Consider the following 71505-nt stretch of genomic DNA (forward strand, 5'->3'; position numbering starts at 1 on the left):
AACTTGCGTCAAAATCCTCACTCCTACAGAACCAGCTCCTTAATCACAGTGTTGCCCCATCTTAAAGCATACTCTGCCTCATTGTCCTTTGTTTTTTACACTATTTACAGAAATGAACATTATGCTGTAGTCACGAAATCTGTAAGCTGGTTCACTGAGATCATTAACCCATCAGGAAAAAGATTTACCGAGTCTGGCGCTGTTTTTCTGTAGACTTACACAGTCTACCGGCTAGAAAGAATGCCAGTTTAAAGCACTTCTGTATTGTTTTCTATAATGGAGGTTAGGGGTTCCATTACCCTACTCCTATATCTATATAAATGCAGTGGCTCAGGAGTAGAGCAGGTCAACCACTAATCAAAAGGTTGGCTGGGTTGGGCAAGAGCCCCATGTTACATAGAAACACTTAAAGATCGAAAAAAGTTCTTGTGTGGATGGACGTGACCGGGTGCGTGAGGGTTGTAAGAATCAGTCCGTTCCCAATATGTGCATTAGCTCATGACGATTCATAGCATAAGCTAAAGAAAAATCTACACATTTATTGTTTGCGATTGAGTTTAGTTAATATTTTTAAGCATTATTCAAGCGATACCTGTAGGAGGTGAGGAATCAGAGACGGAGTGGCTATCCTTCCTGTGTAGAAAAGAAAACTTTACCAGAACTGCAAGTTTGTTGTAAACTGTGGTCTTCACCAGTGTGTATGTGTGTGTGTTTTTGTGCATTAATATTAGGAGCTCAGTTACCTCATGGGTAAATTAGCATGAAAGATAAGGAGAGTTTAGTCAAGCTATTTTTAATATATGTAATTACTTAAAGCATACTGCGTCTGATATTGAATTATTTATAGAAATTTGTACAGTGTATATAAATAAATATTTATTAAAGTCACGCTTGTTTAAAAGTATTGTTTCAGCATCGTGTCTCTTAGTTTGAACTCAAAGCGTCTTCCAGTGAAACTGACATCATTACTTTTCAGATCACCACTCTGAGTCTCTTGGGTGCTTTTGGACATGTGTGATATACGTGTGATAACGTGTGATAAGGTATCAAATACATGTGTCCAGGATGACATGAGGAGTGTTTTTAACTGTAACTCGTGGAAGGCTAGTTTTGTGTGGCCAGCGAGTAAAATTTGGTGTTGGAAATGAGCATAAATGGTCTCGCTTATATATCGATGTGTTTATTGGTGGTTTGCAATAGACAGGCAGAAGCTAGAAAAAAGGAAAGTGACCTGTGATGTCATGCTGGGTTTTTTCATCTGCTTGTGAGGGTGCTTATCAGCTAGGTTAAAGTAAGCTAAGTGGGGGTTTTCTCTTGTTGTTGTTGTTGTTATTATTGTACAGGAATAATAACATGGAGGTTGATATGAGTATAATAATTTCACTTTAACTCAGGCACAACTCATATTCCTTCATTAGTGTCTGTCAGGACGGCTGTCTGAGTATGCAGGCAGCAGACTTTAGCCAATACAGAGGTGAAGGAGATCCCTTTATGTGCAGTCCTAAGAAAAAACGAGTTATATCTGTTATTCCACGGCAGGGGCTAAGCTAATCGAGGGTGACTTGTGATTAATGCCGAAACACCCGAGGATTCCAGGGCACACAAGCGATGATGTGTCATGCTGGTGGAAATTTCAATAAATGGTCATCTTTATCATCAAAGTCACTCGAACGTCACTCAGAGCTAGTGCCCAGATAGATAAGATGTAGAAAAAACATACGGCTAGTGGAACTGTTTACCACTACTGATTCATTTAGACAATAATACTGTAATAACTTTGTCATAATGATGAATTGAGTAAATCGTTGGACACGTGGGCCTTTGTCTCAAAAGTACTGCGAGAGAGAATGGAAAGAGTCACAGTACAAACTTGTTATATTATTTGGTTGTTTTTCAAATCAGCTCTCGCCCAGGTACCCCTACTTTAAGCAGCACCCTCCAAACCACAGTTTTACCATTACTAACGTGTTTCAGTGCACCCACACAGTTCACTTCACTGTGATACCACCAGGTGAGTCATCACTGGGGCGGTTAGTTTAATCAGTTTGTTCCTGTAAACTTTGATGTTGTTGTTGTTGTTATGTCAGCCCTACTCCCCGCACACCCCCATTCCCCTCACACACTCACACACACGCAGACACACACACAGATGTTTTGCTTTTAACAAGCTCCTGTCCCCTCTGCTTTGCTCTGGTTCTAACCTGACCTATTTAAGGTGAGTTTGTATGTCATATCAGACCCCATGTCTTCTGCAAACCCCTCCAAGGAGGTAATTTGTGTGATTGTTGAGGTTGATGTTTGCTGGCCTGATTCCTACTCCTTAATTCACAGCTCAGCTGTTAACCACTTTTTACAGGAAGTTGAGCCTCAGCGAGTATGAAGAGGATATCGCCTCCTCATACTCGACTGCAGTGTGACTTTTGTACAGCGTCACATGACAACTTTACAGTAGTAATGTAGGCCCCTGAAAAATGAGGGCATTGTGTAGCTTCCCACAACATGGGGCTTTCTCACACTTACTGTGCTGTTGATACATGAGTGGCCTGAGGATCGTGCACTGCTGAGATCCTGTGAGATACAGTAGAAGATGAGAACACACATAAGCTCATTAGGCATGTAATAAAAGCTCTGGGCGGTGTTTTTTTTCCGACTATTTGATAAATAGCGCAGTGATAATGAATGTGTCTGTTTTGGCACTTGTGGTTTTTACTGTCAGTGTAAGATTTGTATAAAGTTGTAACTGTGATGTGTTTAAAATAAAAGTCAGCCTAAAACAACCTATCACTTTGCACCCTTGCTTTGTCAAGTAGCAGCAAAGTAACTTATTTAAAAGTATTTCAGTCATAATCTGCCATTTTTAGAGCTCAGCACGTCAACCATTATAATCTCCTGAAACGAGTTGTGTGTTGATTGCTGCGGTCGTTATTGCAGTGTTTAGCCCCCTTCGGGTTTAGCAGTTTGCATGTTTCCATTTTGTATTGAGCAAGATATGAGGAAGTTAAACTTGTCATCTGTTTTTCTCACTAACTACCGCAGTAAGACTGTGAATCTAACAAGATGCAATCTAAATAGGGTTGGGTTTTTTTTATATTAAGTGATGTCTTTATCTATTGGTCACTTCTGGGAATTTAAAAGGTGTTAAAACAAATAAAGGGGTCACTATTGTTTGCAGAGGCTGGTTCTTGTTGGCAGCTAGCATGCATACATACAAGAGCAATACCCCATAATGTGCTTTTTGTTTATTTTTTATTTTTAGCAGTCCAGCTCTATCAGTGACCATTAAGTGACCTCCAGTATGGTATCAAGGCCTCATCTTTGCGTAACTGGCAGTGTTTTTACCAATATGAAGTTTAGGAGACCACGTTTCTGCTTAAAATGTCCACGTTTCATCATTTACTTTGATGATTTTTGTAACATAAGCTTTTGTGTTGCATGACTTTGAAACGCTGTAATTTCTAATATTCGCGTATTTTGACATATTGCCTTGAACCTTGACCAAACCCGCAGGCTCGAAGAGACAAATCCACTTTTCGTTAATGGCTCTGAGGTTTGCAGCCGTGTTGGCCAACGGTTAAACTGTTGGTGGGAACAGTCTGGCCTATCGATTGTCATTTGTTTGTGGAGGCCTTAAAGCACCCATTCCACACCACTGGCACATCACCTTAACCACTCTGCGTCGCAGCCCAGCTGTAAAAATAGATAGGAAAGATTGCCCTAGATATGCACACGCACTCACATAGAGACACATATAAGAAATAAGATACACACACACCTTCAGGTGTAGATGTGTGGCGTTTGTGGGGGGGACCTCACTTAGGAAAGAGCAATGGAGACAAAGAGATATGAAACCACAAAAAGTGCATTTAACTGACATTGAGTGAGCATCAATTCAGCAAACTGCCTTTTGTTCGGGGTTGCCACTGTTTATAAATTCACCCTTTTTGACCTTCAATTGATGCTTGATCTGCAGTGGGTGCTCACCTCCACCAGGTGGCATTAGATTCATGAGGAAGTTCAAAACACTTGTTAGAAAGGCCCTAAATAAGAGGAGGAGACAGGAGAAGACTGGTGTATGTCAAATCATTAAAACGTTCCTTTACTTACATACATTAGGTTTTCTAAACTATCAAAGAAAAATGGATGAGCTCATATTTGAGCTGGATTGCTTAAGATCCAAATACATACATATGCAAATATCAGCAAAGGCAATAAAGCTTTAAAAAAAAAGAAGAGAAAATCTTTTTATAGGGCATTGAGCAAATAATCAAGGTGAGGATTCACCAAAAAATCGCTAATTCAGCCGCTGTTTAAACTCAGCACTCGGAGACCTGTTTAATTTGTGTGCACATTTAACAGTATTTTGCAGATAGAAAGAAAGGCTGTGCGTCGGCCGTGCCTGCCTTATCTGAAAGTTTCACAGCGTTCACATTCCTGTAAACTGATACTCCCACTGCTGACACAATGGCCGTGCTGTCATATCCCCATGAGGAGGTTCTGGCTCATTCAAGTTATTTGGCTTAGATTCTTTTAAAATCACTAACTGTGCTTTACTCACATTTGACATTCAAACAGTGATCTGTTATGCATGTGAGGGTTTGATGCCCCTCCTATGTTACCTTTTTTCCCTCAGGTACGGTGCTTGGGGAGTACAGTCTGTTACTGGAGTCTTCACATGGGAGAACGAGAAAGGTGGAGTCATGTTGCACAGGGATAAAGGAGGGAGACAGGTAGCGCAGATTTGAGCTATGTAAAGCAGCTGAAGAATGGTTGTGAAAACACTCGTGTTAATGTCTGGTTGTGGTCTGTGGAGCATCAGTATTAATGACTAAGATAAACAGCTGTTTGTAATGTTTTTTTACACAGGCTCGTGGACTGTGCAGCAGACAATGGAGGTAAATTTGTGACTTAAAGAAAACTGTTTATATGTTATTACTTAAGAATGACAGAGTTACTGTTCACAGCAGTACAAACAGGATTAATGATTAGTCAAAAGAGTTTAATATTCTCCCAGACTTTCTGTTATTCTTATTTTTTTAAAGGCTCAAACGGTTGTTTCTTAGCAACAGGTAAAATTTAGCATACAAATCTTCTGTTGATGAGTCTGTTTTGTCTTTGTTTTGGTAAAACTTTGCAGATTTAATGTAGCTGGTTGGATCTGAACATCCTCGCGCCTCTCTCACCAGGACTGCTCGTTAGCTTTCAGATTCAGCAGGAAGATCAGGTACTCGTCTCAGTATTTCATCATACATGTGTCAGCCTGCTGTTGCCCTCAGGTTGCCTTAGTAACCTTTTGTTTATGTCAGAGGGTAGTTAATCAAGTATGAGTACGCTTTACAGAGAACTGGGTAGTCTTTTTAAATCAGCAGCAGGGATTTATAAGTAACATAACACAGTGTAAGTACACAACTGATAAACCAAGAAGGTACTACCGAAGGGTGTGAACGTCCAGCCCATCTCCCATATCTAATCCAGCCCATTGGTATCTTTGTAAACAGTAGAAATTGCAGAGATTTCATTAATAATTCAAATGATTTTACATAAAATAAACCGCTATTCCTACTGTGGCCATTCCAGCACCATTGCGCAAGAATGGAAATGTAAGCAAAGGCTGAAGTATTCATAGATCTTGACAAGTTGCTTGAATAATGTGGTAAAATACTCAGTGTGAATGTTTTGCCTTAGGAGATTCACTGGGTTCTATAACATGTAATTTATGTGTAATAAGGGCAGGTAGACTTACTCTTAAAAACTGAGGTGTAGAGTTGAAATTTGCCTTATTTTTCTTGAGACATCCCACAATGTTTATCATCTGTTTTGTAACAAGATGGTTCATTAAGCATGTTTTCACACAGTGTAATGGAATGGTGTCAGGTGTTGTGTGTATATTGTGCTTTTTTTCTCACAGATTTCGATTCTATTTGTGGGATTGGCAGTGTTGTGACAAATAACATTTCCAGTGAGTCTTCCGTCCTGTGGATGAACTCCAACTGTTATTGGTTGCTCTTGTTGTGCTTTCCGGCCTGAGATAGTGGCAAATGAACCAGTTCCTGCTGTTAGTTCTGTTAGAGTGACCCTCCAGAGAATAACAAAGATTATAATCATGAAATCCAGCCCAAGATAAGTCTGTCTTCTAGGAGGATGAGAGACTCAAACACCTGAATAACATGTGATGGCTGAAGCTGGCTACATAAACGACCTAACAAGCTGCTAAGGAACACATGAGCTGGTTAGCAGCCACCAAATGTCCAAAAAAAAAAGACAAAATTATCTGCTCATAGTTTGTTTCCAGGATTTCAGAGTTCACAAAAGATGAAAAAGACAAGTTGTTTCTTATCTTCTCCAAATTAAGTCAATATTGCTAAAGAATCATGGTCATGAGATGGCAAATTCTACTAAATTTAGTTATTAATGTTTTTTGTTATGTGTTCCCCCCCCCCCCCCCCCCCCCCCCCCCCCCGGAAATAACAGTGTTTATTGAAAAAGGGTTCCTGTTTATTAAACTGGACCCTGACTACAACGACATGTATATTAAATAAACATCTGATGTCTTTGTTTTTGTAAAGTTAATATTTAATTCATGTGCCTGCATTGTTGTTTACATTGCAATGTAGTCTGGGTAGTGACATAAGCTAGCTGCAACTGTGTTGGTCCTAGTTCACGAACCCTGTAGTGAGATAAAAATGGCTTCTGTTCAATCGTTCCAATTGAAATCAGAACATAAGGAGAGATGCTTCTTTGTTTTGAAAGGCTTCGTTTACTGTAATAAGGTATTAGAGGCCAATGTGTGGATCAAACTATAGTTTTATGACATATTCTAGTAACAATAAATTCACAAATGAGCCTCCACCACCATCATTTAGTCTTCCACTTTTTTATCCAAGTCAGTCAAACTTGATCCATAAATATTGGCTCAACTACATCCAGCTCGGCTGAATCCGATCTGTGTGTTTCCACATGAGTAGCAGCACAGATCTTACTTGGACAACACAGAACATTTAGGCTGCTGATGCTACCGGCTGGTGTTCAGCTTTTTATATTTTCACATTCATGACCATTCGCTAGCTTTCAGAGTGCTTCCGGTTTACTGCAAGCATAACAGTGCCTGATATTTCCCATCCTTTCCAATTTTAAACAATTTCCCATCAATTCGAGGAAACCTTCGGGTGAACATTGTTAGTGAGGCGCTTAGTTTTAGTCATCGCCAATAATCAGCATCATCTTCACATCTTTTTGTTTCATTTTTGCTTAGAATAACCAAAAGTGTCAGTCTGGTATTTTTCCAATATTCAGTAAACTCCTTTTCAGTGATAAATGATCGAGTGTCATCAACCCAGAATGCATTGCAGAGGCAAAGTCGTGGCAGGTTGGAAACTGAATTATATTAGAGATTGAGGATTTTTTTTAAGCAATAAAAGTGCTTTAATAGATTTTTAACGACATGCTTTAATATGAGACACTACTGAGGCCCACAAGTGGAAATAGTCTGTGTTTCTTTTAAATAAGCAAGTATGTAATTTGTACTGTTCATAATTTCAAAGTGATATTTTACAATTAAAAGCATATTTTACACCCAAATCTATATGAGAACCTCACTTTTAGGGTTCAATTTTGAGTTTAAAGTGCTGGACTGCAATTCAAATGTTTTTTACAGGTTAAAAATGAGAGTTTTAGAATATTTCACAATAATCAACAATGATGTAAATGAAAATGCAGTACTGTAAATGAATACACAACACAAGCGTTTTTAGCACAAATACAGAAAAAAGTACCATAAAATAAACTGCAGTAATAATGCTATAGATGAGTTCACAGTTAAAATACTATAATCAGTGTCAGTGGAAAATACAATAAAAGTGCAGTAAAAACATTAGAGTAAAAATACTGTAAATGAGATTACAGTAGAAGTACTGTGAAAGTTATTAGAGCAATACTCTAAATGGAACGTACAGTAAAGTACTCCTTGACTGTATTTGTACACATGTTACCTGTAACTCTGTGAGTGAGGAGCAGTTAAACGAGTTTAACATCCTCCCAAACGTTATGGTTTTCCAATTTTTTAAATGGCCCAGATGGTTGTTACTTAGCAACAGGTAAAATTTAGCATACAAATCTTCTGTTGATGAGTCTGTTTTTTCTTTGTTTTAGTAAAACTTTGCAGATTTAATGCAGCTGGTTGGATCCGAACATCCTCGCGCCTCTTTCACCAGGACTGCTCGTTAGCTTCCAGATTCAGCAGGAAGATCAGGTACTCGTCTCAGTATTTTATCATACATGTGTCAGCCTGTTGTTGCCCTCAGGTTGCCTTAGTAACCTGTTGTTTATGCCACAGTGTAGTTAATCAAGTATGAGTACGCTTTACAGAGAACTGGGTAGTCTTTTTAAATCAGCACATCAGCAGTAACATAACAAAGTGTAAGTACACGACTGATAAACCAAGAAGGTACTACCGAAGGGTGTGAACGTCCAGCACATCTCCCGTATCCATTGGATACACAATAATATTCAAATGATTAAATAAAATAAACCATAATTCCTGCTGTGGCCCATTCCAGTTAGAGATCATCTCCTCTCTAACTGGGTGTTTTTTCAAGTGTAAATATGTTTCTGTTTTTGTTTTTTTCCGCTAAAACATGGTGAAAGAAGGTGAAATCTAGTTTTCCAATAGGTTATTTTGATGAGCTCAGCTCTACTCAGATCAAATTGCTGCCTGTGTGGTCACTGAACTGCGATGAGTTTGCATGTCTGCTGATAAAACATATTTCAGTTGCCATGTCATTGTGATTTCTACTCCAGCAAACAGGAGTCTACAAGCTTCCAAGTCTTCATCAACATCATGGTCAATGAAAGTGCTGAATCTGGTATGTCTCTTTTGATCTTTGTACTTTATTTCAGACATCGTATTCATATCTGTGTTCAGAAGATCCGTCCAGAAAGGAATGAATGCAGTTGGATGTCAGTTTTGATTTGCGACCTTCACATCCACGTTGATTTTTTTTCTTATAGTAGATAAAGTTTCTTTAGCAGATGTTGTTTGAGTATTTTTTAACTTTCTTAAGACTCTAAGTGGGTGATATGAGGAGAGGACTGACAGAGGTACTATCCACCTCCATGAAAACGCACAGTGCAGGAAATTCTTTGCATCTGTAATCACTGTTAAAAATGACTCATAAAAATCACTTTATGTAAATGTTGTCTGAGATCACAGAGTTTTTCTGACAGGCTTCACATGGGAGGTGAGAGCAAACAGCCGCCACTACCACAAACCAAAACAGAAGAAATCCTTTCTGTGCTTCCGTTGGGGGAGATCCGCTGTGAGTCAGCCATCCCACACGAAAACCTTACACCTGCTGATACATTCAGAGTCAGGCTGATGCGCTGATGTTTGCACGTGTCTTCTTCCTGCCCCTCTCCATGGCTCCCCGCATCGGTTGCCAGGACAATGTGGTGCGCAGCTACAAGTACACCCCCTTGACGTTCCTGCCCCTGACGCTATTTGAACAGTTCCAGCGAGCAGCCAATGTCTATTATCTCCTCATCATGGTGTTGCAGGTCAGATGAAGGCTCTGCTGTGGCGTCTCGCTTTGTTTTTACATGCTATGAATCCAAAAATCCTGCTTCTGTGCTTCTGTCAGCACAGCTTTAACAAATGCATAATTAAATATGCTAACATTTTTACATTTTACACCTGATGTAGCCTGCTGCTAATTTTCTATAATTCACTTTTTTTTTTTACTAGTGAGAGTGATCACAAACCAGCTCGTATTTTGTTAATGTAGCTTGTCAAAATGAACTTAACTCAGCAGTCATTTGCAAGCATTTTGCATAGTTTATAATAATGGTGGAGGAACTTTATCTGGATGATATGGCTGACACGTGCTTGTGTTTGCATGTGGTTTCAAGTGTGTCCCTGCCATCTCATCAGTACCATGGTACATCACCATCATCCCGCTGATCTCCATTCTCTCATTGAGAGGGCTGAAAGACCTCAGCAACGACATGGTGAGGCTGCCCGTCCCTCTCTGAGCTGCATGTTTCCGCTCACACAGATGCAGGAGTTTGAATATAAGTATGTGACCGGGCTCACGCATGCTTTTATGCCCATGCCACTTACTTGTTTCTCTCCTTCACTGTCCTCATTGACTCCTTGTCCTCTCCTCATTGACGGAACCAGTCATCCCAGTAGCATTAATTTTCTCTCCCATCATTAAAGCCTTTCCTTTTAAATGCAGGTGTGATGTTTTGCATGGAGAATTCCCTGGTTAAGTGCATCGCTGAGTTACGGTCGTTAACAGCTCTGGGTGAAATGCTTGCTTGACCCCTCTCTATTGACTAATCATTTAGTGGAGGGTGTAAATCTCCCAGCTGGTGTCACTGTAGAGCCCCGTAATGGCATTTCTCCTTTCTCGTCTTTTCTTCTCAACCTTTCATGGCCACCCTCACTCCCTCTCGCTTGCTCCTTATCCATCACTCTTACCCTCCACCCTTGTCATGCTTCCCAGCAATTGCTCATTCTCTTTTACTCTCCTTCCATCTGTCTCCGTCCTTCTCTCCCTACATCCGATACAGGCAAGAAGACGCAGTGACTCTGAGATTAACTCCAGACCCTGTGACATTCTCATTTCCCAAAGGTGAGGACAAAGGCGGGGTTATTCTCTCAGGAGCCAACACATCTCCACTTTGAAACAGACCTCTAATGAACCTCTAATGAAGTGTGAATGAGTGAATCCCTGGATAGTCCCGTTTACACATTAGAGCAGGGCAAATGCACTGAGCAGTTTCCCCACTTATTGAAAGATAAGAACTATGACCAGCCTCTTAATGACGCATGTTTTTTAACTTCTGCTGTTTCTGAGAATATTATGTTGTAAATATTACACATATTACGGAAGAATTGTACTATTTCATGTAATCATCGCTGTCCTACAAAGAACTAACAAACTAAATGCACAAAAAAACACAACCAGTGTAAAGATGAGTCATTGTTTTTGTAATTAAACAGTATGAATCTGTAAATTCCTGCCCTGAACAAAACTTTAATTTGAATGTTGGTTACTAATTATGTTTTTATGTGATGCTTTTTAAAACATTTTGCTTGAGTTTGTCTAGAAAATCATTCAAAAGGGTTTTTTTCTTCTCAATCGTTCAGTTCTCGTCTGTTCTCTGTCTCAGTTTTCAAATGAAGAAGTGGAAAGACGTGTGTGTGGGGGATGTGCTGCGGATCCACAAAGACCAAGTCTTCCCAGTGAGCTTCTTGATTCATAAAACGTAGAAATGTGCAGCAATTTTTATTTGTCCTTGTTTCGAGAATATAATAACAATAATATTGTTAGAAAATACAGTACAGGGTAAAAAAAACAGTATATTCTTAGGATAGCTGGATCCAACTGGATTTAATGCGTGCTTTGTGTCAGTTTGTGTTTCCACACCTTCGCCCTCATCACCCTCTCTGCTTTGTTTTAATGTTTTCTGTTTTCCCACCCAGGCCGATCTTCTTCTTTTATGTAGCTCAGAGCCTCACAGTCTGTGTTACGTGGAGACGGCTGATATTGATGGGTAAAGAGACACAATCAGTCCGGTCCCTGAATAATTCTCTTAAAATGTATTGGCACCACACACACTGATGTAAATGCAGAAACGTTTATGATGGTTAAAGTAGACAGTAACAGTAATGATACATTTTTTAAGTGTTTGAACAGGACAATAAAAATGCTTCAAATATGGAAAAAATGTTTGTGAAGGAGAAAATCTGAAAACATGACATAAATGTAACATCTTTATTAATAGAGGAGGCAGAGGTGTGACTGTATGTGTCAGTACATACAAATCGTCTTTTATTGAACTCATAAACTAATTATTAAGACCGTACGACTGCCCTCATCCATATAACCAAAACCTTAATTATCAGTGTTTTCAGTATTTTCAGTGTATTGATGCTCTTTTGTTTGTCTTTGTAATGAACACTTCCGTTTTTTTCTTCATTTAGAGAAACCAACCTCAAGTACCGACAGGCGCTCAGCGCTACACACGAAGAGCTGACCTCTAATCCCTCAGAGGAGGCCCTCAGTGCCTTTGATGGTGAATAAAACTATTTTTATTAAAAATACAGATGTGCATTTATAAAAACCGAATAGTAAGAGTGAGATCTAATGTGATGTTTTTTTTCCCCCAGGTGTTGTACGCTGTGAGGAACCCAACAACCGCTTGTACACCTTCAGAGGTCAGCTGCAGTGGCGGGGAGAGGGTCTCCTCTTGGACAGCGAGCACATCCTGCTGAGGGGAACGGTCCTACGCAACACAGCCTTTGCGTACGGCTTGGCTATCTACACCGGTACTCTTTAGATGGAAAAGAGGAGTGGAACGATGTCATCTGTGTTCAGAAAACTGTTACTTTAGTGCACAGCGATATCACTTTTACACAATGTTCCCAGCTCTACTATCTTAACCTTGCACTTTTGCCTCCACTCCCTTCAATGACAAATGTTATTATGAGGAATACAATCTACTGCTAATAATGGTCCTGATTACCTCACTCTTATAGCTGTGGGCGTCTGGCAGATTATAGGCTCTTCCTGTCTTTTGAGTTGTCATTGATTTGACATTATTGGACGAGGCAGAAGTGTCACGGATTCCATAGCTTTGACCCTTCCTGTTCTGGTTAAGCAGATCAGTACATCAAATTTATCCAGAGATGAGTTTCATACTATTAATCTGAAGCTGTCCACTGGTGTAACCCCAGTTAAGCCTGACAATAACTCTAAGTAAACTCACACTCGACATAACCTGTTTCCATCAAAGCTTGCATGTTGTTGCTGTTGTAGGGCTGAGTTGGAATCAGTTTTCTGCCCTAGAATTGTTTTGTCATTTCTGCACACAAAGTTCAGCGACTTTCCACAGTCTGCGAGATTGAGACAGCATCGTCGGAAAACATAATGTGATACTTTATTGATCCCTGCAAAGAAAAACTCTCTCTTCCCCTGACCTCCCTGCACCGGGGTCAGAAACCCCCGGATCTGCTAGGAATTCAGCATCTCGCTCAAGGGCACATCAGCAGAAGCTTGTTGACATGCGGGCTTGAACTCTCACCCTCTGGCTGCTTGACCGTCTACTCAATCAGCCCGGTCAGCAAAAGCATCTAATAGTGGTGTTTTTAACGGCAGGCGCAGACACGAAGATCCTGAGGAACAGCGGGAAAGTGAAACTGAAGAGGACTCAGATGGAAAAAGTTTTTAACAAAGTGGTGATGGGGGTGAGTGCATGGAGGGCATGAGAATAACAACCACGAGACATTTTTCTGCAGCTTTTATATACCTTATGTGTCTGTGCTCTGTCTAGATAGTCCTGTGTGTGCTGCTGGCAGCTCTGTTCCTTGCCATTGGCAGCGGCGTGTTTTCTGCTCAGCTCATGAGACAGAATAGCATTCTGTCTGCTCTGGTGTTTAACAGCAATGCTGTCTACACCGGCTTCCTCGTCTACTGGAGCTACATCATCCTTCTCAGCCCAGCCATGCCTATAGCCCTCTACATCTCGTTAGTTCCATCTACAATACTGCAATCATTTGTGGGTGGGGAGAAAAGAGGGTATGCACATCTGCGTGCGTGCGTTGGGTTATTATGCATGCATGTGTGTGTGCCTGCAGGTTTGAGCTGGTCCACACGGTCCACAGCCTGTTTATTGGCTGGGATTTGGAGATGTATTGGCAGCAGGCAGACAAACCGGCTCAGGCTAGGAATACCTCACTGAACGAGGAGCTCGGCCAAGTGGGATACCTGCTGAGTGACAAAACTGGAACACTAACCCAGAATCGCCTGCTCGTCAGACAATGCTGCATAGCTGGGGAAATCTATGGTAACAAGAGCTCCTTCTTTTACAGATTACTGACCCGAAAGTGTGTCGTGACTAAACAAAACACTATATTTAATGTGATATTTTAATTTTTCAGCTTAAAGCAGGCCAGACCAATACATGTTCTGGCCATGCCACATGGGCAGGTGGATGTTTGGACAAGCCAAATACTCCGCTTTACAAAAGCAAAACTCATTAACAGAGAATACATCAGATGATTTTGCACAGATGTTTAGAATCTGTGTTTTAAAATGTAATTGCAAAGTGCCCAGTTATGCAGTTTTTATTTGGATGAAGCCACCATGTCTGGATTGGTTGAGAGTTGTCAGTTAAGATTAGCAATTTTGGTTAATGTCATAAAGTGTGGCAATTGTTATTTTATTTTTGCCGTTTGCACTTCCTCAAAGCTTTGTAAACCCACAAAGGTTTTTATGTTTTTATCTTCTGTGTTAAGCACAATGAGTTTAGGTATAGTGAAATGTGCTATATTAATAAAATTGGCATTTAAACATGGGATCGACTCACTTTTGGAGTCAGCTTAAAGTAGCACAGAAGTAGCACAGAAAGAACTGTGTGTGTTTGTGTTTGTTGCTCAGCCGCTGATACAAAGTCACACTCGAAAGCTTTAAATCAGTTTTGACACAGCAATGACACAGTTTGTTCCCCTAAGAATACTTTGTTAGCAACTAATGGTCCAACAGTACAGCCTGTGCCCAGTAATGTGTGAGGTTACATGCTGAGTTATTATTTGCAGCAATTTCCTTCATTAAAAACTCGTACAAAGTAAAGGTAAGTTCAAATTAGACAGCAAAGATTTACAGTTGAACAAAGACGACTCTGGGGAAAGATGCTTACATCATAAACCTCATCCCTCGAGAAAGACCAGCGGAGACTCCTAACATGCTCAGTGCAACAGTAACCCCAACATTCACCACCACAGGAGAATATTAATACCAACCTTCACCACAGATGACAAACTTTCTTTTTTATTTCTTTAAAACATATATATAAATAAATAAATAAATAAATGTCTTATTTTATACATTTACAGGTGATGCCTCAGTCAGGGCAGAGGATGTAGAGGTAAACAATTACACTTTTTTATATGTACTTAATCTTATTCTAAGGTATTCCCTAAAGATCCTTCAGTATATGTTTGAAATTATATCATCTTATATTCTACCTCTTTCCCTGCCTTTGGGCAGCCCATGGATTTAAGGTGGAATCCTTTCTCCCGTGGTGGCCTGTTTATGTCAGCCCCAGCCCTCGTGGACAGACTTAGAGGGAACCAGTGTCCGCTCAGCAGACAGTTCCTTACAGCGCTGGCTTTATGCCATACTGTCATGACAGAGTGGAAGAAAAGTAAGGCTTTACACATGTTGTGAGTCCGTAATGTTTTTTTTTTACCTAAGTTGTCAACTTAACTAAAGTTAAATAAAGATTAAAGTTTTTTTTCTCTGCTATTATCTAAGAAAACCTGTAAATCACTAATCTGAATGTGCATGGCAGAATAACTGTGTTTCTTTTCTGGAAGACAACATGTTTTCCTCCTTTGTGCACTAACCACGTTCCCACAGAGACTCTAGTTTACCAGGCTGCGTCCCCAGATGAGGAAGCACTTGTTGGTGCTGCCAGAGAGCTGGGCTGGGTCTTTCTTTCTAGGGCGAGAGATTTTATTGTTGTCTCAGAGCTGGGCGTCACTCGCAGGTATCAGCTCCTTGCACTGCTGGACTTCACCAGTCAGAGGAGACGCATGTCTGTATTGGGTGAGAGCAGCTCTTGTTAAACACACGCATATAAGAGCTTTTTTCATTTGGCTCACACAGGTTTGATTCTAAGTGAAACAGCCTTTTGTTATTTCTTAGACATCCCTTTGTTTAGTCCATACTAAGAGGGGTTTTTTTTTTGCCTTTAGTGCGGGAGCCAGAAGGTGGAATAAAGTTGTACTGTAAAGGGGCAGATATAGTGATCCTGGAGAGACTGCAGAAGGACTCTCCACATCAGGAAAGGACTGAAAGAGCTCTAGAGGTAAAGCATTTCCCTCTTGCTATTAATCCTGTTTTTAATCATTATGCTAAGCTAAATTAATGTAATGTTTTTTCCGTCCTGTTAACAGCTATCACGTACTCTGCATTTGCTCTCAAATTTCTGTGACTGCGATGTGTGCAAGTCTACACGGACTAAAACTACATTATCTTCCACTACAGTTATCATTTGTCACATCATCAAACCATCTACACACTATACTGAAGGCTCTTAATCAATGATTAGTAGGTTTTCAAGAACGGATCCAACCAGTCGTTACTAGCTAATGAGATAGCTGAGGCATCCCTGATTATCGCTTGTTTTTTTTCTTCCAGTTCTGCCTGAAGGATTACTCAGTAAATAACGTCAGCCTATCAAAAACCAATCTAACTTATCTTCTGTCAGCTGTTTGCCGAGGCCTGTCTGCGGACACTGTGCGTTGCGGTTCGATCTGTTCCTGAAGCGTCATGGGAGCAGTGGAACAAAACTCTGGCTCAGTCTGCCACCCTGGTCACCTGCGACCGTGACGCGCTGCTGGAAAAATTATATGACGAGATGGAAATGGACCTGCAGGTGGGCTCGTGCTCAGTGTGGTTTTATATATTGTCAGTTCTTCATTTAAAGGGTTCTAATAAAGATTTCAGCCCTTTATTTTCCCCAAAATTTATTTTCGCATTTCTGGAACTGAGCGCAGACTGATTCAAATATTTTTTTTTCTTCGTTAAAATCTGTTTAAGCTGTTTTATAAGGTTAAACTTGACCAAGTTTCTCACATTATTTTTGACTCTGATGTAGTCATACAACTTTAGACTACAATCACAAAGATCTGGTTTCACCATACACCATTTTCAGTGAATGAATCTCATGCAAAGCTTGAGGTCAGTCATGAGTTGTGCTCATGACTGACCTCAAGCTTTGCATGGCACATCAAAACAGAGTTCCACTGTGACGTCCAAAATTTTAATTTTTTACTTTTTACATTTCGTAATATTTAAAATATTCTATATTAAAATGCAAATGTGTTTCTTTTTATCTATATTTGTTTTGTTTTTTTTATTGCCCATTGTTTGGTTTAGTAACAGCAAATAGATTACTCACTTGAAGCATGTTTGTAAGTGATTAAACGTCTAAACAAACTGCACTAGGTTTGCAAGAAACTGTTGATTGACCACAGTCCACTCAGCATTATCACCACAAGCTAAAAACAGAAGATTTGCCTGCATCAGTAAAGGGGGCAAAAGTCGCAGGTCAGACCCGTAAGCTTTTTGTGTATTTCCCCTCATAGCTGAGAGGTTAACTGGATGAGGATTTGAGGCAAAACACTGCAGTTTTATTGCACTTTATGCATCAGAAACTGTTCAATAAACTGCATTTTTAAACATACCTTTGAGAGATATTTGTAGACAGTTCATTAAGATAACAAACACTGGGGATGTTTGAAAGTCTGGTAGTTTATGATGGTGTCGTTTATTCTTAGTCTGCTCTCTGCTGCATCACTATTTTGTGGAAACTGCATGAACTGCAGTGCATGCAACAAGCACACAACACATTGATAACATTATTGCCTGCAGCAATACAGTCTTTCTCACTGTGACTTTGGTTGCTTCTCTAAAATGATAATCAATTTGAAGGGTGTCTGTTCCAACACATTGCAGGAGTTCTAGGGCACGCACAAATGCACAGGTAGGCACTCTTCCCCGGAAAAAGGCTTTAGTCTAATTAAAGGGCTGATTTCATATTTTTATAGGCACAGTCATAGAACTTTGTGGTATGAAATATGTATGTAATATTTAAAAATGTAAATATGCTGTATGGATGCTGAAATTAAGTCTTGCTTTAGCTGCTGGGGGTGACGGCAATTGAGGACCGACTTCAGGATGGAGTGCCTGAAACCATTGCTCTACTTCAAGAGGCCGGGATTAAAGTATGGGTACTGACTGGAGACAAAAAAGGTGTTATGATAAGCTGTGACACGAGAAGGAGCATGGCATAAATTCTGAACGTGTCATAAAAATAAAGTTTCACAGTGGTTTATGTGTTATTCTAATTCCATCTGCGACTTCTTTCCTTGTGTTTGTAGAGACTGCAGTGAATATTGGATATTCTTGCAAACTACTGGATCCTGATAGCAGAATAGTAGAATGGGACGAGCTGAGGTTAGCGGTGTTAGAAATACACAGACACATCCAACCACATGCACATACACACACTCACACCATCCCATTGATCTTTGTTTGTTTGCCCCTGCAGACAGATACTCCAGTCCCCAGATCCACGGGTCAGTTTCTTTAAGCCCAGACAGACAGAGCTGTGGGCTGTAGACAAGGAGATGGCTGTAGCAAAGACTTCCGTGGTCCTCACCGGACCTGAGCTGGTAAACACACCGACCTGTGCTGTACATAGACAATGTAAAGTTTTGTAAAGGACAAATTCTATCTTATGATTTGCGAACGATTTGGTTTCATGAGAAGTTGTATTCTGCAGAGACATGGAGAGGCGATATTAAAAGGTGTTGAGCAGTAGATTCTTCTGTTTCTTCTTCTTTTAGGACTAACTTCTTGCGCCCAGTGGAATGATCAAACAAGAAATCATTAGTTTTACATTAATTGGAGATAAATTATCGGAATTTCAGGAGCGGGACCACACCTCCAAACACACTGCTTCCAAACCGCAGCTCACTTCATGTTTACCTTTATCTACTAAATCACTGTCAAACCTAAAATGAAGATGTGGGCCCAGCGAGTGAACGATTAGTATAAGTTTATTCATAAATAAGTTTATTTGTAACAGATAATACTCACAACAAAAAACGTCATACCGGGAGTGGAGGAAAACATAAAATTACACTGAAAACCAACAATACAATCTCTGAGGATGAATTACATTGAAAAAAGAAAACACTGGACATATGCGCGCTTTTAATGATTCAGCTAAGCAGGGAACACGTCCTATTTAAGTCCGCTTTAAGTTTTAGGTCAGCTTGTCTTCGTGTCTGGGTTTTGTTGTAGGGTTATGTACAGTGAGGTGGTTAAAGTAATTTTTTAAACTCTAGAAAGTCTTCTGTTTGTTACTATCAGGCCTTTATTTTTTTATTTCAGTTCTTGTTTATTATTAAGCCTGGATTTGTTGTTTTTTAGAATTCTGATTGGTTCCTTCATTGTTTCTCAGTTCTTAGTTTTGTTAATCATTTAGCGTTGATCTTCATTTATTCACTAGCCTTCAGTTTGTGTTAGTTACTGATTGTATTTAAAGAGTTTCTTAGTTCCTCTGTTTTCTTCCTGCATTATCTCCTCTGTAAAGTTCAAATTTCTGTGCTTCCTTGTTTGTTATTTTTAATCATGTTTTTGCTTTACTTTGTGACTTTTCTCCTGTTTCATACCTTTAGTTTTACTCCCCCCTCTGTCTCTGTTTAAATTAAGGTCAGTTTTGTCTCATTACCCTCCTGTTCCTGCTTCCTTGATTACCCTCTCGTGTCTAAATAGTCTTTCTTTGTCTGAGCATCTGTTAACCTCCTCTTTGAGTCTATTGCCTTTTGGATTTTGTATCTTGGACTTTGCATCAGCCATAATAAATGCCTTTGTTATTTAAGTCTCCCTCGCATCTACGCATTTGGGTCTGTTTTCCCCAGACAGAGTTTGACCAGAGGCCAGAATGGGGGGCCACATTCATGAGCCTGGCAGAACATTGTCAGTCTGTGCTGTGCTGCCGCGTAACACCTGCACAGAAGGCCGAAATCGTCACGTTGGTGAGAAAACATACCAGCTCAGTGACCATGAGCATTGGTGATGGTGCCAATGATGTCAATATGATCAAGAGTAAGGGTTTATTTGTAGTTCTACAATATAAAAAAGTAAAAAATAAATCAATGTGCTCTGATCATTTGTGTTCATGTTTTAACATTTGCCTCCTTCCTCTCTCCTCAACACCAGCGGCTCATGTTGGTGTGGGTCTGGCAGGAGTGGAGGGAGGTCAGGCGGTGCAGAATGCAGACTTTGCATTGGGCCAGTTCAGGTTTCTGCAGCGGCTGCTTCTCGTCCACGGCCGCTGGTCCTACCGCCGCATTTCCCTCTTCTTGCGCTATTTCCTGTTTAAGACCTGCAGTTTTGCCCTTGTGCATGTATGGTTTGGTTTCTTCAATGGCTTCAGTGCTCAGGTTAGACAAAAACAGATGTTAAATTATGCCAGTTAAAGCCTTATAGTCACGTCATGAAGTGAGGTTCAAAAAATTATGTTTCTCTCACAGTCTCTGTATGAAACATGGTTCATCGCTCTATACACGGTTTTCTACAGTGCACACCCAATTCTTTGCCTTGCCTTTTTTGAACAGGTGAGCTGGAGAGTTTATTTTAGACTAAAAGAAGATAAGTGTGAATGTCTAAACAATAAAAATCACCTCTTTCTTTTTTAGGATGTCAGCGCAGAAAAAAGCTTAAACTTTCCCGAGTTGTACAAGTGTGGACAGAGACATGAGCTCCTGAGCCCTCTCAAGTTGTCCTTGTCACTCCTGCATGCTGTGTATGCATCGCTCGTTTTCGCCTTCATCCCGCTCGGCGTTTTCGACAACACGGTCTTTGACTACCAGACGATGGCGATCACGGTTTCCATGGCAGTTACGTTCACTGCCACGATTGAGGTCAGGATGTCTTATGGTTTTGTGTGTACAGGGGCAATGACAATAAAGGGCTATTCTATTCTTTTTTCATAGATGCAGTTGTCACAGTGAAACAGAAAGTGTAACATTTTTAACTGATTTATATTTATAATAACCACGGTTAAATGTTTTGTAGATAGTTAATTAAGTTTTTTGTGAATGTTATGTTAGGAAAACTTGATAATGTTTAAAAAATGTTTTATAATTAATTACCTATTCATCTATAGCCACTGTTGGAATACATATTTAATCATTTGAAAGCGATCATTAAAAGTGAAGGCCTTCCCACTGAAGGCAATCACTTTCTGGCAGACGATCACTTTTTGGCACCACGTAAAACCAGAGTCATAATAAACAATATATACACGGCGTTTTTTCCTCAATAGTTTCGTCACGTTTACTGTCTAAGGAGAGCGCTAGAAAGCACTCTCTGCTTATGACCAAAAAATTAAAAAAACTAAACAAAAAACAGCCCGTTTGTGTTGGTGGAAAAATGCACCATGTTGACCAATCAGAAAATGATATGGCAACATGGCATTTGGTTGTTTAGGAAGAGGGGGAAAGAGAGAGAGAGAGAGAGAGAGAGAGAGAGACTTTTAAAATGTGAGAGATTTGTGAGGTTTAGCATGTTTGGAGTGTGTAGTTAATGTGTTGTCTTGTGTATCTCCAAAAGTTGATCCTGTTCATCTGGACGTAGCATTTCAGTGGGAGAAACGTTTCATCACTCATCCAAGTGACGTCTTCAGTCTCAGCTGACTGCAGGTTTCTTATTCTGAATTCTGCAAATTCTCATGAGCATTGCATAATTATGATGAAGGAACTGACCTCCCAGCCCTTTGTTCCTTCAGTGGGCTGGTTTCAGTAATTATGCAAATGTATTCTTTATAAGATTGGGGAAACCTGCAGTCAGCTGAGACTGAAGAAGTCACTCGGATGAGTGACGAAACGTTTCTCCCACTGAAAACGCTATGTCCAGATGAACAGAATCAACTTTTGGAGTTTATTTACCTGGATGATTGAGCATGCATCAAGACGTTGTGTTGTGTAGTTAGCGTGTAGTGTTGTGAATAGTTTTGTGTCGAGTGTCAGAACAATGAGGCGACTGCTGTCTCCAGGTAGAAAACAGGAGGAGTGATACACCTCTCCTGCTGTCAGACCTGCAGGTATCAGGCTGAGATGTTCTCCACTATAGTGGACAGAAATTATTTTTTTGGAGTGGCACAAATAATTTGTGCGGCATTTTATTGAAGGTAAATGGTAAATGGCCTGTATTTATATAGCGCTTTACTAGTCCCTAAGGACCCCAAAGCGCTTTACATATCCAGTCATCCACCCATTCACACACACATTCACACACTGGTGATGGCAAGCTACATTGTAGCCACAGCCACCCTGGGGCGCACTGACAGAGGCGGTAGAGGTAGAACACCTGATTGTTCTGTAAATAGTTTGAAATGGTTTGAAAAAAAGGGTAAAAGGAAAATGGCTGCAAATAACTTTGTTGTTTGCAAAACTTGTGCATATGATTTTAAAATTGACAATTTATATTTGCATTTAAAGTTATAAAATATGATTCAATAAACATGTTTGTGGTTATTACAGTAACAAATGTAACTTTTTCTACTTGGATTTTATGTTTTTTTCTCTGATTTTAGATCAATTGTGTTAATATGGTATGTCAAAATGAAAACATGACTGTAAATTCAGGCATGTGAGGTTGTGCTGAAAAGGATGATACCAAACAAGGCAAAGTAAATCGTTTTTAAAGGTGAAATGTAGAGGTAAAAATGGCTAATTATACCCTGGACCCCAGAGAGTGAAACTTTTTTTTTTTAAGTAATGCAATAATTACTTTTCAAGTAATTAATTACTTTTAGAGTCTTGTAACTCAGTTACTAACTCAGTTACTTTTTTGAAGAATTAACTAGTAACTATAATTAATTACTTTTTCAAAGTAACTTGCCCAACACTGGTGATCTGAACGTAATTATTTTTATACCAGCTCTGATATAATACATAATATAATGCTCTAATTACTTTTTTCTAACACTGATCTAAATTGGAATGATCTAACCTTAGAAAACGTAATTATATAATTTCATTTTTATTTACAGTAATTGAACTATCTGCTGGTCCGTTATTTCGTATAGACTTACTATATGATTATATAAATGTTTACTATTCGGTCTCCTTTCTGACATAAACACTGTACTGTATATCCAGTTGGACTTTTATCCTTTAATGTGTTTCCACGTCTCAGATTATTCTGCTGACCAGACACTGGACCAAGTTCAACATAGCAACTGTAATTGTCTCCGTGGGGCTGTTCTTCATCTGTACCAGGATCACCCACAACCGCTTCCTTTTTGAGCAATCACCCAAGGACTATATATTTCTTGGTATTCAGCACAGGCCTATTATTATTTCTTTGTCACTCTTGTGAGATTTTTGCTTTAAGCTGTGACATAACATCCCATTGCTGGACTAAAAATCAAAAAAGAAAACACGCAATAACAAGGAGCTGATTTCAATTTGTCTTTAGAAAATTGTGGCTCTCTATCCATTTCTGCCTAAAGGTATAGTTGCTCTATGTTTGTCCTTTTATCAGGTGCATCTGATTACGCCTTCACTGATCCAGTTGTGTGGCTCACAGCTCTGCTTGTTGCCTGGACAGCTGTTTTGCCCTCAGTGACTGCTCACGCCCTCAGTGTCATCCTCAACGTCCACGACAAACACAAGGTGATCTTTTTGTGCATGGGAGAGTATGAACAAAAGATCTACTTGTGTATCTTTTTGAAAAGGAATACTTCTCAAAAGGAAAAGCTAAAAATGTCAATTGTATGTCCATTTAGGTTTCGAGTCACTGAATGTCATGCTCCATATCTCACAGGTTGCTCAGTTTATGCCATCTCTCTGTCAAACGAGAGAAGGTGTAAAAAGGGCCATAAAAACTGAGAAAAACTGTAGACTCATAAACAGCAGCTCTTGACAGGAAACACACAGAAACTTTGTCCTCACAGTTAACAATCACAGTGCATACCACGCCAAACAACCTGCAGCAGCTCGTAAAAACTCCACCAATCTCAAGTTATTCTTTCTCTATTATTATCTGATCGTTTTCTAGTCATGTGCTGCAGTTAATTGTGAGCTTATTTTCAAAGAACCGGCAGACTCAGATGCAGTACACTAGACCAGAGAGCGAAGTTCAAAGAATTACTGAATAATGCAGCAGTTGCAGCGATGATCAGAAAATCATCAGAGACGGGATTCAACAAAGGCTGCATGGAGCACGAGGGGATCCTCAGACCACAGAGGTTGACAGAGAGTCTGTTGAGAAGTGGGTTGGCAAAGGGGTTGTAAGTACAGCATGCTGATTAGCCGATGCACCCAAGGTGTGCCGCCTGAGGAAAAAGACAGGAACTGGACAACACAGAGACACAGATACACCTTACCTACAGGTTCTGTGCTGGTGCCCAAGTCCAAAGCAGAGGTGAGAGAGCGTGAGAGACAGAGGAGGGAAAAGAGGACCAGAGAAAAGGAGCTTTGATAAGAAGACACTGGAGACGGAAAGGAGATCATGCTTGCAGTTGTGGCTGCTGCTGACATGCCCAGCCATCATCTCCGGTTCAGTTTACTGAGTTTCTTGTTAGTCTTGGGTTAAAAGAAACAAAAAACACCCCCAAAAACCTTATATAAAGTAAACGGTCGCTGATATGTTTCTCCCCTTCTGTGACCCAGGTCCACAGTGTATCCCATCAGTCAGTGGAACTGAGGTCTCGTTTCAGAAGGGGGACGCCTCTCCGCCGTTCCTCTTATGCCGTCTCTCAGGGAGCTGGGTCCGGACGCCACATCACCTCAGCGACACACATGAGAAAGTGACTGCAAGTCATAACCGTGCTGTCTCAAAGGCGAAAAACGACTGACTGTGTGAAACATACGTAATGGAGAGCTGCATTAAAAGTTTTTGTAACAGATAACATCTATCGTCTGCTCCTGCAGCAAACTTTTCTGTGTCTTTCAGTGTTTCGCGTATGGTTCTGTGGGCAGTTCTGTTACACTATTGTACAGATACTATTTTGAAATGAAGTTAATGATATAATGTACAAAATATATTATGCGTCATAAATCTTGTTTATTATCTTCGCATTGGCACTTTGGATCTGTTCAAACAGAGGTAAAAATCAAATCTCCATCTGCTGAGGTTACAGCGGATTTCCTTTGAGGATCGAACCAAACACAATAAACTGACAGCGTAGCCTTGTTTTACAATTGTTTTATTTGTTAATTTATTTCAAAACACGCAATTTACCCATATTATCCTTTTAAGTTTTTATTTTTCTGTAACAGTTATTACTCAGATTATTCTCCTTCTCAAAAGTCTCAACTAGAATGAAACTAAAAGTCCTCCACAGGCTCTCCGGCTTCTGCAGTGGGAGGAGGGGAAAAAAGGCTTTCTGAATAGACGTGAGTGGGTTTGTCCCTCGTTTATGTGGGTGCGGAGATGTGTGACGGGTTTACGCTGGGGTATGTGCACGTACACGTGTGTTCGTGTGTGTGTTTAAGTGCAATAAGTGGAATGTCCACACGGCCGGGAAATCACAGGACCCGTAGAGCTGAACATTGTCTTCTAGGTTTGGCAGCCAGATTGTCATACCTCTGATTTCATCTTTGGTTTCAGCAAACACTCTCAAAAGGCAGACTCACCCTCTCCAGCATGTGCCTGTGTCTGTTTGTGTGTCTGTCTGTCTGTCCGAGTGCAATATAAGCCACCATCTCCAGACGACTTTGTAAACTTAAGTAGGTACAATGAAAGTGTCTTTGCATTGATTGTGGCCCTTCCTTGGCGCTGGGGACAAAGACAGTCGAACATTGTAGAACGATGGAGCCATGAGTGTGGTGGATCGGCTTGCAAACATCAGCATGGACTCCATTTTGATGTCAGTGGCAGTTTGGGGCGTTCGTGTAAAGTTAAGTGATCTCAGCGTGGTGAAACATGGGATGCTGTAGTGCTCTTGTGTCCCCAGCCACTCTCACCATAACCTGAGTGACTGGGGTTACTCCGCCCACACTGGGCTCATGGGATTGGTTAATTGGGCGAGTAAATGGCTGTGAAGGTCGAAATGAGTGGGAGCGTTTAAATGTCGCGGATGGATGGGAGAGGGGGTTGAGGGTTACACTCTGACCCAGCAGCAACAATTAGGATTGGGGGGATCAGGTGTTTGCATAGTTCTCTGTGCAAAAGCCACCAACCGGAGCCATTTTTTAATTCCTCGCGGCTGGTTACATCGTCATTACATTAGCAGGACATTGTGGTGGGTGATGGGAAACATGGTCTTTGCACCACAGCTCTTTTTTTGCACTGCTGCGTCGGACTACAATGGTGGCGGGGAACTGGTCATGCGATCGTCGGTTCGAGGGGTTTGAGCTGTGAGATCTGGTCGAGATGGGACGAAGGATGAACGAGTGAGTGGGGCTGGTGGGGCAGTCGTTTGGCAGTCGGGCACTACAGCATGTCACGATTCAGAGAGCCTCTTTTCCGCGTGATTTTGTTCTTCCGTCCTTCCCTTCCTCTGGCCTGCCCTCTCTCTACCTTTTTTCTTGTTTTGAAACTGATTGTCTTCTACCATCACAAAGACACTTGGTTCTGATTGATTAACAGGTAACAGAAGAGGGAGAGCACAGTGTGACTGGGGGTGTCTACATCAGTCCCACCGGCAACCTATTCAATCCCATAGAGAAATGACACGAATATGCTGTTTGACAGTAGATGCGGACGACACTTCAGGCGGGATGATCGGTTGCCACGTGGTACTGCGGTTGGTCGGTCAGTAAGAAATGGTTTCAGATTTTTGCATGACAAATATTGCAACCCATAGCAAAGGAACAGAAAATAGAAATAGTCTTCCACATTGGTACAAATGAACACATATACATTGTACACAGACCGAAGGAAAGCATGTAGACAGACGTACAGGTATCGGAAGGCCGCTCAGGTCTGAGTGTGTCCCTGTGATTAACTCCAAGTAAACAGCCCGTCTTTGGAAAAGCAAGACACACGTTTCAGGACCCGAGTGAGGACCGCAAGCTGAGGAATGAAGATTGAATGCGATTGATTGGGAGGAGAGGAGTTTGACCTCCCCCAGCACACACTGCCCCCTACTGTTTGGATTTATATACATCAAAGAAACATTGGGGAAAGGGGAAGGGTTGCAACAACACATGCACACAACCAGTGAATCCAACAGTGACAGAAATTCTAAAACAAAGACCCCTCCAACGCCTAAAACCCAAATCCTCCCACCCTGTTTTGTTTATTTTTGATAACCAAACTATTACCCCCACCCTTCTCCCCCCACACCCGAGTCTTTCCATCCTCCTCCTCTCCCCACAAAATCACAGGTCATTCCTGTTGGTTTCTATACAGTTATACAATATCCATGCACAAAAGAAAAAAAAAAAGTGCACCTTCTTTTCAACAGGAGGTGCTGGTCTTTAATATTCTAAGAACATCAGGAGCACTTGAACACACCCAGGAACCTTCAGAAGTAACTGTGAAACTGTTTTTTTTTTTTTCTTTTTGTTTTTTCAGAGAAAAGACAACTGAAAGGCAGAAGAAAGCTAACAATGGATATAAGGTTATTCCTCCTTTGGTTTAACATCAAATTTTTGGTTTATAATTCAACCCAAATCACATTTTTTGTCATTTCTTTCTCTCTTTCTTTCTTTTTTTTTTGTTGTTTCTTTGAATGTAGGCGTCTGTGAGAGCGCTTTGAACTAAACATCTGAAGCGAGCAGCTCTCGCTCGTCTCCCTCTATTCTCGCCTTCTCTTCTGTCTCTTCTTTTCTCGCGTGACCCTCCACAGAAACATTCACAATGTCTTTTCCTTTATGAAAACAGTAAGTACATGCCGTAGCAAAAAACAAACGAGAGAACGTACAAGAAAAATAAGCAAACGAATAAAAGGAATTTAACAGTATAAAGCTTCAAGTCACAAGTTCCAAAACTAACTATCATAGTATCATACTTTCATAATCATTGTTATCATTAGCAGTATTATTTTCAGTTTAAATTACATAAAGTTTACATGAAAGGTTTTTGAGGTATTTCAGAATTAATTGTCAACACACGCCTACCAAGTCCTAGCACTAGCCAGGGGGAAAGTTGACTGGACAGACAAGGTGGAGGGAGGGAGGAGAGAGTGTGTGTCTATAAACTGTCAGCGAGTCTTCCACACTTTTTCCAGTGCAGCCTCTGTGCTTGCACGCAGTGGGGAGAAAGAAAGCCGTTTGGCATTTAAGATTTTATAACAACAGCCCTCTGGGTGCTTACAGCCGCCGCCTCTTTACCCTTCTCTTTCTCTGTTACACAAAAATATCTCTGATGTGAGGAAGGTAAAGCGGCCGAGAGCGTAAGCAGGCCGGGCGGAAAGCAAAAGAGAAACACGAAGGCTGAGAGCTAGCAGAAGATCGACGATACGGCAACGAAGACTCCGACAGATTAAGGAGTAACATATAATTTTGTTTCAAATAAATAGCGTATAGAAAATGTTTTATAGACTTTCTACATGATAAAGTGCTTGTATTCTAGTGTATCAAGATGGAAAGTCAATATGGGAGAAAATGCTGACACAGCCCCCACTCTGTGTCCCTCTCTTTGGCCCCCCTTTCTGTCCATCCAATTATGGGTGCATTGTCTGTGTGAGCACACGCTTGTAAGTGGGTATGCCTCTATATGCATGCATCTGTGTGTGTGTGTGGGTGTGTGGGTGTGTGTCCAGTGCAGTCCCACCCGTGGTTGAAGGGAAAAGGCACTCAACTCTGTCTGCAAGGCAGCCACCTCCTCCTATGTGGCACAATGCAGTCTGACTGCGCTGTTAGTAGGAACGTGTGTGTGCGCGTGTGTGTGTGCGTAATATCATCAGTGTGTTTGTAACAGTTTGGGGCAAAGAGGGGGGGCTCTCGTTTTTTTGGTTTGTGTCCCCCTAGGCAGTTTGTGACTGGTAGGCTGCAGTATCTTTGGTATTAGTGGCGGTTTCACAAACCACTCAGCTTAGTGAGGTAGCCACATTGGTTCTCACTACTACAAACGTCATTTTGTCAGTGTCATTCCTAAAGCTGAATCTAGCTATTTATCTATGCTCACTGAACTGTATACCACAAGTCAATTTAAGCTCATCATCCTTTGGCGACGTTAACTCACTGCTTACAGCAACGTGAAGTTAGTCAGTACCTCCTGATCAGCTCCTCTACAATGACCACCTCTTATCTAATCTGCACTGCTAATCTGACTACATTGTTGGAAATGCTACAGTTGCATCTTAAGACCACACAGATAACTACGGAGTCCCAAGCGTAAACGCCCCGCGCCACCACCACCCCACCCTCCAATAAAACATAGCGAGTCAGCCAGGACATTTGGAGGTCATGTTTTGTCCCTCTTAATTTTACCCCATCCTCAGGGCTCAGCTTTAAAGGGGCGGGGGGGCTGAGAGTACCACAGTTCCGACACGAAATGCCAAAGGAGAGAAAGTGTCTGTCATTTATTCTTCTCTTCAGCAGCTCCCTGTTTCTCTTGTCTTTTCTCTTTCTTGTGGTAAATGTCCTGCAGGTCTATATTCACACCGAATGCAAAAAAGAAAAAGAAACAAAACCACGTCCTTCGTTGGCCTCAGTCCTTGCATCCTTCTTTTTTTTTTCCTTTTAAAAAGTCCTTCCTTTTTTTGTTTTTGATTTATCAACAAGGTGCCTTACTTATGCACAACAGAGCACAATAGTAACAAGAAATAGAAACTTTGTGTCTATGGTACTAATTAAATACCCGCATCAATATAGAGAGGAAGGGGGCGAGGGGTTGGAGGGGGAAATGGGGTTAGAGGGACAGAGGAGGTAGAGAACCAAAGATAGAATGAGAGATTTTCTTCTGCTTCAAAATGTGTCCAGTTATGCGTTGGAAACATTTTGTGTTGCACTGTATGTTTGGTGTCTTTCTCATTTGAGGTTTGGTTATTGTTTGCCTTTAAAATCAGATTCTTGTTTTTTTCTTTTCTTTTACTAAAAAAGTATAATTTCATTCAGTTAAAAGCTGATTGTTGGGCGCTATGGCACACACCGCCCATCACCTGCAGGGCGCACTGTAACCGTGTGTTAACCATCGCACCGTTTTCTCTGACTCGCATTAAGGCAGTAAGCATTGGCACTAATTGTTGTAGCATTTTAACAGCTGAGTGTGGTGTTTAGCTTTGGGCTAGCTACTGATAACCCTTGTGTGGGAATAACCAGGTTTGACAGAAATCACATCTGTTGAATTCTTTTTTTTTTCTGCAAGCAGATGAAATGAATGAATGGAAAATCAATGATTTCATAAAACCTCTGAAAACGAATCTAAATGAAACCTCCACTGCACCACTGATGTGTCTTACTTAGGATGCCTTTCTGTTACATTTTACTCTGTTGTACTTTCCCCCTCCTCTCTTTGTGTAATTTTCTTGTATTCCGTTTGGATTGCCCAAATAAATCCCTGCCTTTGCAAAATCCCTGCATTTTCAGCATTCAGGCTAACCATCCCCCTCCTCTGGCTTCACCAGTGCTGGTTGGATGAGGAACAACAATAGGATAATGGTTAGCTATTGATCTGCCTTCAAAGAGCTGCGAGGCCTGAATGTGTTGTGCCATGACTTCTCCTCAGCATCTAGTGGCTCTTCCCTCCCTCTTCTCCACTCTGAACCCCCCTTGCTCTGCTGGATGCAGGTCTCTGCTTTCAACAGCAGGGGGCACTGTTGCTCTGCCAGCGCAGGCAAGGCTGGCGAGGTGTGCTTGCTGCTGATGCTGCTAATGCTGCTGCTGCTGCTGCTGTAGTGAGGCCTTTGTGTCCCCATCTCCACTGGGTCTCATGTGCTCCTCTTACATTCTGCTTTTCCTATGCAGCTGTAATGTAGTTGGCTGGATGCCCGAGCGTGTTGTTGTCATCGTTCGGTTCTCAGTTATTGATTAGAGGAAAAGCTCCCAGCAGAACAAAGAGCATGTCCAGACATCTCACCCGCCTCTCCCGTTGGTCAGAGAAACGCAGACTCTGGGCTCAGGCTAAGAGTAACAACGACACGTCTCCCTGCAGGCCTCCCAACATCTGTGCAAAAAATATACGAGACCTGGGCCTGGAAGACCTGAGTATCTACTGGCGAGTGTCTTGAGTTTCACCTTCATGAGGGGGTCAAGGCCTCGCTCCCTCTCTGTCTGCATCGATTCATTTTTCAATTCATTAGTTTGCCGTATGATCAGGCCGAGCTGCTCTCTGAAATGGCTGGCCATCAGGGAATACCTTTGGCTGAGGAATGAAGGAGACTGCGGGAGGAGGAGGAGGAGGAGGGGGGAGGTAGAGGCAGAGAACTGGAAAGCCTTGTTGTTTTTTTCATGGGCTGCGTTGTTTTCTTCATGACGGCCTTGTGTGTGTGCAGGATGGGGCTCTGATAATAAGGCTATGTGCTGTTCTGTTTTCAGATTTATTGCCGTTCTTTTGCCCTTGTTGCTTCCGTGTGCCGGTGTGTGTGTGTGTGTGTGTGTGTGTGTGTGTGTGTGTGTGTGGGAAACAGTGAGGAGGCAGACACAAAGGAGGTGAGTTAAGAGGAAAAAGCAGAATCAGTGGCTACTTGGGTGGTGAAGGAGGAGGCCAGCATCATGTAGATACCGCCCAACAGAAACGTCAAATCTTTGGTGTCGCTTTGCTTTGTCAGATGCCATAAAAAGTATTTTCTCTCAAAAAAGAAGGAAAAAAAAAAGACAAAATCAATGATTGTCCTTGTGTGTGAGAAATGCAGAGTGGACCTGACTTCACACTTCACCTTTTTAGATTATGCTTGTTTCAGGTGAGAGCTTGAAATTTTAACTGACGTAGAAGATGATTGCATGGCACAAAGGATTTTTATATCGTGTAGAGGACACCTTCAGGCGCTCCGGGCCAGGCAGGGCTGTTACAGACAGGCTTCGCAGGGAATTTCCAGCGTCGCCTGTTGTTCCGGCCTGGTTCCTCGGCCCGCCGAAGGCCCTCTCCTGCTTCTCTCAGGCCTTGGAGAAGGTGGTGGCAGAGGTGCCTGGCTGCCCGGGGCTGGTACCGTGGTCATCGTGCCAGCGGTCCACACAGCGGCGGCGAGCATTCATGAAGAAGTTGCTGACGGTGCTGAGCTCCAAGCCGAGCTGCTGGGAGATGGTGATCTGCATTTCCTTGGATGGACGCTTGTTCTCCTTGAAGATTGCGATGAGTGTGCGGCGCTGCAGGTCAGTGAAGACTAGACGCTGTTTCTTGGGCGCCGTGTTGCGGTCCTTGTGTTGCTCCTGTTCTTTGCGCTTGCAGGCTTGGTGTGGATGGTAGAGGTGGGAGGGATGGGAATGAGAGTGGGAGGCAAAGAGGAGAAAGAAAACACAACGCAAGGTAAATATACAAAAGTGATCATTTTCATGAACTGAGAGCTGGAGGTGGAGGGAAGTAAAGTGCGTAAATTATAATTACCCAGTACTTAAACACATAAAACTAGTTCATACACCAGTGGAGATGCTATGGCTCCATCTCTATTGCCATATTAAAGTTGATTTAAAGCTAATCCATGCCTCCTGCCCAGTGGGAATATTCCTTCCATCCTGCAGAGTGCAGACAGGGACCCAGCCTGCGGTGAGAGAGAGAGAGAGATTGGGGGGGGTGGGGGGCGCACTGGCTGTTGCCTGCTAGCTGGAGACACTGCTGTTTGATTCAATATTAATGCAGTTTGAGTCGCAATGGGGGACTGAGTGACTGTTGCACAAAAGTAAGCATTTTGTGTTTGAGTGTGCGTGTGTGGAAATGAAAGATAGAGGAGGGGCAAATGCAGGGAAAGAATAGGTTGGAGAGAGAAGAACAGAAAAGAAGCAGGAGTAAGACAAAGTGTATGTGTGTGTGTGTACGTGTGTGTGTGTGTGTGTGTGCGTGCGTGCATGCGCGAGTGTGTGCAAGAACTAAAGAGAGTAGCTGAGATGAAGAGGGAGGGGCTGCGAGTGAAGGAGAAAGCGAGATATTGACCGACTTTGCTGTAGGAATTGGGGGGTTCTCTGTAGGGACTGAGGTCAGAATCCCCCCCCTAGCAGGTCTACAGTCTGCTACTTCAAACAGAGCCCACTGGAGCCCACTCTATTGAGCTCTGAGAGGGTATTTATAACCCCCCCCCCCCCCCCCCCCCCCCCCCCCGCACACCCACACCCCTCCCAAACACAAACACTGGAGAGGTGCTTGCTCTGACTGCTATGAGCCCCTTCCCATACACAGAGCAATTTTCAAAAGAAAACACGCTGAGTGTACTCTTCTACGTTTGGGAGGGTGTCCGAGGGGGTGATGGGGTTGCGTGCAGCAAACGCAGAAATTAATAGTTAATGGAATGTAGGTAAGTGTGTTGTAAGTATTTGTAGGAGACGGGTGGAAAGCAGCAGACAGGTGGAAGGTAAAAGGGAGAAATGGCGCCCAGAGATGGTGTAGGAGGAGTGTGCGTATGTGTGTGTGAGGTTAAGGCACCACCTCTGCGGCCACATGTTCCCCTGCTGACTGAGGATCGAATCCTGCCAGAACGCACTGTGTGTCCCTCTCAGCTTCCCTACTGTCTCAATAAAACGGGAGCAAATTGGAGAGAGAAAGCGAGCGGGAAAGATGCCATCCCTATGGGGTCTCCACCTGCTGCCGCTGGTATTGTCTGATACTTTCATACTCGCCTTCAGTAATGTCTCACTCTCACGCTGTGTGTGTGTGTGTCTTGATGCATTTAAGGACAGATTTCTTTTTTTATATTCTCCTTGTGTATGTGTGTGTGTGTGTGTGTGTGAGGAGGCTGTGATTATGCTGAAGTGGCTGGAGCCAAGCAGTGGCGCTGTGTGTCTAATTACAGTGGAGCAGAGCCCATTGATCAGCCATTGCAGTCCAATCTGTTTACTACAGATGTCTAACCTGCACACTTGCGCATCCATCATATTCATATTTCACATCAACACTGCTGCTATATATATCAGGCAAACATGCTAATATGCCACATACAAATTTGTCCATGCTTGTACGAACAGCGAGCGTATCATCATGTATAATACTTTGATTTATTAAAGGCTTAAGAGTAGTAATGATGGTGAGAAAAGGGAGGAGGAGGAGGATGCCATTTCTTTAGTGTCTGAAATTATTCACAGTAAGAAAAAAGTAGGACACTAAAGAATCAGAAAGACTGCAACGAGAAGGCATATTCTTACTAAGATTACATCATCATGTATTTATTGTATTTCTCTTTCTTGAAGATACTCTAAAAATGCCAAAGTAAGTCCCACCTGGTAGTTCCAGGGATAAATATTGACAGGCTAGCTTATATCCTGGATTTCTTTCTCTCCTAAACCGATAAAAGTTCATATTTAAGATGTTTTCTTTTTCCCAATAAATGGAGCTGCTTACTTCATTCTAATGTATATAAACAGCTCATCATTTGTGTCTTCCTTTATAAAGAAACTCTGCTGAGAATTACTCTTTCAGTCACGTCAGAGTTTGAACATCAAGGCTCCAGCGATAAAGCTTAAGTGCTCAAACATTTCCAGGTGTGATGAAATCTCTATTTATTCTATACTCGACAACTTGTACTGGATCATCACGGCCATCGGGGAGAAGCGTACAGCCCATCAGAGACATGCCAGACAGTATGGATTAAACGTGTGTGCAAGAGGATTCGTTTCCCAGCAGGACAATGAGCCTAACATGTATCTAAGCTCCACCAGGCTTTTTTGAAGTCCAGGGAGGAGGAGTAGAGCAGTGCTGACATGTGTGACATGTCTGCTCCTATTCGAAACACAGAACCTCTGGAATGGTCGTGAAGAGTGCTGAGTTAATCATTTTTTTTCTATAAAAGCTAAAAATACTAAATAACATTCAGCTTCATTTAAAATAGTTTTTTCAAGCTGCATTTTTAAATACACTTCTCAATATACATGTGTTTATTAATGTAGCTCCTCGTTACACATGGGCATGGACTGCGTCTCATACAAGAGTATTTTTGTTATGGATTTTGCTGCTTTTAGTACAACTTCTTCTATTTTTATCAATATAGATTTATTACTGTCTTTGTGTTAATAATAATAATAATAATAATAATAATAAATATATATTACAACACTCAGTTCTCCATTTACCAGCTGGAAGCTGTAAATGGTTGTAAATGGTTTACTTCCTCCTACTGTCTAACTTTATTCTTCTGTGGTTTGTCCAGACACACACACACACACACACACACACACACACACACACACAACCTCACACCAAAAATAGGACCCCTGTAAAAATCCCATCCAGCCAAATACAACAGCTTTAATGTTTTAAACGCTTTCAAAAATGTTTTCTCATTTATTTGTATTGCGATTTATCAAATCCCATCATATCTCAAAGAGTTCCTAATGGTTAAATGTTCTCTCCAATGCCTAAAAGGTAAGAAACACACATCCAAACGTTTTCGCCGTGAGTGCACCTGTGCGTGGGGAAGATGCAGAGTCAGCAGGACGAGTGTTTCTCTCTTAATGTGCCTCCACAGCAAGCTGACACAGTCCCGGACTCTCTCCACATCTTCTCCACCGGATAGTCACGTTCTGCCACCTCATCGACCGCTTGCTTTGCTCCGTTTCTGTCGGTAGGTGTCGCTCTCGTCGTGGCCCGGCTGCACGGGGCGCCATAGTGCGCTGCCTTTGCTACAGGCGCTGGATTTAGTAATCGATATCGATCGATCGGTGAGGAAGGGGGCCCTGATTACTGAACCAAGCTCGGCGTAGAAAAGAAAAAAAATCGATCATTGCAGCTTTTAGAGCTACAGTAGGCACCGAGCAGAGAGACGGACATAAACTCATGCACAAAGAGCAGCCGGACAGGAGCAGAAATCCTGATTTGGCGCTGGGTGTTTTCCGAGGTGCGCGTGATGCTGATAAAAAGAGAAATGAGATTTCTATTTCTCGCTTTGGAGCTGAGAGCAGGAGCTGACCTACTTTGGAAGAATCCCTCGAGCTCCTCGCTAACATAGAAAGATTGATTCTCACAGCCACGTTTGTCCCGCGTGCCGCTATTTTACACACGTACATCACATACAGGCTACACAGGTGTAATATCATAGTCCATGAATATGCGCACGCAGTAGAAGTCCAGTTAATCCTCATGAATGTCAACGAATGTCCCCGCAGACTGGCCCGTGCCTCCAGACATCTGGAATTCTTTAATAATGCCTTTATGCGCGGATGAAAACGGTATAAGTTAGACCCATTTCTTTTCCACTGATGACATTAATATTCTTTGCTTCACGACAAACCAAGCGAGGTTAAGAGAAAGGCCCTGGGTGTCCAATATCGATCGATAGATTCGTGAATAATTCGTGTGTGAAATTCACTTCGTCCAATTAATTATGCCTCGGAGGGGGGAGTGGGCCTGGAGAGGAGATTCATGAAGGGGGCTGGAGACGTGAGAGCGCACTGGGCAGGAAGCGGAGTGATGATCCAGCTTTCTGTGCTGCTGAAACCCGAGCAGGAAAAGGAGTAAATTATCATCACCCGCTTCAGCTGTGATTTCTGCGCCCGGCTGAATACTCACAGCTGTCTTCACGAGGCCTCCTCGATCCCTGCAGATGTGAGCTCATCTGGAGCATTAATCATTTATCGATCATCGCTGCCCTTCCTGCTCATAATGAGAAAGTCAAACCGCCTAATATTGTGCCTGTATGAAACCACGATTACACATCTGCATAAAGAAACAGCCCTGCTTGTTTTCTAAACTTCTCTGGTTGACCCTATTTGTGATCCCTGGAAAGGAGACGAGGTCAACAGCGTATGCTGATTTAATTAATTTACCAATAAACATGTTTACGGGTTACGGTTGGGTGCCTTTATATGTATGCACACACACGCACATACAAACACACACACACACAGTGCCTCCCCTTTATTGTTGGAATGCAGTGCTGTCCTCACTAATAATCTATGCAGGCTGCTTGTAGCTGTACTCTTCTTCACATGGAGCATGCGTGATTGGGCAGTTTGGCGTTAAAGCTTCGGCCTGTTTATTAAGTGACGTCTCTGCTGTTTTGCATGGGCTATTGCTCTAAAGATTGATAGCAGTGTGCATATATATCCACACGGCCCTCTCTGCAGACTGTGGCATTCGGTTGCAGGGAAGTGCCAAGCTCTCACTCTCTCTCTCTCTCTTTCTCTCTCGCCAGGCCAAAACACTTCCTGCTCAATACTCCTTAATGTAATGAGTGAGAATTGGTGTTAATATACTGATAAAGCGGCACAATTTGTTTGTTTGCCTTCTCCTGCGACTCAGCTGCGAGGCATTTCTGTTCCAGCCCTTCAATAACACTCAACCTGAACTCAGTTACACCTTCGCCCACATCCCACCTTCAAGTCCGCGAGACTCTCTGCTGCCTGAAACGTTTGGAGCTAGCCTTTACCTTTAGATTTGCTGTATTAGCTCTCACAACACTCTCATGCATGCACTGGAATTTGGATGTTAATTAGAGGATTTTTTTAAAAAGACATTTTTTAAAGATCCGTGTCAGCCTGAGATGCTCGAAAAGCTCTTTCGGTGCTGTTTTCATCCCAGCTCGTTATTAGTGAACCCAAGAAACTGCGCAGCGCTAAGAACATTCAATAATGAGCCGAGGCTGATGGCTGTGATCATCACGCTTCTTATGAGGTTTTGGATAATTAAAAGCACTCAGCCATTTAAGCGCTGGACCGAGAGCACGGAGCTGAAATTTACCCCGCATTACTTTTTTTTTTTTTGTTTAATAGCAGCCCTGTTCTGCACGCGCCATTTATTGTTATGAGTGGGTCCATTGTTAGAGTGATAATCTTATCTGTGATTATCATCGATTTCAGTGATAATTGCTTGAGTTATGTGTGATAGCTGTAATCATGATTCTTTTTTATTATTACTGTGAATGTACAGACAGGTGGGCATAGGGATGCTTTCCCACAAACAACAGGTGGGAGTCTATTTTTTTTTTTCTTTAAAAAAATTAATATTTTTGGAGGTTTTTCGGTTAAATTTTGCTTTTACTGAATTCTGTTAAATTAGCTTTCATATTTATGTTAAATCTTGTTAAATAGTCGAAATGATAAACTATTTAATTTCTTTAATTTTTTACATAATTGTACCCCAGCAGCAAATTATTCTCATAAAACGAATCAGCATTTAATTAATTAAATAACCATGTAGTTTAATATGAATCCATCACGATCATTTACTGTAAATCAGATGTGGGGTGAAAATAATAAAAGAATATTGACCGACTTTGTTTTCTGTTCGAATCCCACACCATTATTTGAAACTTTTAAATCTCGCGGGACTAGCAGGATCTGCGGACTTTAATTACCTTATTTTTATATTTGCACTCCTGAGTGGATGTGTGCACATTTGTGCGCCATTTGAGGGTTTCATATACTTAATTTCTCAGAAACAAAATATCTTCAAATGTCAGCTGGCCGCCGAGCTGTCACTTCTCTGCTAATTTTTTATTTGTCGCAGGAGAATCATCACACTGATCTGCAGTCGGATGATACTGTTTACTCTCCACGGGGACGCAGACAGGTTTTCAATATGCAGGATTTTCCAGATTCAGTTCAATACCCTCCTCACTCAATCATGCGAAGAGAGAGTCAACACAAATATGTCCAGCCCTTATTTCCCAGCCCGTTATTGCGCCCATGTAATTGCATTTATCTGATTTATTCTCTCCAATGCAAGACAAAGGATATTAAAATGGAGAAAATATATTATATAATAAAATAAGGCGATGTGTCTTTATCTGTTACAAAATGCACATTTTGAATGTAATGTTTAATTTTATATTATGTAGTCCTTTTAACACTGATGTAGGGCTTGAGTTTTACTTTAAAAAGTGTGGAAATTATGTTTAGGTTTTTATTTTTGTACAGTAAGATATAAAATATATTTTATTTAACTGGTTTTCTATTTTTGTGTGCAAAGTTTTTGATCAGCAAACAGCAGCAATTATTATTGAACGGTAGTTCAATAATAATACCAGTAGCAGTGATAAAAATTGTAGTAATAATATTAATAAAAATAATAATAATGATGATAATAATAATTTTGTTTTGATACATAAGGATATTCTATAATAATCTCTCACACACGCCTCAAAGTCAGAAATTCTGAAGAACGGAAATGCAGCGTCAGCGCATTCACGTCCCTCACCAAAGCAACAAATTAACCAAATTATTAATTTTAGCTTAAACCCGAAGGCAGTTCGTTATATTTAATAACATGTAACACAAAGGCTGCAAAGGCTGACATCGATTCATTCATCAATTGATTTCACAGTCGTTTTGTTCCTTTGTTGATCTGTGTGGGGTTGCCCAACCGGAGTTTCGGGTTGCATCTGTGGGTACGATAAGCGGTGTTCCTGTGTGTGTGTGTGTGTGTGTGTGTGTGTGTGTGTGTGTGTGTGTGTGTGTGTGTGTGTGTGTGTGTGTGTGTGTGTGTGTGTGTGTGTTGCGGTTTGGTTGTGATCGACCCCAGGAAGACTTAAGGCTCCGTACATACGAACCATCTGCAGGCTTCTTTCTTTCTTCCCAGATATGATTTTTACCTATTTTTTTATTTTTATTTATTTTATTTTTTTACATCCAAAACATTGTTTACAAACTGTTTTACAGTGTGAGCTAAATGTCAGTTAAATCATTTAATCTTCTTTTGTGTCTGTCAAATATTTTCCCCCCTTGGCGAGAGAAACAAATTTACAAAAGATGAATTTTTGCGATTATTTCTTATTTGTGTTTTTCACTCAAATTCATAATCTGTCTTTCTATCTTATGGATCTCCTTTAATGCGATGCTACATTACTTATTTATTTTATTATTATTATTTAAAGTCTTACAATGATCAAATGGATATCCGACCTTTTCGTCTTTAATTGCGCGGACAGTGTCCTTGCCTTCTGTTCTTATCCTGCGCATTAAACGAGCCATTATCGGGCCTTTAATAACCGATGGCCTGTCAGAGCGCCAGATAAGAGGGGAGTGTGCGGAATCGCTGCTGCTTCGACGCCGCTGGACACTGATTTATAACTAGCGGTGGTTTTGGTTACTCAAATCCCCAATCACCCCTGAAAAAGTAATCTGTTACTTATTTCCTGAAGTATCAGAGACATTTGGAAAATAGCACAGCGAATCACTGCCTGGAATAAATCAGGGCTGATGACGAACTTGAACAGATCACGATAAAATTAACAATTTGGAGCGAGTGAAAAGACGCCTGGCAGAAATGTCGGCACTGTGCACGCGCACAGGAGCTAGCAGAGCATGTGTTGTTTTTTTTCGGGGGCACCCCGGCGTTACATAACTCCGATCAACATTTTAATTGCTAACCAGCTGCTCTTTGGAGTCCTCACTTACTGATGCTCTTATGCAAACCACCACAGCCTGCAGACAAAGGCCCGCGGTGTCATTATAAAAGGTGTTGTTATAATAACACCTGTCATAACGACATTATAACGGCGATATTGTCCGTTATCAGGCCTCAGCTCCACTGACGATTTGCTCATTTCACATTTAAAATCCTTTTGTGCACCTATTGAACTCCAAAGCGCGTGCACGAACAGCAAGATTAAATTAGGATTATCTTTGCTTTGGACCTTTTGTGTTTTTACTTGGAAAGAAGGGGACGCGCGCGGTGCCATTAACCCTCTGATGCGATCCGCGTGCATGCCGTTGACTCTGCCAGCAATTTGATTTAAAGGTCATTCTCTCCTATCGATCCGGTTTGGAGAGGGGGCGACTGAGCAGCGTAGGAATTGATCATCTAAAATAGAAGAGACGGTATTGGAGACTGTACGGAGCGCTGCTGCATTTATAATTGCTAACCACGCACCCCGTGTGAATTGGAACGTGCGCGCGCTGTGAGAGGAACGGGTGAAGACGTGGGAGAGACGACGCGGGCTCCGGCTTCAGTCAGGCTAATCTGATTTCTATTAAAATGACATTATTTTGAATAATAAGGTCGGCGTGGTCAGAGCCGGCTATGCGGGACGGCCAGTGTGGGTGGGATGTGTAATGAGCAAAAAGAGGTTAAACGACTGTGAACTGTGAGTCGTCTCTCGCTGCTAATCCCACCATAGCACAGCCTTAAAGGGAAGCCAAACTCTCAGACTTTCACTTGACAGCTCCGTAAGATTCGTCCTGTTATGTGTTATGAAAGGTGAGCTGTTAATGGGAGGGAAGGTGTTGCATGGCGGAGATGGAGGGGGTTGCATGGCCGCATGGCGCAGCTCCAGAGATGGGAAGGAGATGCCGGGGAATGGAAATCGATACAGATTCAGGGCTCACCAGATCGGCCTTAACAATTGGCGCAGACGCACTCTGCATCCCGATCACACATATACTGGAGAGAAGAAATGGAGGAGGCGACAATTGCGAGGTGCTGGTGGTAAAACACTATCCTGTGGGAATTAACGTATATGGTATTGCTTTGTGCTGTTTCGCAGTTCCAGCATGACTCCAGCGGTGCATTATTATAAGTCCTCATTTCACACTCGAACATCAGGATTCCTCTAAATGTGTTTGTTTAGGAGTCCAGCCAGCCTCTCCACACGAGGCTACAGATAATGTCATTTCATTTGGAATGAGCTTCACTGAACTCGGGATTTAAACAAAATAGCCTCGAGGTATAACCTCAAGAAAATGACTGTTGCCCTCCCACAAGGGGATTGAAAAGGCGATGCTTGTACACGCGTGTCTCAGTACTTACAGCACATGATGCTGTGCTTAACGAACAACGAAGCTCTGAAACCACAGCTGCACTGTTTACTCCCCTATCTTCCCCTCATACATCAATTATTAACGTACCAATCGATTATTTCGCAGGCCAGCATCAAGCCATCTTTTCATGTAAAAAAAATGCTGTTTGAGATTATCCCTCATCAATCACTTCTTAATGTTTCTACCAGTGAAACCCGTTATACTAGATTAAAAACTAAAAAAAAAAACACCTTTTAGGCATTTTTATTACGTCAGGATATTTCCGTGAAAATCTCAAAATAAAGATGACCTCCACTTTGTATCTGCAGCTGCTAAAAGAAGCTGGAGATGTGATTTAAATGGAAACCCCGATGGGCTCCGTGCTGGACTGGAAAGTAGGATGCGTGGTGGTGTGATTGACGCGATTGTGGATTGTAATATTGATCGTTGGGTGGAAGCTGTTGGATGAAATAATGGTGTTTAGAGGCCACAAGAACGGTATCAAGTATGTATTTGGAAAACTCCAGATCACCACCTTCGACTGTCCTCAAACCTGCGGTGGATATTTCAGCACTCTGGACAGCGCCAGAAACTGACCAGCAGGAAAACGCTTTGTAGACATAAACACAAAGCTTTAACCATCTTCTGTGTGCCACACACAAACCAACACACATCGATTTAATTTAAAGAAAAGCAACAATTTAATTAAAATATACAAAACACCCAGAATTCATTAGTTTGATATAAAAGCCTGAGTTTATCTCAAAATGATGAACCCCTAACCAAAATGAAGGCCGTGCGTTGTAAGGAATAGAAATGGGCTGGGGATCTTAATAAATACATATATTTACCCAGGAAAATGAATGGATTAGTGCAGAGAGGAAAGGGCGCAGAGTGACGCTGATGGGGGGGATGGTGGTGGATGAGCTGGAGTATAGCTCTAGGATTAGGCCTGTGTAAACTGCGTGTAGTCCATTGAAACATGAATAGAGGCCTCCCACCGTCATTTTCGACAATGTTTTTCCTCTGTGTCCTGTGGGTCTTGACCTCCACACCCTGGCACGTGCTCCGGCCATTTAGATGGAAATGAACCTACTGCGCTTTTTTTTTGAGAGAGAGAAAGGGGGGACCCTGGCATGCCATGGCACATTATCACTGGTAAATGGGAGGAAACGAAGCGGATATTCCTGGAAGGTAGGAATGTATTTTTTCTGATGATATTTCCCATGTTGTCCAACATCTGTTGGAAAAACGTGAACATTACCCGGGTGCACGAACCCCCAAAGAACAAACGAGGGATTATACACCGCATAAACAAACAGAACATGATAACAGGAAAGAAAAATATGTGCAGGAGCGTTTTTTAAACCAGCTGTCCCCTTTCCCAACCTTTTCCGGCTCCCGCCTTCCCCCTCCCTTCTGCTCCAGGGGAGAAACCAATGGGAGAGAGTGCTGAGGCTGGATAATTGATAGATGCACTGGCTATCCTTATCGATCAGGGCTGTATTGACTCGACCAAATACATTGAGATGGAGTGTGGAATTCAACACAGATGCAAAGACGAATTGTTTTCATCGTTAATGCGATCTTTAAATGCCCCCCAAACCTCACTCTGCCCGCGTCTTTCTTAAAGCTGCCCGCTTACACAACAGCCGTCTGCATAATATATGTTCAGAGTGTGGAAATGCCTTTTGTTTACGTGGCCTGTGTGTTACAGGTCTGCATATGAAGAACACAGTAAGTGGAGAAAGCATTAGGAGATGTTAAGCGTGAAGGACACACATCCCCCCTCCAAACGTGCCCACCTTTGCTCTGCTTTTCCTGTCGGCAGTGAATTGTCATGTGTGTGCGCGCGGACACTGGTATTTTCGCATTAGCTAAGCAGGGCAGCTGCATTGATTCGCGTGACTGTGATGAATTTGGAATAGTAATTTGAATTTATTGATTGATGTGGCCGAGCGAGTATGGCCCAGCCTCACTTTCAGCATCCAAACCCCCACCCGCCTCCCCCAACTCCCACTCCCAACCCACATGAAAGCCGAGGATAATTGTGATTTTAAATGCAATGAGTAAAATGTTGCTCCCTGCATTTACATACGAGTCATTTGTCATTTTAACCCACCTAGAGTGTCCTTGCTGATTGATTGCACAGTGAAGGCTTAAGAATCAGCTTTTTCCAAAAAGAAGTATTTATTAATTGTGTGCTGGGAATTTCGAATAAACTTCATTTATTCATTTAATGTTGATAACATTTGCACTTTCTGGAAAACTAAAATGTGGTAAAACACTGCAGCTCTTATTTTCGTTCACCACTGAGCACCTCTAGTCTGTCCCGGACCTGAGCACAAATATGCGGCAGCCGTGTGCTGCACAGGACTGTGCCACTCCAGCACGCTAGTTGAATTGAGGGTTTTATCCTGGTGCCGGGTGTGGAAGATATAAAACCCCACTGCCCAATTAGCTTTAACAGCAGTGGCACTTAAAGAGACAATTGTGGAGTGTTTAAATCTTTATTTACCAGAACCCCACTAAATACGCAAAGGAACAATTTACATGCCATTAAGTGCTTTTCAATAGGGCATTGACTGGAACTAAAATATGCCACTATATCTGCTTAATTGAACTGTTCACTGAAATACGACGCAGAAGCGCTGATTGACGTTTGGAAGAGCAGCGCGTCTAAACAAGGCCTTTACAGAAACATCAATGATGGGGAACCTTTCACTCACATCTTTGTATTAACTCCACCGTGGCGCTTGTTTTCATTTATATCCTATTAATCAGGTTGCAAGTGTTAAAGACTTTAAAGTGGGCAGAGATTTGGGTTCAAATCACAGCCTTTAATGTGACAATCTGTGCGCGATAAAAATCGAAACGATGGATCAAAGTGGCGAACCATTCAGAAAACCGAAATGCTGAGGCAGAGAAGGTCTGTGCCACATTTAGTATTTGTCCTGTTAAGCTGAGATCTCATATAACTTCACAAACCGCAATAAACAATTTCTCAGCACAATGACTAAATAGGCCTTAAATCAAATTAGTAGACAGAAATCCCAGAGAGAAGAGGGGACAACACAGACCAGAGAAAGACGCATCTGTTTGTGTCTTACAGATCGATCATTTATCACTGCGCTACTCTGAAAGGGGACGCCTGGTCCTGGAATATTGATCCATAGGAGGTCATGCTCCCCAGACTCTTTGGCCAGGCCTCAGACGATCCTTGTTTGTGACCACGCGCATATTTGACAAGGAGAGCGCCAAAGAATTAGATGAGGTTTGTTAAATAAATAAAACTGGGTGTTCGGGGCACAACGATATCAAAGTGTAGTGTTTACCTTTCAAGTAAGATTGAATCAATTTCACTTCTCGCTCTGAGTTCCTTTGTTTCGCCCCTTTCTGCGTGCGTGCGTGCGTGCGTGTGTGTGTGTGTGTGTATGTGTGTGTGTGTGTGTGTGTGTGTGTGTGTGTGTGTGTGTGTGAGAGAGAGAGAGGGGGGGGGGGGAGAAGAGTGAGACAGAGGAAGATGGATGCACGCATGCATACTGTACTCGTGCGTAAACGTGCGTAAAGCCAAAAGTGTCTGAGCAGACTCGGTTTGCTTTGGAGTCTGTCTGTTTATGACAGACAGCGCTTCTCTTTTGTTTATCACACAATGTATGTTTATACTACTGCGCATTGTAGCATCAATCAAAATATAGATCTCCCTCAACATTTAACACCTCAACTGTCATGATGAACTTTTACTCGATACAATCGACTAATAACTTCTACTAATGTCTATTTGAGCTGCTATTGACAGTCTCGCCACATTGACTTCTAATTGATCCCTCCACATCACTCAGGCTGTCTCCTCACTCACCTGCAAGCCTCAGCGCTGACATCCGCTGGAACTCGGGCTCCTGGAGCCACTTCCACATCCTCCTGAACGTCTCTCGGCCCGACTTGAGTTTACTCCAAGGTTTAGGATTCCGCAGCAGGTCAGACAGAGTTCCCTGGGACCGACACAAGATCCTCTGAGCAAAGATGGCCTGGGGGATGCTGTAGCGCTTGAGCTCTGCTGTTATTCGCTGTGCCACCTCCTTGGTGTTTATCTCTTCCACCTGCCCTGACCCAGCACCTTGCCCGCCTCCCACCACCGTCTGCCTGTCTCGGTCTGAGAGCATGGATCCGTTTGCCTGAGAGTGCGGATGGCTGTGATGGTGTATACCGTTCAAGGAGGTCATTAGCCCGCCCCCGTGACCCCCGAGACCGCGGGCCAAGTGCTCTTCACCCCTGGACAGCATGGCTGCGTGAGACTCGAACCCCCCCGTGGAGAGCATCTTGTCGTTGGAGAGGTGAGCTCCGGGACCGTAGGCGCTGAGAGTCTGCTGGGAGCTGTGCAAAGACCCGAGCCCGTTGGACAGGGGCGACAAGGGCTGCCCCATCCCGGACATATCTTTGGGGTAGTGGCCATAGAGGTTACTCATAGAGGCGAGGCTTCGGTCGTCTCTCATCAGGGTGAAGCTGCCGCTGACATTCCCAGCTGCAAGTCTCTGGTGTGCTGGATGGTGGTGAGCATGCGGGTGTGGATGGTGAAATTTCTCCGAGACCGTGGATATGGGGGGCAGGTGCTGTAGCGGCGTCAGCGTTGTGTAGGTGCTGCTCAGGCTCATCCCGGAGTCGCACGACATGGTCATAGCCGGATGCAGGGGGCCAGACAAAGCGTGGTCTGGGCGATAGTCCCCCGCTCCCTCCAGTATCGAGGCCATGCTGGACACCATGGCTGACCGCCCGTGCGACACCAAGTTCCGATGCGACGCCGACGACTGGCGCGCGTGCGGGGAGTTCATTAAGTCGCTGGTTTGATGGGAGTGAGATACACCGTGCAGATTTCCGATGTTTTCCATTGTCAGCTCCATCGTTGAAAGGATCTTTATTTCCACCCCTCGCGCCACTCTCTCGCTCTCCCTCTCTCTCCCTCTCCCTCTGTCGCTCTATCTCGCGCTCCTTTCCAATAAATTTGAAACGATTTCAAAGCCAAGCCATTGATTGGAGTTGCCTCTCCGCAGTCAATCCAGCATGGTTTTAAAGGATCGGGTCCCGGCCGCCAAACAAACCGCTGCTCGGTGCGTGAAGGTGTCTGCGCCTGCCTAGTTTCTCTCCGCTGAGCACCTTCTACTATACCCAAAGCGCTGCTCTGCTCGCTGTGTGTATATTGACGTGCCCGCGCTCCTGTTAAAATGAGACCGAGCCTGTGCGCAAGTGCGCGCCCCCGTGGCCTATCCTCGCACTCGCGAACCCTGTCTGGGGCCAATCTGACGTCACTGGCCCCCGTGTCAGGGCTCGCTCGCGTTGTAAAGCGTGGACCCTCAAATCCTCGAAAAGATTGCGTTAGACGCGTTAGATAAAAGACAGAATGCGCAACATTTACACTCAGATGGATAAGAAGGACCCGCTCCTTGTTTTGTCTGATAAAAGTGTTTGACAGGCGCCAGCAGCACATGTGATAGCTGTGTTGGAGGTTAAACATGACGCGTGTCACAACAGATCACGAGGGCAGGTAAAAAAGCACATCTGGAAGTGCAAGTCATGCCTAACAGTCTTGGTTTTTCCAACTGTAAATTAAGCATGCGCTATTTAGTACTACATATTCAAAGGATTGTGTTTATATAGACAATAAAATATTTAACAGTGTAATAAAACGTGTGAATTACAGCCTTAAGACCCGTGTCTGACCTTTGACACGTACTTTACAGCCACTTTCCTAAAGCACACATCTGAAATTTTTGCTTATACTCATAACTTTTTTAAAGAAAAGTTTTGGGGTTTTTTTTCCTCTAGCAAATGTTTCTGAATAAATTTGTCGAGCTTTATTTCATCATTGCCTCCAGGCTTTGACCCCTTTCGCTTCTTTGCTCCACGAATTCAGGCCACGAAAATCAAACTCTCACACAAATTCCGACATGATATCCCTTCAAAACTTCTGCGTAAAACTTGCTTGCTGCTCGCTGGTGTCAATCCAGTTCAGCAATCTATCAATATCAGCGTATGTATAGATCAGGGGATCCATCGATAGGTTGTTGCCTATTGCAGAGGCCCGCAGTATGGATACCATATAGCAGCTAGTTGAGATCGAGTGATTGGATTGTGTGAAATGGGAGAAATAATAGGTCGTGGAGAGCATAAAACTTCACCGAGGTCGTTAAATACTTTTTCAGCTACTATAAGCACCGAGTATATTTATTACGTTGTGTACTGCTGCTTGTCACTAAGTAAAATCTGTCGCACACATAACTAATAATTCAATAATCAATTTGTTAAAGCACGCACAGCGTTTTTGACTTGATGACCTGTTACAGTGGTGATTTTCCGTTACGTCACTAAATGCCCAAAATTTACCGAATGAGTCTATGGCAACGTGAAGTTCAGTAAAAAAAGAAATAAATAAAAAATAAAATAAAATAAGAATAAGTAATACATGTTATTTATTTTATATAAATAAATAGATAAACAGGTGCATATAATAAACTGCCGTGTGCAGTCTATATATGCAGTTGTGTGAGCCTACATGAAATTTGCTCATTAATCTCCTCAAATCACAACATAAACACCTCTGTGTGTGTGTGTGTGTGTGTGTGTGTGTGTGTGTGTGTGTGTGTGTGTGTGTGTCTGTGTGTGTGTGTGTGTGTGTGTGTGTGTGTGTGTGTGTGTGTGTGTGTGTGTGTGTGTGTGTGTGTGTGTGACAGTAACCAGCAGTCCTGTGTAAGTCGTTAGTTGCTGCACTCTGTGAACACAGTTATCAAGTGAGGAGCCATGGCATTTACACCGATGTTATGTAAAATGAGCCCATTAGGATTTCGACCCGAAGCTGGGGAAAAAATAGTCTAACACTCCAGAAAGTGGCATCACTAATCATTTGCAAATTGCATAAAATAATTTCCCTGAGCAGTGTTTACCAACTGTTAGGTCACGGCCATCCATTACTTCACTGATGAATTGTGATATCACCGTGGCCTTGGCACACAGCTCTCCTGCAAAGGATGACCCTAAAAACTGTGTCTTTGCTGATTGCCAACGGGGGATGGTGGCTTTTGGCTTGTGCCATCAGGAGAACAGCAGTGTCCGCTTGGGTTAATGTCCCTGTATTGATCCCAGCAACCACTGCTATCGAAAATGAATTACCGAAGCCCGCACAGCAGCGAATCCGTCATCTGTGCTCAGCCAGCCGGCCAGAGCAGCTTATTGGTCGCGGTGGTGATGGATGTTAACTTTCATTGCTGGCTCCCTGCTCCTAATTCACCAGGGTTTACAACCCAAAACAACGCGCTGAAAAGTTTTATGCTTTCACCAAGAACTTGTAAACTCAATAGCTAAAGCTCGCCCTTCGTCTGTCAGTCTTCTTTCAAATCTGAGTCTGTTATTAGGCCACATGTGCGGGTCATCTTTACTCAGGTGAGGCCTACGACTCCAGCAGGGCGTGGGGAAGTGAAGTGATCAGGACACGTCGCGTATTCCAGACAGTTCAGACAGTTCTTTAGTTTTGAGCGACTTCATCAAACCTCGTTCACAGAAAGCCAAAATAAAATTTGAATTGAAAAAAACAGCCATTCCCCCGACCCCCCCTCAAAAATCCATGCATCCGCCTAGAGCTTAGTTTTAATTTGTATTTTAATGTTCTCTTTTCGAATACCCAAATAAGCATATCCTATGGCAAATACAATATGAAATATTAACTGTGTCAATACCTGCGGTGTGACTGGGGCGATGCTGCGCAGACCCGGTGATTTATTTCATATTAATAATAGCGGGCGAGGCGGTGGCCTCAGCACCACGTTGGCATCGACTTTACACACACACACACACACACACACACACACACACACACACACACACACACACACACACACACACACAACGCAACGATTGTGCAGCACTGTTTGTGTGTTTTGATTTCCTTGTTATTAACATCAAATTATATTTTTAAAAAGTGAAACATTTCTAAAAGTATGTGTGAGTTTGTAAAGTCACCGCTGGAGTCTGTAATGAGGCCCCAAAGCGTTTTGTTTTTATCTTTAAGCACTGCTGTCCTCTGCTGATCAACTAATCAATAGTGAACCCTCAACCCGGAGCTTCGATCAATGTATTTGTGAAAGATCGATAGTGGCCAAAAAAATGTAACCTGTGAAAAAGGCTTAAGTTACGTCTGTCCAGTGATGTGTTTGACCTGTGTCAACAGGCATTTTCATTACAGGAAGCAGTTTAAGCCCTGCTACTCATGTGTAGTGCTGGAAACTGCAGACTGCACACTACAATTTATTTTTCGCTGCGTGAAATTCTCTTTCGAAAATTATTATTATTATTATTATTATTATTATTATTATTATTATTATTATTATTATTATTATTATTATTATTATTATTATATTAATAATAATAATTTATTTTTAAAGAAAAGCCACACATGAGAAAATTTCCAAGACAAAATTTCATTTTATGTAATTGTAACACAAAGACTTTTTGTTTTTTGAATCGGACCAGGGCTTCTGTAAGCTTGTCTATTTTCCCAGGAATCACTCGATAAAGACAGACTAATCTTTTCATGACTTCTTGAATGACTCCGTGGCTGATGCATCACGCTTAATGTATTCTAAAGTATATTTACTTGAAACTGGCTATTGGCAAAAGTTAAGTAGCAGTGTTTAGTAATGTCGCATTGATCAGGCCTCTGAGCAAGTCAGCGGGACGGGGCTCTGCTGCACTCATCCCAGTACACACACACGCGCGCGCGCGCGCCGGTGTGGCCTTCCTGGAGACTAAACTTACCACATGTATCTTGTTTGCCAGTGGCTTTACTTTAAGTAAGTGTGTGTGTGTGTGTGTGTGTGTGTGTGTGTGTGTGTGTGTGAGAGAGAGAGAGAGAGAGAGAGAGAGAGAGAGAGCGACATAACTGTTTAACAGTCACAAGTACGACATCAGAATTTCACATGGCCGGCAAAACGCCAAATGTATTCCAATTATTCAGCGTTTGTGTCGCTCAGCTGTGCACGCGGTGCTTTTTCAGTGCTTGATTTTCGTCCTAATTTTATAAACCTGATCTTTTTTCTGCAGACCTTTAACTTTTACAGCCTCGCCTTCCAACATTTTCTGTAAAGTTTCAATAAGCTACAGGCCAAATCAATGTCACCCTGCATTTTGAATGTTCCATGTTTGTCCTGTTAAATCTTTAAACGGCAGCCCACTGTTTAACAGTTTGTTTCACAGTCAGAGCTCTGCAGCCAAGTTTAAAAGACCTAAATGCTGAAAAAAAGAATCGCTTGCACATTGAATAGCTGTGTTTGTAAAGCGTTTGCCTGCAGTTTGTTAAGGAATTAGTGTGTTGCCATAGATTATTATTTAGGTACATTTGCATTTGAAAGCGTCCAGCAATAGAGGACCATAGTGATCAATAGCCCTGGTGCCATATTGATCTATCCGCAGTCTGATCGATTGGCAGAAAGAATTGGACGCACGTTTCTTCTCTGCTCTCGGTTTCACTTGACATGAAAACAAACTTGTATAGAAACGGAGCGTCCAGCAGGCCGCTTCGCTTCTAAAAATATTTAGAACAACAGATGCCAAAAACAGGCCTGATATGCCCCCCAAAGACTAATCAATAACCAGCACGGTAAGCTGCTTCTTCATATGGTTTTATCATAAATTATACTGAAACATATAAAGCAGACTCTGAGATGACATGCTTAAAAATGCATTTGATTTTTTTTTAAGAAAAAAAAAGATTATTTGTATTAGATCTGTTTTTAGTTTAGCTTTTGATAGTCCACGCTTTCCTGAAATTTCCTTGTGTGTCTCTTGTCATTCAGAAAGTTCGGTTACGTTACGTGGCGTGCAACAAAACAGGAAAAGCGCGTTCAAAGGTTTCCGCCCGTCTTTGTCACGTGATTTAATTAAAACACACGCAATTTGAAATAACGGCACACGAAAAAAAATTCCAGAATTTAAACTAAAGTTTAAAAAAATCCTAAAGGTCATTTAATTCCTGCAGATATATTCTAATTCCAACCAGCCTGGCGAAATAACCATCACTCAGGTATGTTCACGTGATGTCACTGCAATCAATAGAGCTACTAATCACAAACACATTCAATACACTATTGATCTGATCGGGCTAAATGTTATACGGATTAACTCGCTTTTTCTCTCGGATTCATCCAACTTCTGCTGGCAACACCACGATGCTGCGTGTGATGACAGCACGACACGCAAACACATGAAATAAGAGAGAATTCAACCTGTTAAACTGCTTCGTTTCTTTCATTTGCTGTACATATAATATTAGTCTGTGCACTTCCGGTCTTATCAAAAATATCGAAACCGAGTAAAGGAGACAAGCTATTGAATTTTTTTCATGTTCCACCGTAAAATAATTTCCCAGCGTTTCTGAGAGGATGTCATTTATATAAAGTGGGGAAATATATATTTTGCAGTATTAAATGAAACTTACTGCACAACTCTACTGTTTTTCAAAAAAAAAAAATTTTTTTAAATATATATATAAAATACATTAAGGAAAAGGCACGTCGCTTGAATTACACTTCTTACTCATTCACATTAATCTGCAAACTGAGAGAACATTTGGGGAACTTCACAACGCCTGGGGGGCTGCGTGGGTGTGCGCATCTGTAACTGACTGCTATGGGACTAAGATTGTAAGTGATACTACTATCTGTGTGTGTGTGTGTGTGTGTGTGTGTGTTTGTGTCCATTGCAACCCATAATCCTTAATTTAAATTTAAACTTGGTGCCTTTATATTTGTGTTTATGAAGCAGTATAATTTTACTATGTATTTCTATGATAGATAGATAGATAGATAGATAGATAGATAGATAGATAGATAGATAGATAGATAGATTTTTAAACGGAACAACAAGTAAAGTGACTCGGTTTGAACCAAACTCAAGTGTCTTTGGATTTATTTATTTTATTTAGTGTTTGCAGTCCTTTGCTGTGTGTATCTGATTGACGATATAAGTGGTGGAATAATTGTTGTGAGCAATACACACAGCAGTGTGTGTCTGCAGAACTGTGTGTATAAATGTGCACATGTTAGCTGTAGGTTACCTGTTTAATAGATGTAAGGTATATAGTACATAGTAAGGCGTGTTTATAATTTTTCTATACATATAGGTTTGGATTTCCCAAATCTACAAACATTTTTATTTTTGTGGTTTAACTCCAGGATTAGAGGCAAAACAGACAGCAATGCCGATGTGTATTATCCTACATCACCTATTGGCCTTAGCTAATACGTCCATACATTTATTCAGCTTTTTGGATTGTAGATTAAAATGATTATAGATTGTAATGTGTATGTATTATCTCACAAGCTAGTTAAGAGCATTATACATTGTTCTTCTCCCACTGCCCTTGTGGTTTTAAACTACACAGCTTTTCCCCCTCTTAAGTACTGCTAACGCTGGATTTATTAGGCTTAAAGAATAGTCTACACATCTTCCTCAAAGGGGATCAGACATTAAGTGTAGATCAAAAGGATAAGGTCTTAAAAACAGAACAATGCTTCTCGCACAACACTTTTTCTAATTCCCATATGCATGTTAATTCGGGGATTGTACATAGACCTTTTAGCCTTTTGTTTCAATTTATACTCACGCGCACAATAATTCTCATGGACAGAGGGGTTTTACACTCCCCGTGTTTTTATAAAAACTGTGCCCAAGATAGTGGAAATATTTTGATTTGCATGAAAATCTTGTCATAGGAATTCTAGTTATGATACAAAGTGAGGGAACTGGACACAGCACAACCATGTGACCTAAAAAGTAATATAAATGCTGTATTTAGAGCCCAAATACTGCAAGTGTTTTGTTTTTTTCTTCCGTTCTCATTTTGTGGAGACACGGAAGAGGAGGCGTTGATAAATTTAAAGTGCAGGCTCAGTCCGCTGTGCTTTTGTATTTTCTCAGAGACGGCTCACTGTATGAAACAGTGACACAGCTTCAGGGAAAGTGATGGACTGCTCGGTCGGATTTGTAACATTCACAAACACAAAATAGAGCCAGTGACCTACTAGTCATTCTGGCTCCGAGATCAAACATTTTTTGGTTTACTGCGAGCGCAGCTCATGTCTGCTTTTATGAGACGGTGTAAATGGTGAAATATTTCTCTGCCAGTATCATTTTGTTTTCTTGTAAACTGTAAGTTGTAAAACCTCAGAAGCAAAGTGTGAAGGGGAAATGTGAACCACTGGCTTTTGGTTTAACCCCCCCCCAACTACCCATATACACAACTATACGTGCCCCCCCACACCTCTTTTCCACCTAACCACCCACCCCTCCCTCAGTGAAACTCCCACCCTACACACCCGATCGAGCAACCGTTGCTAAGCGACAGAGGGAGAGATGGATTGAGGAGACATAGTCAATCAATTCTACAGAGAGAGAGGGTGAGAGAGGAAGGGAGGCAAGGGGGAGAGAGAGAAGGGAGGGAGGGAGGGAGAAGGTAAAAGAAAGAGAGAGAAGAAGAAGAAGAAGAAAGCTAGAGGAGAGGAGGGGAGGACAGGATGCAGAGTGATTGCAGTCGTATTGAGGCTCCAGTTCGGTCTGAAGACACTCTTTTGAAACATCTATCTTTGTTAACTGTACCATGCCTCCGAAAATAAATCCATCTCTGCAGCTGTCCACCCTTCCATCTTTGTCCAAGTGCTTTACTTTAATACTTTTATCACTACAAATTACAGTCTGCACAAGCAGCCTGTGTTTAATATTCCCTCACTCAAAAGAGAGTTAATTGTATATTGCATGCACTCTTTCTCTCCGGGCTCCCTCTCTTTCTCCATTAGTCACTGCTGCACGCACACACACGGACACACAAACACGCAGACGCCCGGCAACACCACATGCCCCTCTGTGTGTCTGTGTGTGTGCAGAACTGGGTGTTGAGCGCATCGACTGAGTATCGATCCCACCACTCACCTCCCTGCAGTCAGCTCTTGTCCTACATAGCATGCCCTGTCTGATTTCTCCCTTAATGGCTTTTATCCAGCTCCAATCTTTATTTAAACTGAAAAGTAGGAATTAGCACCCACTTCTATCCTAGTCTCTCTTACCTTTTCTTTTCATTGTCATCTTGGAGTGAGTATCGGCAACTATCGGTCCATTGACCCTTCTCTCTTCCTCTTCTGGCTATGACTGCCTTCCCACTCAGAGGTGTGCAAAACAGTAGTTTGTTTCCTGGCTTCTTACTGTTCCTTACATGTGCTATATACAGATATGCCCCATGTAGTAGCGCAACTAATTTCTGCTATTGATTAAGCTGCCGAACCCTGTGTCGATTCATTGATCAAGAGTTTGGTCCACAAAATGTCAGAAAATCGTCAAACATGTCCATCACAAGCTGAGGCCAACATCTGCCTGTGACTTGTTTTAATTAAGGAATAGTTAATAATGCGATCATTACGATCAAGTAGAAAAGTTATTGATTGATCATCAAAACTGTATCTATTACATTTGTGCTAGCTGAACACTAAGTTAAGGGTAGGTCAGCTGCTTGCACGTGTATGCACATATGTCAAGATTGACCCTCATAAAGATGCTTCAGTATGAGCGAGCAGAGATAATGCACGGTCCTTCTGCTGTCAGTGAGGCTGAAGAAACTACAGAGACTGCTTTTGGAGACAGCCTTTTTTATCTGATAAATGTGCCTTTTAAGCACGTGATCTTTAACTAACTAATAATTGCAGGACTAGCTGTATGCAACTTGTTACTGCTGTGTTATTTGAATTAAATGCCATTAATCAATCATAACTGGGGTCACGAGGCAAGTCAAGTTATTTAAAATGTTTTTATCCCCCCCCCCCCCCCTTGCATTGTCATAGCAACAGGGCAGACATCTCAGATGAGCAGCATTTATTCTGCACAGACTACTTTTCATATCGATAGCCCTTCCTTATTGTGATCAGCCAGCCACAGCCTAGGGAGGAACCCTCTCCGTGCCGTCATCCCTTTCGATTTGATTTGATTTGTTGCTCATAGAGGGAAGTGATGGGAGAGACTCTTATCTTGGCTGAGCAGAAACAAGCCATACCAAATAAGACACATCGGACTATCTGTGCTGGCACACACAATGGGGATTAATTGATCTCCTAATACCACAGATAAATCAATCCCTTCCTTCCCCCCTGAGCTCTTCGGCCAATTGGACAGCCCGCCATTTGATCAACAGAGCATCTCTAGCCAATGAGAGGAGAGCCGGAGCTTGACTGACAGCGAGCCCGGAAAAAAGGTTAGGGAGAGGGGAGTCCATCAGAAAGCTACTGGCAGCAGGAGTGAAAGTGGGGGCTGTGGTGTAGTCTGTGTTGAGTATAAAGCAATCCACAGAGAGCACAAACATGCTCAGAGGTGGAGCCAGGCTGCATAAGAAGATGTTCTAAGTAATAAATGTTATCTTTGCTTCTAAATGTAATAAAGACGGAGAGGAACCGTTTATTTTCAGAGGCGAGGAGCAGAGAAAGACAGAGAAAACAGCATATGACTATGAATGAAATGCAAGACAACAAAATAAAAGAATAAGAGAACAGATTTTACACATTAAAAATCCTTAAGAAAAACATGTTTTTGCAGCCGCTCGGCTGCCGACCACGCTGCTACATCGCCAGTCAAGACATCAGCCATTTTCTCACAGTTACCCCATCTTATCTCCACCTTCGTTTGATCCATCTCCATTAGACTCTCCCCTATACGGCCCACCACCACCATCATTCTCACTCTTTCACTTCTTTTGTATCTCCCCCACCCAATCCTCTTCTTATCAGCACCTTGGCATTTCTGTCATTCCCACAAACACTATTTTCCTCATACAGCTCATATAATAACAGGCTAAAAATATGCCTTCTTTTTTTTCTTTCCAGTATTGATTTTGCCCGTAGCATTGTCTATGGAGAGAGAGAGCGAGAAAGGGAAAGAGAGAGAGGAGAAAGACAGAGGGCGGGGGAGAGAAATGAAGTAGAAACAACTGGGAAAAGAATTACTTTCTACGTATGTGGTAATGCTCTCACCTTTCCTATTTTACTTAACTGGAAAACCATACTCTGCTTTACCACAGTGCAATACCTTTCAATTAAAAGGTAAACACATTTACGGAGGTCCTTTCTCTGGCATTTTCACCACTCAACATCTCAGAGCACTAAAGCACTCATACGCTGTATGCATTTAATAATAAACCGCTGGAATTAGAGAAACCTTACCATTGCAAATGTGGCCCAGTTCAGCTTTTCAGGGAAAATGGTTGGCTCTTTTGGCACTGGTGTGTAATGGGAATGGAGAGAGTTGATCAATAGGCTATTGATCGTAGCTGGCCAGAGTCTGGGGAATTGAGAGTGAGAATAGAGGGGAGTTAGGGTGGGGGTTGGCTCCAGGTTGAATTTTTAAAATGCTCTATTTCAGAGATGACAAATAGTCTATTTGAAAAGGGAGAGACAAAGGCATAGAGAGAGAGATAGCGTCATAAAGAGCCGGAGAAAGAGTTTCTGCTTGTGTAGCTCTCTGTGCAGAGAACTGAGACCTCCCTGTTTCCCAGAAGTTACAGTATTTTGGACGGGAGATGCTGAACTACAAAGACAAAGGGAGCAGGGACTTCTCAGGCTACAGCAGCTTGTGTGTATTCTGGCGGCTAGAAGAAGAGGAGGAGGGGGCTTATTATAAAAAAATCCTTCAGATCTAGAGACGGTGCTTTAAAAAGAGCATGCAGACAAATATTTCACACCAGAATCCTGCATCTGAAATCACGCTTAATCTCATGTTTCATTTACATAACTATGTATTTTGATTGCAGGAATTTTATTTGCCAGTATCTCGTTTGTAGGTCATCGCATAAATTTAGCTTTTAAAGCAAGTCACTTACGTAAAGCTCAGAATGCAGTTGTTCATGTTTGCCTCCGTAATGACACAGTATACTACACTTGGTTCGTGCTACATGATTTCAAACATTGAGCATCAGGTCATTGCCCCCCCCCCCCAATAAAAAAAGTTTAACATAGTCCAAAACTATACAACAATTTATCCTGAACCCCTCAACAGTCAGCCACCTGGATATATATATTTCCAAAGCATTTTAAAAGCATTTTACTTTCAGAAGCTCGATTAACACATTAATCTTAACCTAATGAGAAACTAAATCTACACTTTGATAGTAAATACAAAGAGTTATTATTCTAAAGAGGCTAGTTTTTGTTTTTGTTTTAAATTTGCCCTTTGCTTGTTCGCGGCTTTTTAATTTATATCTGGTACCAAAAAAAGTTGCGATTTTATCCCTCTCTTCCAAATTTTCTCTCAGCACGTGATCTACATTGGAATCACGTATGCATGTTACAAATACACACGCAGGCTTGTAAACACGGAGATACAAGCATTACTCGTAAACGTTACCCAACTCAACTGCAGGCAATGGAGAGCAGTTAGAGCACTGGTCTGTAAACACCCTTGAGAGGAACCTATACCTCCGTAAAAATTCAGCTGTAAATAATGTATTGAATGCAAACTTAAGGTCCATGGGGAGATATGGATAGGCTCATTACTCTTTTAGTTTGCTGGCCTTTTACATGGTCCGCACAGCTCTCAACAATCGACTCCAGATGCTCCCTCTCTCTGTTTTGATTTAAAGATGCTTTTACCTGCGGATATTGTTGTGGATATAGGTATTGTTTTTTATTTCCTACACATCGCCCTGAGGTTTGAAGGCTGTTAACTCGTGGACCCACCCACAAGCTCTGTGCCCTGTTAAGGTGTGTGTATGTGTGTGTGTGTGTTATCTGTAGTAGTTGAGGTGAATATGCGTCCTATGTCTGTGTTCCCTGTCCGGGATGCATTGATCTCGAAGCAGGATGTCAAACATTTTAACGCCGATCTTGTCCTTGTTATTGCCTCGCACATCACGGTTGTTAATGCATTAAAAATCGTTTGTCCCTATCTTTCCAAACTTATCTCACCCTACTGCCCTGAGCAACACAAGAATACCCCTCCGGTGTAACATGCTCACCACTCTCACCCCCCTCCCTCCACCCTGTGTTTCCAACCATGTCCCTCCATCCTTTGTCTCAATCAATCTTTACGACACCCGGTTGCATCTCTCTAATGTTTCCGGACTTGACCGTATCCCCGTTCAAAAATTCTTAATTAAGCCCGTTCTGTATGTTTACCGTCGGGTAAATTACAATCTGACAGGGCTAATAAAACAACATTGGCGAGAGAAGGCCAAGAGGAGCATGTGCTATGACCCTTACCTCTTTCACCTGTCTCTATCTCCGCCTCAGCTTATCTCCCTCCATCCCCACCTCTTCATATCTCCATATTTTCTACCTCACAGGGTTTGAGGCAGGAAGGGAGGGGATGGGAAGAGACACAGGGTTTTGTCAGCAGTTGGTCCATCGCTGTCAGCGTGACTATTTGTTTTAAATACTCACATGTCATTACGCTGACATATCTTGGTAATGCCATTCAAGCTGCTTGATTCTCGTCTTTGATTATTAAGATTCATGAACCTGCCTGCATGTCAACTCTTACAGATATGAGTCATATATCTGCATTCACATCAGCATCTTTCTTCATTTAGGTATTGACTCATGCAGTGTTCTCACATTCTGCGATCTATAGCATTCACAAGTGTGTGTGTTATATCTCTATTTCTGTGCAGTTTTCTCTGATCACTTGAGAACTGCCATTTGCTTTCATGTTTAAGAGTGATGGAGCGAGGGCATGTCACGAGAACTGCTTAAACACTAAGGAGGACAAAAACAGCAGGGCTGAGCCCAGCAGCACCGAATACGGTGACCTTGTAACGTACACACAAACAATATGTACGACAACTCGCCTGATGAATGAAAATCAAATGGGACTTTTTATAGATTTGTTTAAAGCGTCTATGTCCTAAATAACTGCTACGCTTTATTTGCATGCAGGTTTTCAGTATGTGGTGTGACTGAAACAAGTGCTGTATACTCAGTAAAATAGGTCTCATTGTTATTATTTCTATCTTTTAATAATTTTTTAGTCATCATTTTTGTAATAATCATTTAATAATATTTTTTATCACTACATTGTTATGTGAGTAATTAATCTGTACGTACATGCAATGCATGTACTAAAATAAATATTCTTACTTATCTTCAGAAGCACCAGCTGTGCATCGTCACACACATTGTTTCACTGTGCAACGTGCACGGGTTATTTTATTTGTGTTATCAGATTATGTTAGGTCTTGTGTAAAATTATGAATCCAAATCCAACCAATGTAAGCTACTCTTTATAGAGAAATCTAGATATCTGATGGAGGCCTGGACCGGCATTTTTTCAGAATACATGTCAATGCTCACAAATATCTGGTGGAAGAATTTAAATCTGGTGACTTCAAAAGCCATAGCAATATGATTCTTATAATTTCCATACTCATCAGCCGTGCAGCGACCCCTTGTGCCCTTTGAAATGTTTAATCATAGAAAAAAGCAATGACTCGGGCTAACTCTGTATAGATTATCAGTGACCTCTGCCTCTAACTCAGGCAAACAAAATGCCCATCAGATCCTTTTACTTTAGGAGAGTTGAATCTTTGTATAAAAAGGTCTAATTTCTTTCGACTCGTCTCCCTTCACTGAGGCACTACACACTTGGATTTGATCTGCTCATCAGAGAGATGTTCAAATACCAAGCTGCAGTTTGTGGAAAACATCAGAAGAAAGTTTCAGAGTCCTGTTATTCTCTGCAGTGGCAGTCCTTTTCAGCTTCCAGTCGTGACTCTCAAACTCCTTCTAGCATTCCTCAAGAAATTCACTCTCCAGTCATTAACAATAATAAAGAAATCAAGCTAAAATTGATTGGATCAAAGATGAGTATAAGAGCATCAACAAACTGTTGTTTATTTGTTATCCTTTAAAAAAAAATCATATTAATCAGATCAGATTTCAGTTCTTCCGAGACATGCTCCATCTTCAAAATATATGCGTCTCAGTGGAAAAGGATTAATACTGTAAAAAATGTCTCTCCTTTTCTGGGATTCAACTTTTCACTCAAATTGTTAAGCAGATATTATCAACTGCAATAAGATGCCGCCCCTCTCCGAGCCTGGTTCTGCCAGAGGTTTCTTCCTGTTAAAAGGGAGTTTTTCCTTCCCACTGTCGCCAAAGCGCTTGCTCATAGGGGGTCATATGATTGTTGGGTTTTTCTCTGTATGTATTATTGCAAGGTCTACCTTACAATATAAAGCGTCTTGAGGCTGTTGTTGTGATTTGAATTGATCTGAATAGAACTGAATTGAATTGAATTGAATAAAGCGTTTTTTATTCAATTTGAAACAAAAAACTGACGTATCTTCGTTAGCGCTCTCAGATTTTTGAACTCCACTGTGTGCATATTAAACAACTGGGTTATTCTGGAGAAGCAGCCCTGCAATGCTCCCAAACCAAACCCTCCTTTTAAACTCAGAACAACCAGCAGGACAGAGCTATAGTTTACTTTACTACATCAAAATTGACATGAACACCAAACTGTACTCTTATAATATGGAGCCAAGTTCAGGAGATGAACCGATTTAAAATCTTTTAAGAAAGTTCCCAAGAAACAGGTACTTAACAAAATGAAGATTATGTATTTTGTGCTTTCCATTTTCTCGAGATGAGATGAGTGTACTGCTTTTAAGGACAACACACTTGATCACGGGAGCTTTGTGACAATGTCACACAAACAGTCTGACTGAAGTGGGTGGTTCAGTGGACTCATATGTGATGGCAATGTATGCAACCGTGTGTGTTCTTGCAGTTTGTATATCGCACTAGACCACCTGACAGCTACCGAGCCCTGTGGGATGGCACTGTTGTGTCTTACACTTGGCTGAACATATACAGCACATCAGAGGTGTAACAAATCCATTCCTGGCTGCCAGAACCTTTCAGAGTTTCTGTGCCTGTGAACAACACATCTTCAGGTTTCCACACCTCAGAGCTGATGTGTGTCTGACACAGAGACACGGATGAGATTTAGCCTCACAGAGAAGTGTGTGACTGAGGAAAGACATCGGGGTTTGGAAAGTGTGTTTTCAAGAACTAGCACGGTGTGTGTGTGTGTGTGTGTGTGTGTAAGAAGCATTTGTGTCTAAATGCTGTCTTTAGAGTGGGTTAATCAGAGTGGAGGTTGAGGAGAGTGTCAGTGTCTCCGGTGAAGAGTCCTTGAGCCCTCTCTCTTTCTGTGTTGACACCTCTTAACCTCAGTCTATCATCTCTCGCATTCGCACACTTCACTTCTATTGACACTTGCTACACTGCAGCTCTCCAAAGAGCCGAGGAGAATCCACTACAGTGATTGTCCGTGTGAGGGACGCCTCGGAGCCCGCAGAGAAGGGAGGATTATACGCTACATACGGAACCAGAACCGATGGGATTTGCTGCTTGTTTGGTTTCTTTACAAAGGAAAAAAAATGACTGGGTTAGCCGTAGATCAGGAATTACAAGCTGTCTCTCAGCCTCGGTCTAAAAGTGCTGAATCCTCATATGCATCCATTTGTGGATTAATCGCCCCCTCTTTGTTTTCCTAATGTTGGGTAGTGTATGTGTTCTTTGGTGTCACTGGCTAGTGTAAGTGGGGTCAGGAGCTCGAGGTCAACTAAGAAGAGGTCAAATGTCATAGAGCAGAGGGTCTTGTTAAAATACCTTTTAGCCTCCTTCAGGGATATTATGTAATGGCTCTGGGAATAGGTTAGGTTGCAGGTTTTGACGCTTTTGTTGTGGATGATATACAGTATGTGTTTACGCCAGATGTAAATTCAGGACCCTTTTTAAAAAATCAAAATGCAAAGGAAGTGCTGTGAGGTCAGCAGGGGTTATAAGAGGTCAAGTTTCTGTGTTTTTCTGGAGTATTTTGGCCTGGAGGTTGCATCTTAGGGGGAAACAATTACTCTGTGTAACACCTCCGAGGGTTGACAGCTAGCTTGCTGATGCAGAATGATTTTCTTCATGTTAAAAATTAAAATCTTCAAAAGCTCTTCTTGCAAAATCTTTTTTTTCTTCTATGACAGAAACACTGGCTCGCCCAAAGAGGTTAGAGTAAAACTGGGTTGTTCTGATCAATATATTGGAGGCATTTGAATATCAATACAATAAGCTCGCTGTCTTCAATCTTAATTTTTAATATGGTGATAATAAGTGTATTAATTTTCATAACTTTAGCTCAATAAATTTGGAATATGAGTGATGGTGGCCCATTTTTGCACAGCAAATATGCACGGCTCTGCTCTGTGCTGCCATTGATCACTCCTGTGCCTTTTTCTCTGCCTCTTGCTTTGTCCTCCATTCTCTCCCTCTTTCCTTCCCCTCACACCATTGCACTGTAAAATTCATCCTTATTCTCCGCTTCAGCAAGCTAACTGTGCGCACTACCTTTTATCAGTCCAGAACTGTTAAATTAATAAATTGATATTGACGAGCTATCAGCCGGAGGGATAAATTATTTGGGAGCAGAAGGCTAGGGTCACATGACTTTTAGTACACACGATTCTGTAATTATTCCCCACGAGAAGAACCGTGGTGTGGTGCATTGCCCTTCTCCCCCCAGAAATGAAGCACCGTGCACACACACACACACGTGAGGACCTATAAATATCCTGACACACAGCGGATTGTGGAGGCTGTGGGAATACTGATGATCATTACTGCTATCATAACCATCATGATACAGGATGCCAGCCTACTGCAGATTATATGTTATCATTAAAATTTACACAAAATTGAGGTGTAAAATTAGAATGTGGGGCTCACACATGAATGCAAGATATACTATACCGTACCTTACATTGCTGGCGGCTGAAGTGCAATGTAAAACAAGGAATGAAGCTCCTGCAGCTGACCGTCTTCATTCGGTAAGAAATGCAAATGAGAGGTGCAATCTGCGAGGGAGGTGAGCGCTGCAGATGAAGCCAGCAGCGCACATGTCAAGGGTGCCAATCATGGTAGTGCTCTTGTTGCCCTCCGGCCATCGCTGACCTTTTGACCCTGGCCGTGGCCTAAATGTCAGGGGTCACGCATCAGGGTCAAAGGGGACCACTGCAAGACCCTGGCCAGGGATGGATCACCATGGCAACGGTACTCACTATAGGAGGAGAGATGGGGGTGGCATGCATTCTGTTTGCTATGATCATGCACAGGGAAACACACAAGGAGAAGCATCACATCTGTGCTTTCTTTTCCTAAAAGTCAAGCTAACCCCAAAAAGTTTCCAGTGTGCACCCACCCACCCACCTACCCATACACACACACACACACACACACACACACACATTCACAGCTGGACAAAACCCATGAAATCCTATGTGAACATGAGGAAATCATGCTACTTAGTCACACCTACATTATGGTTTTGGCCTGCACACCAGGGCCTGGTTTTACTTTGTTTTTGTGTTTTGTTTTTAGGACTCATTGGGGATGAATGGCTAAATAATCGCATTGGAAATTAATTTCCATAATAAAAAATGAAAAAATGGCAATAAAAAGCAAACCTTTAGCCCAGTTAAATGTGCCTAAATATTATCTGCTACAAACATATCATGCATCACGTCTTCTTAACAAGAAAATCCGAAAAGGTTGGCGGGTTGAATAAATTCAAACTTTGCAACATCGACTTACATTAAATGGTCGAAAAGCTGCTGGAAATATTCGCTTGCACCTTGCGTCATCTAGTGGTCGGATCCGACCTCGTCCTCTGTCCTGCTGCTCGGCACCTCAGCACGGGGGAAAGAAGGGGGGAAAACCCCACTAGTCTGCTTTTGTCTCCGGGGAGCTCCGGTCGATGCCTCGTCCCACCATATGTCTGATCGCAGCTGCCAATCAACAGGTCAACGCGACCCCGGGGAGACAGACACTGGTGGGGAGAGATCAAACAGTGGACCTCGGGGATGGCAGATGCAGATGAAAAAAAAGGCAATAAAACATTGCTTCAAAGATGACAACCGTGCACTGGGAGGCAAATTATTGTTAACAGTAATCTGCAGAATAGCGCCTCGCATTCTGATCGATTGACTATTATGGAGTCTTTGAAGCCGAAGTAACGCCGGGCTATTGTTCATAGTGGGACACAACCAGAGAAAAGTAGCTGGTTTTGGTTCAACTATAGCGCTTCCCAAGACTTAAATACTACTTACTTCTATGCAATCATGCTTTCTAATAGAGCTGCAATTTAGGCTCTCCAGCCTTTAGGGCCTATTGAGAGCTATTCAGCTGCAGTCACACAACCACAACTTACAGAGACAAATAATTAAGTGAATGAAGACAAAAAGCAAATACTAAATAAGCTGTTCTTAATATTGCAAGTTTGACATTTAATTGCATTTACTTGCATTTTTTTTAAAATATACATTCATTTTCAGCCTTCACTGGATGAAACAGTATCATTATTTCTTGATTTACAACCTGCTGAACACCAGTTTATATATATATATATATATATATATATATATATATATATATATATATATATATATATATATATATATATATATATATATATATATATATATATATATCAGAGGCAAGGACCCCTGCTTAAATAAAAATACTAATCTTTAGGATTTAAAGTGTTATGAAAGGGAACTTTTTATATCAATACATATTGAAATTTATAGATTTTTAATACACTGAATTAAGGCTGTTAAATCTATTTGTGACTATTTATGATTATCAGTGTCCATCTGAATTTCTTTTGACATTTCGCTGAGCATTATCATTTCAAATAAGAGAAAGGCAGGGAGGACATGTCCTGTGACACATTCCCTTAAATCAGTCACAATCGGTGGGTTGAATAACTGAGCTACAAATCTAGTCAGAGAAACGTGTTCACAAGACAAACAACAACAACTATAAGGTGAAAACTATAAAATCCTGCACATGAAAAATCATTTTTCTAGCTGCCTGTATAGCTTCAGCCACCCTCCTGTGTTGTGTGAACAATGATACACTCTGCCTATAGTCAAATCAGCGCGATACATGCAAACTAAAGGGAAGCAGCTTTGGAATGCTGCTGTAAATGTAGTGTATTAAAACACGGCCATAATGTTTCATCGCCGTCTCAGCAGGACTGATCTTCTTACCTCACTCTCTGCTAATCAGCAACAAATCTTTGGGCCTTAATCTACGGCCCCCTGCACCCTTCCGCCCATCTCATTAGATTAACAAAACGACATACGCATATGAACACACACACACACACTCACACACACAGAGCTCATGACCTCAATCTGATTCTCCTTAAAACGTTAATTATAATCTGGTATGATTATGTTGAACTAAGGTGACGTTACGCACAATATTTTATCTGGAAGAAAATGCAAAAGACTGCTCTGGTGGGCTCTTACGTCTTTAATATGTCAAATATCTACAAAAAAGAACAAAAACACTGTCAGTGAACTTCTCTTCATGTGACGTTTGAATGATTTTAAAACTGATTGTGTCTGTTTATTTAAACAGTTTGGGAATTCTATGTGTGTGCATCGTACACTAATGCATGTTTGTATGCCTCTGTTTGTGCGTGCGAGTGTGTGTGTGCGCGCACGCGAGTGTGTGTGTGTACAGCAAACATATGCAACCAAATTAAAGCCTTAAAGCTGTTGAATTGAAGAGGATTTTAAGCAAAGACCAAATCATGGGAATTAAGCAAATTAGGTCTCTAATTAGCCGCTGACATTGAATAGGAAGATTTGGCGAACATAAAATAATTAGATGGATTTGTCATTGTTCTAATGAACATCGTCAGAAAATAACTGCTCTGCATAGCTCCTGCTCCCTCTCTTGCTCTCTGAAATTATCCCTGTTTGTCCATTCAGATTCTAATCTAATGTCAAATACTGCTTTATTCAAATATTCAATAATTTGCAAATAAGAAGCCCCCGTGAGCCGAGACAAACAAACTTCAGAAAAGTCAATGTATGATCTAATCCTCTTAGGCTGAGGCACTGTGGATGTAAATGCCAACCTTTGCAAGTCAGAGAGGAATTTCACTATTGATGTAAAGCCAGACAGGCAAAGACTGACTTGATTCTTAGTGTGGCAGCATTTTGGTGTCACAAAATAACAACGCTGGATGAACTGTCCAGCTTTAAAGTTTCAATCATATGTGCCGTGTTGCACAAAAAGACACATCCACAGATGTTTACATCACCATTACGGCTTCTACACTCCCCTTATTTTGACAGGGACTCTGGCTTAGTGTGTTCAAAAAATGTTTGATACATAGGATAAATTTCAGTGTTTGAATAGCTTTAATATTCTACTTTATGACATTCATCCTCATGTACGGTTCTTCTCCTGCAGCCTGAAGGTCAGCGGCAGCCCTTACACAGCCTGCCAGCTCAATAAAGAAAGTGCACTACTTTAAATTTATCCGTTATTTTTGTCATATAGCAGCACAGAACAAGAACCAGGGAGCTTTTATTGTTCAGTTTACTTGTCTGTTATAGATTTCACAAAAAGCGCTAATGTCAAGGAATGCTACGGCCACCACACTAGTAGTTTAAAAAGCTGTAACCAGCACCAAATGCCAAAAAACAACATATAACACAATCCACTGAACAGATGCATTACAAACATTAACAGTGTTTGATGAGTGCAGTTTTCCTGTGCAGTCCTCAATCACACACTGCCTCTCTAAACTGGCACTCAGTTGTCAAACCCCTAAGACCCCCTGATCTACATACACTCCCTTAAATACCCTCCCACTTCTCCCCAGTTAATCAGTGCCCCCTCCTCTCAATCTCTCACTGCCTCCTTCCCTTTCCTCCGCTTCCTTCATCCCTGACCTCCCGTGGTTCCCCTCTTTCTGCAGCCGAGGTTACGGATTACACTGTGTGATAAGCTTCCTATTTCTTGAAACTATTTAGGATTGCTGAGATTATCTGGCCTCATTTCCTTGGGAGTTGGCTTTGGAAAGCCTGATTTTAGTCTCTTAATGCAAAAGATTTTGCATCGCGACAGCTTTGACTAATTAGCATCTAACACCGGGTGGTATTTTAGCAAGGGCTCACTTTTAGCAAGATCCGCACACACGCACACCCTCTGCACACACACATGCACGCAGAGCTGACAACACACTTTTTAATGAGCTGATTCCAAACACTTTATTTTTGTTATTCTAAAACATTCTGAATATAAACTCAAGAAGTGCCACAGCTTTAAGACATTCATTTTATTGAATCATCAAATGCCCTAAAATCACTTTGTTCTTACTCATTAACAAGCATATAAACATAATGTAATATTGCCAGAGGGCATTTCAGTTTTAACATCGCCTAATGATATAATCATTAGATTAAAAAAATTCTCTTTTAAGTAATAGTGTTTCAGAGCCAAACTGTTGGTATAGTATACCTCAACAGTACAAACAATTCAATCTCAGGGTACAGAGGCATTTAGGCCCAGGTGGAGCCCAATTTGTGGCTGCATGCTGGACCAAGGCCAGTAGAGTCTGGGTGCCAAGCATTGAAGAGGAAGTGCAGAGGCCTGAGGACAGCACCAGCAGGTTGTTCTGTGGGGACGGATGATGGCGGGGTAGTAGGGCGAGCTCAAGGAGGAAAGCGGGAGCTGTCCTGGCACCCTGCGTACCCTCCGTCTTGCCCTTCGGCAGTGGTAGTCTCCATTGGAAAAGTCCTGATAGTTCGATGGGTGGATCGCCCAGTAGTGGCCTTTACCGTTGTCGCTCCGGCCCGCTTTGATGAAACAGTCATTTAGGGACAAATTGTGACGCACGCTGTTCCTCCAGTTTTTGTCCTGCGAACAAGAAAACAAATATGTCAGGTCAAAATTAAAGCAGGGGTCAAACAATGTGTCCCCATTGGAAAATTAACATAAGGGGCTGCTAAGTATCACTGATCCGCTTCAGGATGTCACCTTGTCCTGTTGTTGGCAGCATGAGCTGTGGCGTGTCAAGACCGTATATGATCTGAGTAAGTCACAACACCCTGAGTTACCTTTTTAGCACGTCAAACCAGTGATCAACTTTAATCCACTAGGCTTCACCCAATCTGTTGTAGCACCTGGTAAAGGCAGAGGCAGTTTGCAACCTAGCAACAGGATTACTTTATTTGTGATTTCGCCAACAACAAGATCATCTAGTGTCCCTGTGAGCACCTAATTGCCTAACCACTCAGACAGATTACCAGCGCCAAGTAGGTCGCTTTATTTGCGAAAATGGCGGCCACTTTAGTTTTCAGAGATTGAATTAAACACATTTGGGGAACGATGTTTTCCTGTTTTAACAACATCAGCAAACATCTGCTTGGAAATTCTGCTTCGAATGATCGCCCAGTTTCACTTTGAGTTCCTGTACGGTATATCTATCGCTACGTGCTACATACATAGAAAACCACAAGACATGAACATACCTTACTCTTGAAGTATGGGTAATGGTCCATGATCCACTGGTAGATGTCACACAGAAGCAGTTTCTTCTGCTCAGACGCCAGGATCGCTTTGGAGATGAGTGCAATGTATGACTGGTTGGGTTTGTCCGCAGACTTCTCTGTACCGCAGCTCGCAGACGTGGTGGTAGTGGTGGTGGTCACTTCCTCCTCCCCCTCCTCTTTTTGGTCTTCATCCCCCTCATCTTCTTTGGCTTTCCTTTTTTCAGCATCTACCTCTGACCTCTGTAGACCCTTCTCTTGGATCTCACAGCGAATCCCCACCTCTTCGAGTTTAGGATTCTGACGACCTGGCATGTCGTTCGTTATCTGCTCTGCAGCACGACTTGCTGTTGCATCGTCTTTAGAAGCTTTGGCTCCTTTATTAAAGAGCAGGTAGTCAATTGTGAAGCTCAGTCCCAGTCTGTCTCTGCTTCCGTTGCGGCTGCTTCTTTCCTCCATTGTCATTTCTGAATTAAAATATCTCAAGCTCATGGCAGAGGTTTTATTGATTTCACGCTGACTGTTGAACAGGTGTCAGGTCATGAATAAAAAATATCTCTCCCAAACGTCTTCTCAAAACTGTGTATCTAAGTTGCACAGCATGTCTATTGTTCTTTAAAATTAGGAGCCTTCATAAAGCCAGCGTCTCGCTGCCACTAAATTCTTTCACCGAAGACTTACTGTTGACAAGATCACCGATAAAGATGAGCCTCTCAACTGTTGTTAACCTTGATGCGCTCACGAGTGACCCAATCTCAACCTGTGGAAATGACGTCAGTCGCCAAGACTAAATGCGGACGCTTCGTTTGCCAAGAAATTTTCGGTAAATCTTTTCGATTCTTTGATAACCCTGTCAATCCAAACCTATCACTTGGTATCCGTCAGCCTTTTGCTCCCGAATCAAAGAGTTGTGCTTCAAAGATGTGAAGGTGACTCTATTTATATGACTGTGATTTTATCCCTCGCAGAAAGGGGCAAAGGAGGCACAGGGGAGGTCCAAGTGGGGGGTCTCAATTGAGGCGGATTATTTTTATTAACCTAAGCAAATCTTTGTAATTACGGGAGATTAAACACTCAAGATTTAGTAAGACATGGTGTGCAAAGGATGGATGTTAGGTGGATGTAGAATCAAAGGCCTTTTAGATGCCAGAGTTATCCTGTTAAAGTCGTTTTGTCCAGGATACTGTCCAAAGAATTACTTCAATTACCATCGAGGAGTAATTAATGGGTCAACTTCAGCACGTTGGAGATAAGTCACGTCTTTATTTGCAAAGACCATTAATGTCTCTTGCAGCCATCGACGGCGACGAGGTTACAGAAAAGTGAAGCGTATGAATGACAAATTAGAAAGGTTCACTTCCCGTTCTTGATATAAACTCTTTTAATATTGGATCGTTCAACACCTTTATTTAATTTGTTACCAAATACCTTTTACTACTTCAATTATTAGCTAGTGGAAAAATTATTTTTTAACATGTAACAATAAATTACTGCATATATACATGATTTTTTTTTTAGTTCAGCTAACATAATTATATATTTTGTTTAAAATCTGTCTTAAAGATAAAAACTGTCTGTGGTTACTATTAAACCGTATTATATTGTGTTCTGTAACTGTGCAGGATATTTTACTGGCTAATATAGTTTATTTTTTCTGTATGCAAATAATTATTTCCTTTGACTTGAAAATTTGTTATTTCATTAAGTCATTCATTTCTACATTTGATTAAGATTTATCTTTTAATGAAGGTTTTGTTTCAGATCCTTATGGAATAAAAATCTCCTTTAAATTAAGTTTGACATGGTGTTTGAACATTTCTAAACTTTTCTCTGTAGGTATGTTGTAATGTCAACAAAAAGGAGATTTAGCTGAAATATATCAGATTCATTTATGTTACAATGTACAAATCAAACATCATGCTTCAAACTGCTGAAATTAACATTTTTGGCTATGTTAATTGATTTCATAATTACAGAAAGTTATTGTTTGTGTGTTTTTGATCAGTGGAAGATTTCTTCAAGCAACACCACATTATGTGCATACTCTCTGCCTGCTTCTTCTAGTGCTTAACTGAAACTGTATCAGACTTACAGTCTATGGTAGGCTATACAGTCACCAGCCACTCTGTTAGGCACACCAGTGTGTGACATGATTGCATGACACAGTGCTACAGATTTGCCAGTAAAACTTTATGGGTGTATTCCCCCTCTAATAAACATATATTTCAACATAGTTTATTTTAAATTACAATATAATTATATTTACACACAAATACTTAAAGGTAGGTGCACTAGAATAAGGGGGTTTAAAGTTGGGTTTGTCCAGGAAGCAAAGAAGTGATTAAACTGTAAATAAATTTAAGTATCACATAAACAATCACATAAATACATAAATACACAACAAGTATTTTGAAGTAAAGTTCAACATTATAATGATGGCGGCATTTCAATTTTTTTTTCTTTCACAATCACTGTTCAAACATAACTTTGAAAAGAAGTGTCTCCTTTCCTGCAAAATACATGGAAGTTAGGTAAGGTTAAGCACTCCATAATATGGCCCGTAAGATGGAGAAACATTGTTTGTTTTTCCACAAAATTAACATGAAATTCCACCCTACTTAAAATGCAGTACCCCTAATTCTTTTACTTGTTGATAAATTTAAATAAAATGTTGTCATTTTACATAAAACACATTGAAATTCCTTTTAATTACAGGGGAGTTACACCTTTAGTTGCAGATAGTATTATAAAGTGTTGCCAATTTTCAGCTGCACATCCATTATGTGAATCTTCATTT

General features: G+C 41.7%; 3 protein-coding genes across 6 annotated transcripts; 1 reads left to right on the top strand and 2 right to left on the bottom strand.

Annotated features, from left to right (window-relative positions):
- Positions 1-4503: 4503 nt before the first annotated feature.
- Positions 4504-24770, top strand: atp8b3 (ATPase phospholipid transporting 8B3). 4 transcript variants are annotated; one of them, XM_087836825.1, is made up of 31 exons: positions 4504-4727; positions 4864-4892; positions 5135-5221; positions 8146-8245; positions 8794-8858; positions 9220-9311; positions 9436-9549; positions 9901-9999; positions 10567-10628; positions 11170-11242; positions 11483-11553; positions 11984-12075; positions 12170-12328; positions 13158-13246; positions 13333-13526; positions 13637-13845; positions 14894-14925; positions 15048-15204; positions 15420-15608; positions 15758-15870; positions 16273-16440; positions 17708-17819; positions 17948-18023; positions 18118-18241; positions 19496-19682; positions 19797-20020; positions 20111-20194; positions 20276-20500; positions 22779-22917; positions 23127-23257; positions 23680-24233. In XM_087836825.1, the coding sequence occupies exons 5-31, from the start codon at positions 8834-8836 to the stop codon at positions 23740-23742; spliced, it is 3303 nt and encodes a 1100-aa protein (XP_087692951.1). In that variant the 5' UTR covers positions 4504-4727; positions 4864-4892; positions 5135-5221; positions 8146-8245; positions 8794-8833; the 3' UTR covers positions 23743-24233. The 4 variants fall into 4 exon arrangements, with proteins under 4 accessions (XP_087692951.1, XP_006790411.2, XP_035763428.2 ...); XM_006790348.3 differs by lacking the exon at positions 23680-24233 and adding an exon at positions 24257-24770 and having other exon boundaries at positions 4505-4727; XM_035907535.2 differs by lacking the exons at positions 8146-8245; positions 23680-24233 and adding an exon at positions 24257-24770 and having other exon boundaries at positions 4505-4727.
- onecut3a (one cut homeobox 3a) lies at positions 24644-46461 on the bottom strand. Its single transcript, XM_006790352.3, has 2 exons — positions 45150-46461; positions 24644-31863 (listed from the first exon to the last, which is right to left on the bottom strand). Exons 1-2 carry the CDS (start codon positions 46186-46188, stop codon positions 31571-31573), a joined length of 1332 nt encoding a protein of 443 aa, XP_006790415.1. The 5' UTR covers positions 46189-46461; the 3' UTR covers positions 24644-31570.
- Positions 46462-67401: 20940 nt separating this feature from the next.
- Positions 67402-69603, bottom strand: foxq2 (forkhead box Q2). Its single transcript, XM_006790353.3, has 2 exons — positions 68691-69603; positions 67402-68076 (listed from the first exon to the last, which is right to left on the bottom strand). The coding sequence occupies exons 1-2, from the start codon at positions 69198-69200 to the stop codon at positions 67702-67704; spliced, it is 885 nt and encodes a 294-aa protein (XP_006790416.3). The 5' UTR covers positions 69201-69603; the 3' UTR covers positions 67402-67701.
- Positions 69604-71505: the final 1902 nt, after the last annotated feature.

Source organism: Neolamprologus brichardi, chromosome 23 (assembly GCF_056152115.1).
Source record: "Neolamprologus brichardi isolate AB-2024 chromosome 23, ASM5615211v1, whole genome shotgun sequence".
In the NCBI taxonomy this organism is placed as follows: Eukaryota; Metazoa; Chordata; class Actinopteri; order Cichliformes; family Cichlidae; genus Neolamprologus; species Neolamprologus brichardi.

Coding starts and splice junctions, on each gene's coding strand:
- atp8b3 (XM_006790348.3), top strand. CDS start 8,834: ATGGTCAATGAAAGTGCTGAATCTG. Junction 9,312..9,435: donor TCCGTTGGGGGAGATCCGCT/GTGAGTCAGCCA, acceptor ATCGGTTGCCAG/GACAATGTGGTGCGCAGCTA. Junction 13,247..13,332: donor TTAACAAAGTGGTGATGGGG/GTGAGTGCATGG, acceptor TGCTCTGTCTAG/ATAGTCCTGTGTGTGCTGCT.
- foxq2 (XM_006790353.3), bottom strand. CDS start 69,200: ATGAGCTTGAGATATTTTAATTCAGAAATGACAATGGAGGAAAGAAGC. Junction 68,077..68,690: donor ACCCATACTTCAAGAGTAAG/GTATGTTCATGT, acceptor TCTTGTTCGCAG/GACAAAAACTGGAGGAACAG.
- onecut3a (XM_006790352.3), bottom strand. CDS start 46,188: ATGGAGCTGACAATGGAAAACATCGGAAATCTGCACGGTGTATCTCAC. Junction 31,864..45,149: donor GTCAGCGCTGAGGCTTGCAG/GTGAGTGAGGAG, acceptor ATCCACACCAAG/CCTGCAAGCGCAAAGAACAG.